The sequence below is a fragment of the Sander vitreus genome, chromosome 10, assembly GCF_031162955.1.
Source record: "Sander vitreus isolate 19-12246 chromosome 10, sanVit1, whole genome shotgun sequence".
Lineage (NCBI taxonomy): Eukaryota > Metazoa > Chordata > Actinopteri > Perciformes > Percidae > Sander > Sander vitreus.
The window spans coordinates 4,126,818-4,198,612 of record NC_135864.1 but is presented as its reverse complement, the minus strand read 5'-3'; the positions used below and the strand labels follow the sequence as shown (position 1 = coordinate 4,198,612).

Sequence of the window (71,795 nt, the reverse complement as noted above, 5' to 3'; positions counted from 1 at the left end):
ACATCACTCAGTTTGAAAGGCAGGTGTATCACTTCTGTGGCAGCTTATACTGTGTAACATGTGGCTGGATATTTCCTAGAGTGTGCGTTTTAATGTTTTAAGTTATACACTTTGTTGTATATAACAGACTCTCCTGTCTGTTTAGATCACTGACATCAATCTGAGACAGGTTTGGTAATTAGTTTACCAGGTGAGCCTAATTAAAGGGAAACCTAAGGAGGTTGTTCCATATTATTAAGCAAGGCACAGGTTTCATGCAATATGGGGAAAAAGGATGATCTTTCTGCAGATGAAAAGTGTGCAATAGTGCAGTATCTTGCAAAAGGTATGAAAACATTGGATATTTCACGAAAAATTAAGAGAGATCTTCGTACTGTGAAAAGATTTGTGTGTGATTCAGAGCGCAGACGGGTTCGTTCGGATAAAGGCGTATTAAGGAAAGTTTCTGTAAGGCAAATTTATCATGTTAAGAGAGCAGCTGTGAAAAACCCACTGATGACTAGTAAACAGGTATTTGAAGCTGCTGGTGCCTCTGGAGTCCCAAGAACCTCTCGATGCAGGATCCTCCAGAGGCTTGCTGATGTGCGTAAAGCTGTATTTCAGCTACCCTTAACCAAGGCCCACAAGGGGAAACAATTGCAGTGGGCTCAGAAATACATGAAGACTCATTTTCAAAAAGTTTTATTCACTGATGAATGCCGTGCTACACTGGATGGTCCAGATGAATGGAGTTCTGGATGGTTAGTGGATGGCCAACAAGGCTGCGACGTCAGCAAGGAGGTGGCAGAGTCATGTTCTGGGCTGGAATCATGGGAAGCGATGGTAGGCCCCTTTAGGGTGCCTGAAGGTGTCAAAATGACCTCTGCAAAATATGTGGAATTCCTAACTGCCCATTTCCTGCCATGGTATAAAAAGAAGAACCGTGCCTTCCGGAGTAAAATAATTTTCATGCAAGACAACGCACCATCCCATGCTGTAAAAAATACCATTGAAGCGTTGGCTGCTATGGGCATAAAAGGAGAGAAACTCATGGTGTGGCCGCCATCATTACCTGATCTCAACCCTATTGAGAACCTCTGGAGCATCCTTAAAAGGAAGCTCAATGAGGGTGGGTGGCAGTTTACCTCAAAACAGCAGCTCTGGGAGGCAACTATGGCATCGTCAAAGGAAATACAGGCAGAAACTGTACATGGACTTACAAGTTCAATGGATGAGAGAGTTGTTAAAGTGATATCAAAGAAGGGCTCCTATGTTAATATGTAACTTGATCTGTAATGACGTTTTTGATTGAAATAGCTTTGGTTTGAGTAAAATTACCTCCTAATGCAGAAAAATACTGTATCCTGATTACGATATAATTGTAGAGTGTAGAGTGTGTAAAAAATCCTATTAACTGCCAATTGTATATACTATTTAGGGGAAAAAAGAACAAAAACAGTATAATAATTTGGAACACAGTGTATAATCACTAGTCTTGCACTGACAGACCTATCTCCATAGCGCTGCGGAGTAATGTCTGGCTAGTCCACACAACAATACAGGATGGGAGAAAAATGTGCTCTGGTTTATTGGCATTTCTTTAAACCAATCAAAACCGTCTTGGGTGGCGCTGAGCAATGGTGCTGCTGCTATTTTGCAGTTGTTTAATGAATCATAATGTCAGGGATAATGGATGCTCACCGAGCAAAGGCTGGAGAAGCAAAGAGTCCCTTGCTGGCCCCCCTCAGTCTGAACCAGCCACTGAGGCGAACAGAGACTCATTGTGTACAGCACAAACTCCACAGATAACAGGATTGTCAGTACAGTCACTGGATTCCTCATGTTACCCTCCCACACACACAAACACTGTCTCTCTTCAGTGCAACTCATGGATAATGGCCGGTCAGTCTTTTGCTGGAAGAAGCTGCAGTCGGTAGAGTTTTCTTTTAGTTTAAATGCCTAAATTGATTGAAATAACACTGGAAAAGTATCAGCATCCACAGGCAAAGAGTTTTTGAGCAAGGCACACAATCCACAAACAGCTGTTGTAAGTCTCACAAACATGCATGACCGTGTCTAATGCTGCGTTCCAGGCAACCCGTAACCCGTGTTTTCACAACCTTCTACCCGTGAAAGTGCCCTGGAACGGCAGTCAAACCCGTAACTTACTCCCCGTGAACTCGTACCAGATCGTTGTACTCCCAGTTACAGTGTTTGACGTCACACACACATAAACAACAATGGCGACCCCTGTTGATGCTGTACAGACGCCGGTGATTAACGGTGAGAAATAGAAATAAATAGACATAAATAGGCAACGTAAAGTAATCCTGCACATTGTAATCAAAACAATACACATACAATTGTGTACTACTACAGGTTATGTTTATTAAATGAAGCCCTAAATATGTCGGCGACTAGAAATCACTAGTATCAGCTAGCGCTAGCCAACGTCAACGTTAGGTAGCCGCTAGCTAACGTTAACGTTAGGTAGCCTAACCTGAACCCTGCCAACGGCACGATGTTTAGCTAGCCAGCTTTGACGGTGTGCCAAATGGCATTATTTTTATCATCAGACGCACAAATCTGCTGTACATAAACGTAACTAAACCGACTTTCACTCTATCATAGTTTATCTGGATGATGACATGCGTGACTTTGCCTGGAACGCTACCAAGTGGTGAGTCGTGACTTGAAGTCGTAACTTACGGGCTAAGAACTGTCTGGACCCCAGCATATCTCTGTGGGGAACAAGGTGAAGCTGAAAAGAAAAACATTTGGTTTATTCGTCTTCTCCTTGACTACTGACACACACATGCAACTGGAAACTATGTGCATACAGTATATACTTCCCCTGACAAATATTGGCTTCTCTTTCTCGTTCCACCGTTGATACAATTAATGAAATATACCGAAGTAAATACAGCCTGTTTGCTTCTATTGTGAAGCTGTTGTTGACTAGCGGGCTCCCATGTTTAATCTCAGTGATTAACACACTTTTGTTGTGTATACATGTTGAACGCTTCACGTAATGGCCTTTGGAATGTGGCGACAGCAGGCTTGAACTTTCCACTGACTTAAAGCGCAGAAAGCCAAGACAAGGCAAGGCAGCTTCATTTCTATATAGCCCATTTTAACAGCAAGGCAATTTAAAGTGCTTTACAAAACATATTAGAGCAGTTGAAAAGAACATCTGTTAGAGAAAATATAAGAACAGCTAATATAGAATAAGACAGGTATGATAACGAATAAAGCAGTGCAAATTATACCTGAGCTTGTATCAAATCGTACTCGGGCACGGTACAAATCAATCGTACCTAACATCAACACACCCGTAATTCCAGTGAAGGAAAATCATAATGCTACAGCATAATGGTATTTTTGTGTGGCAACATTTTGGAGAAAGACCCTTTCCTGAATCAAAATGACAAACAACAACAACAACAACAACAACAACAACAAAACCAGGTCCATAAAGAAACGGTTTTCCCAGTTTTCTGTGGAAGAACCTGACTGGCCTGCACAGTGCTCTGACCTCAACGCCATCCAACACCTTTGGATCAACTGGAACCTGGTCATCCATCATCAGTCTCGTTGGACCTTACCAATGCTGTCTGAATGGGAGCAAATCCCTGCAGCATATTTAGCATATTAATTAGCATATTAACATGCTAAAAAATCTCTCTCTCTCACACACACACACACACAAGCACACACACACAAGCAAGCACACACACACAAATCCCTGCAGCATATTAACGTATTAGCATGCTAAAAATCTCTCTCTCACAAACAAACACGCACACACACACACACACACACACACACACAAGCACACAAGCACACTCACACAAATCCCTGCAGCATATTAGCGTATTAACATGCTAAAAATCTCTCACAAACAAACACGCACACACACACACACACACACACACACACACACACACACACACACTGTGTCCTCAGCTGACCATTAGTAATATATGTGTCTGTGTGTGTGTGTGTGTGTGTGTGTGTGTGTGTGTGTGTGTGTGTGTGTCCCATGGGTAGGGGTGAGGGTGAGGGTGGGGTGTAGTCAGGGCTGTCAGATCCTGTCCAGGGTGCCAATGCAAACACACCCATCACCAGGAGGTTACAGCCAGTCAGGGAAATGTGCAGTTTTGACTGACGAGTGCAAATAGTCAGAGGACCCTGCGGCTTCCCGTCTCTCTGGGACTCTCGGCCGTATGTTTCCTCTCTGTTTGGTGGGACTTTATCCTCCTGTTCTGGGTGGAACTTCACGTCTTATATGCCCATAATTCACAGCGCAGGAGATGTATCACGTAAATGCATACTGTCAATGGAATTACATCCTCCTGTTCTGTAACAGTATGGAGGAAAAGGAATCATATTTAGATTTGGGTTTACTTTATTTGCACATAAACTGGTGAAAGTAGTGGAAGCAATATCATGGACATAATCAGACTGTTCGATACTAACCATGAACTCCTACACTACTTATGCTTCAGATCTGATACTGCACATATATATATATATATATGCAACCTTCTTAGACTGATCCCTACCGTTAACCTGATTTTATTTTGTATGATCGATACTGTTAACCTGATTTTGGCATTGTATATATTGTATATATTTTATCTTGGCCCCACATTTTCACTTTCCCCAAATGCTGCACAGCAATTTCCCTCGGGATAAAGAAAGTTTTAACTTATCTTAATTTTACATGGTCTTTGTTTCATAAAAAAGACAATTTAAAGGGATCATAAGATTCAAATGTGATAGCCATGCTAACAGCCCTTTGTTATGCTACATACCAGAAAAAAACTGTCAGATTAATAAAAAACTGAAATAATCTTTTGCAACTCGTATTTTTACCTTCTGAAATAAATACTTGTCATCAAGCTGTGATGCTTATTTGACACCAGAAAACAATTTTGTTGGATGAGAAATGGAAACACTGACACATCAGAGCTGAGGTCTCCAAACTCCATGTCCTGATATGAACGATGAATGTAAAGGCTCTGCCACACCAACCCGATGACCGACCTTCGGCAGAAAATGCAGTCGGACTGACTGCCTCCCCGAGTTGGTCAAAAAAGTGCCTCGGAACACACCGAAGCTACGCCGACTTGAGCGTACATTCTGCGTGTGCGTGAGCCTTAATACGTCTCCATAACAGCAGGCGGCGCTAATCTGTATTGTCGCCCAAAAAATTTAAACCGGCAGCTGATTGGACGAACACATCACGTGGGTCTGGCTGCTCCTGGATTTTACAACCGAACATAATGGCGGCTCGTTCAAAATACGATCTCATATTTTACGAAGATAGTTCACCGAAACGTGTTTCTGAAAACATTTTGTGTGAAGTGAGAAATAGGCCATGCAGTTGCTGACTCTGTCTTCATTTCAGATCGACAAAGGTCAGTTTAAAAGATTTTCGTCAGATTTTGAGAGGCGTTAGTCCTGCTCATCCCGCTCGTCATTTCCGGGTTAGCGCTCCACCAATCAGATTGGCCATTGAGTCCAACTGCCCGCCTTCCGATTCAACATGTCAAATCGGCCCAAATGAAGGCTGACAGCTCCTCCGACTGACGACGGCACGGAACACAAAAACTCGAGTCACTGACCTCGCCAGACTGTCCGACGGCCGATAATCGGGTTGGTGTGTCAGGGCCTTAAAACGTCCCGTCATAACTGCTGCAACAAAACTAACAAACAGTGGAGGAGATGTCAAATAAACAACAGGCCCACACAAGCCCTTGATAAGGCAAATCAGGCTAACGCCGCCTTCACAGTATGCACAGTAGATACAGCTGCGAAACGACCGGAGGTCATTCAGTTCCTACTGAGATTCGCAGACCGCATGTGAATGGGTCCGAACCGATGCGAATGAGTGCGGTGCGGAAAAAATCGGGTCCGTTGGTCATCCGGATGCGTTAAAAAAGTTGAACTCGTACGACAGGCAACGGATGGTTCCTATCCGATAATCCGAGCAGAAGTTAGTGTTGCTATGGTACTGATAAACAAATCTGAATTCTTAACTTTTATTAAAACAAATAATGATTTCCTAACCATATGTTGTCATGGGGTTAGTTGATATATATTATATTATATACGATGTGTTGTCATGTATTTTTTTTTATTTTCATGATTTCCTAACGTTATTAGGGCAGTTAATACAATTAAAATGTATTATTCCGCTATATCACATTTAACTGACCTGACATATCAACATCGTGGGCAACTTTTCCCCACGCAGCAGCAGCCTTTCTGTTTATATCTCTATAGCCCTCAGATGAGAGGTCATAGAGAATTAGACATTCAGACACTGACGGAATGAGTCGTTCTAGTCTCTCCGTCATTTTTTTTCTACTCGCTTCCAACGCTTTTAACGGTGTAGTAAGACATCCACTGGGGGCGCATTGCGTATTACGGAGCTGATTTCAAGTGCCAGTGTGAAGGCAGCATAAATCAGTAGTACTAGGTGTACCGCGGCTTTGCAGGGACTTGAGGGCACTGCTACTCTTCCCTCCGTAACACCTGGCATGGGTGCCGCTGGGACATGTTCAGGGAAAACAACACAAAGACATGTGGTATTTATTGTTGCCCCGTGTTCAGCTGCCGTGTTTTGGCGAGTACGAAGAAGATTCCAGTTTTGATTTGCATTCCAAATTTGAAAGAGTGTCTCAATCTGATCCACTTCAGTATAAAAGCCCACAAGAACAAATCAGATTGGAATGTGATATGGATTATCTACAATTCCCGCTATCAATACGATCTTGTCCTCATTCGTTACCTGCGAAGAGATGTAGGCCTATATAATGTAAAACAGCACAGGAAAGAGACATCATCAAGCGTGAAAAATTTATAAAAGTAGACAAAAACAGACCCTCAGAATCCCATGAATAAACATGCACTTACATGCACATGAACATAAACACGTATGCATCTGGTTTTATCTGAATAAAGAGTTGTGTTGGCAGACTCTGTTGCAGCAGCCAAGATGACATTGTAACAAGTCTGTAAGAGCCAAAGATACCCCAAGGAAAGATTAATTACACTAATAAGCAGAGCTTTTAATGTCAGGTTTCGCTTCGGGCTGATACTGCACAGTCATGATTGATGAATGCTTAGAGAGTCAGCGACTCTTGAGCCTGCTAAAAGGTCTACATGTGATTCCCTTTTGTTGGAAGTCCATTTCTGTTCTCGGCACCCTAGACTCAAAGATTGTGACATTTAACATCCTGTTGGCATTTAGCAGCAGTCCAGCAAGCTAGCAGGAGTCTCCTATAGTGCCTGCGTGCTTCTGCTGAAGGAGATTAAAAGCTCACATAGTTATTTAGTGTTTTTGCTGAACAAGCAGAGAAGCATGTGTGTACCTGCGAAGAACACAAGTGAAGGCAGGAGTTTCTAAGGGTTGTGCAGAAGTGTTTTAAAATCAAACTTTTTATGATCCAAACAGAAGCCGCAAAAGCGCCAGTGTTCTTTTTTCTTTTTATTCATCCCCAATTTTTACACTCGGTTGTTGGAACACACTACACACAAGCCTGAGCAGTTGGGGGTTCGGTGCGTTGGCAGTGCCCAGGAGGTGAACTGGCATCTCTCCATCTACCTGTCCATACTTCGTACTTTGATCCGTACGGGGAATTGAATCAGCTACCTTCCGATTGCCAACCCAACTCCCTACGGACTGTAGCCTGGAAATCCAGACCCAAATCTGAAAGATTAAGGGTCTGGGATTGAGTAATGAAAATGGCCCAACTCGAGGGGCTGCACCAAGCATGCATTTGAAAATCTCACTGCACGCAATTGGATAACACTACGACCAATCACAACAATACACGGGGTGACGTATCCAGAGCGTATCCATACGCTTAGCTACCAGCGGAGCTAACTGGTAGATTAAACTGTCGTCATCTGTTTAGCCCACCTCTGGCCCGCCTACATCAGATACACCGATGTGATTGGTGCAGCTCAGCTACAAGGGCATAGTTAATGAACATCATTACTGAATGCCAGAGTGACTCGCTGAGCATATTCAAATTGTGGTCTCACGAAAACTCTGGATTTCCAGGGTATACGGACTGAGCTACTGCCAAAAATCCCTCAAACTAATCTCAACTGTCTCAGGTCATAATCAGATGATGTTTGCAGTTTCAATTTTAGAATTTCTTACAATTTCCAAACTTAAAACTGATCAAAAATTAAAAAAAGTAGAAAGCCCATGGGACCTTAAGGGAACAGTTTGACATACAGAAATACACTTTGTAGTCGAGAGTTAGATAAGAAGATTGATACCACTCTCATGTCTGTGCTGTGCGCCAAACATTAAGCGAGGCCAGCAAACGGTTAGCCTAGCTTAGCATAAAGACTGAACACAGCTAGCCTTGCTCTGTCTGAAGGTAAAATATTCGCCCATCAGCAGCTCTAAAGCTCACTAATTAACACCTTATGGCTTGTTTGCTTGATTCGTCAAAAACCCAAAGTATAATTCTCTGTAACACCACATCTTGTCTAAACAATGTGTTTTTATGGTCACTCACTCTTTTTATTTCAGGTGTCTTTCAGTACGTCCAGGCTAAAAACTACCAACGTAAACTCTTAAAGGTCCAATGTGTAGGAATTTCTCCCATCTAGCGTTGAGATGATATATCGCAATCAACTCTCTCGCACCACGCAGTTCAAAGTACGTATTACAGCTACGGTAGCCTTCACGCCTTTTTCTGATGACGCCGTTCTCTTGCTCTTTTCAATATCCTTTTTCTTTTTCTGGGCGAAGAAGAAATTGGGATTTTGAATACGTGTGTTCCTCCATGTTTCCTTCTTCAAACTTGCCGGGCCCGGGAAGCTACGATACCCATTAGCAGCATTAGCAGCACCTGTGAGTTTATCATGTGACAGTGAAAACGCGAAAGGCAAAGCAGTATATCCTGTTTGTCCCTTACTGGCTAACGTATTTCAAGATGGCGCGTGAATATGGAGCGTCTACCCCAGTTCATGTGAATGCAAATGTAAAATGTCAAGCCAAAAGGAATACTTGGAATTGATGGTGGTGGTAAATATTCATGAAAAAGGACAAGTTTGTGAACAGGCAACACCGATTTTGATAATGAACAACTAAAAACGTTACACACTGGACCTTTAATTGAGGTAACAGAATGGCCTTTAGGACAAACGTTGTATTTATTGTGTCACTGATGGCAAAGCTCTCAGAATAAGCAAAGCTGTCCATTTCATTTATCATTCCTCCAAAGATGTGTTTTTTGTTATTTAGCATGAAAAAGTACCAAACTACTTGAACTTTTGATAACCCTGAACGTAATAAAAAGCTAAAAAATATCTGAATAATGCAATAATTTGCACATATTGCTTATTATAAACTCAGGGTCTCTCAAGTCTCAAAGTTTAATGTCTCAATTTTCCTTTATTTCTGCAAGAAATGCCATTTACCTCACCTAAACCTTAAAGTAAGTCATCATTTCTGAAAGAGCAGACTGAAAAGCATTTAGTGGTTCACGTTGTTTAGTAGTTTTAATGTAATTTAATATTAAATGAAGGGGTTCTGTTTCCTACTAAATAAAGCAAATACGGTTGCTTCTGCCAGCTTCCTCAGTTCTTCTAAAAGTACTTTCTGTTCTGCAGGAAGTGAATGTGTTCAGTGTAATGAGACGCAGCAGAACTGAAGATCTGCCCTCCATCCATCCACACTTCGGAGTAAAAATAAGTTTTATGTTGTATGTGCTGAGAGCTGAAAGCACTTTAACGTTTTAGTGCTTTGCCTGTAGTCCCAGGCCTCTGCTGTGTTCAGGCAGGTGTGTGTGTGTGTGTGTGCATGTGTTTGTGAGAGAGAGATTTGTAACATGTTAATGCGCTAATATGCTGCAGGGATTTCTGTGTGTGTGTGCTTGTGTGTGTGTTTGTGTGTGCGTGTGTGTGTTTGTGCGTGAGTGAGTGTTTATGGGTGTGTGTCTGATGTCAGTACACTGTGTCCGAGCTGCAGTTTACACGTCACCAGACTGTCTGCAGCTGCTGACGTCTACTGCTTTGATTTTCCAACATGTCTGACAGTATCTTATATACTGTATTTTCCATCGGCTTCTTCCAGCTCTTCATTGAACCTACAGTATATGATGTTCAAACTGAGTGAAATATTCAAACCCTGCTGGGAATGTTGCCACAAACACCCAGTTGGTGTAATTTATGGGCAGGATGGGGGAGGGGGGGGGGTGGAATGTAACAAAGTGCATTTACTTAAGTACTGTACTTAAGTACAAATTTGAGGTACTTGTACTTTACTTAAAGCGTAACTCTCGCCAAAATGCAACCTAGGGTCTTTTTGTGAATGTACCCGAGTCAAACTTTCGTTTAAAAGCATATTTAGGACGGAATCGCCAATTTTAAGATTTACCGTATTTTTGTTTTTCGGTCAAATGGCCTTTTGAAAGGGAGTGCTAGGGACACTTTTATGCTAGCCTCAAAATAGCTATTTTTAAAACACTAAGAAAGCTTGACGCAACATTAAACTTTGCTCCAAGTATCACCAGGGTCTCTACACATGAACGAAAGCATTGAGAACATCGTTTGTGTACCCAGAGTTTACTAAAAAGAAAGGTTTTGAACAACTCACCGTAGGTCTTGTTGTTTCCGGCTGCTACCACCTCGGCAGTCAAAACGAGTCGATATCCGAATGCGAATGAACGGACTCCATAGGAGGAAATGTCATTCTTATATGAGGCTCCTTTTTCAACTACGAGGTCAATATTGTTTTTCAATAACGACAAAACAAGAAATAATCTGTGCATTTATATGGAACTAAGCTTTAGGAGCTTTCCATCTTTACTCTCCTCCCTGTTATGTTGCATTCGGAAATCGATTGTTTTTGACTGATAAAATGGCTGCAGCTGGAAACAACAAGAGCTACGGTGAGTTGTTCAAAACCTTTCTTTTTAGTAAACTCTGGGTACTGTAGAGGTGTGTAGAGCCCCTGGTGATACTTCGAGCAAAGTCTCATGTTGTGTCGAGCCTTCTTAGTGTTTTAAAAATAGATATTTAGAGGCTAGCATAAAAGTGTCCCTAGCACTCCCATTCAAAAGGCCATTTGACCGAAAAACGAAAATTCGGTAAATCTTAAAAGTGGCGATTCCGTCCTATATATGCTTTTAAACGAAAACAGTTTGACTCGGGTACATTCACAAAAAGACCCTAGGTTGCATCTTGGCGAGAGTTACGCTTTAAGTCTTTTCTTTTCATGCCACTTTCTACTTCTACTCCGCTACATTTCAGAGAAATATTCTACTTTTTACTCCACTACATTCATCTGACAGCTTTAATTACTTAACACATTAAGATGTTTGCACACAAAACACATGTAGTTTATAAAATACGACATTTTATTATAAATTAAACCACCCAACAATATAACAGCCTACAAGTCCAGCTGAAATGATTAGACCATTAAACACACAACTGTTTAGATAGTGTCCAGTTTCTAAAATGGGAGGATGTTTCTGCATTGAGTGCTTTTACTTTTAATACTTTGAGTCCATTTTCCTGATGATACTTTCATACTTTTATTTAAGTAACATTTTCAATGCAGGACTTTTACCTGTAACAGAGTATTGTTGCAGTGAGGTATTAGTACCTTTACTTAAGTAAAGGATATGGATACTTCTTCCACCACTGGTTACAACCCACCCAATAATCAAAACTGGGATTTTATTTTTATTTTTTATTTTTTCCTTTCTAAAGTTTTTGTCGCATTTTCAATGTTTTTGTGGCTCTTTTAGATTTTATTTTTCGAAGTTTTTGGCACCTTTTCCGGCATTTGTCGCTTTTTCCGAAGTTTTTGTTCGACAATTTTTTCAATATTTTTAGATAAGTTCCACCAAAACAAGTTCCTTCCCAAGACTATTTTGCAGAGGCATGTCATTGTGTCCTGGGCTTAGCGCCTCCCAAATCGATTGTGATTGGTTTAAAGGAATGCCAATAAACCAGAGCACGTTTTTCTCCCATCCTGGAGTGCTGTGTGGACTAGCCAGACCTTCCTCCGCAGCGCTGTGAAGTAGGGTCTGGCAATGCGTGACTACTATCTATTAATCCATTTGTGCCATCATCTGATTGCATGTGAACAACACAATCAAACCACATGTTGTGTCATCACCTGTGCAGATTTTGTCCAGACACTTATTTTTGCTATCTTCACATTCCCCCTCCTGGATAATTATGTTTGTGCTCACTGTGGCCGATTTCGGACGCCTACTGTGGGCGACAGCTTGTCCTTTACACATCCCTACAAACCTGGACTGAAATCCCAGTGGTCAGGCAGTGAGCTCATCTGCTGTCCTGTGTGTCGGTGTAATTACAGCCTGTAACCCTCCATCAGGGTTGTGTCTCTGTGTGGCGGCTCAGCCAGACTGTCTTTTGAGGAACGACTAAATCACAGACTTCCCTTGAACGCACCAACACTTTGCTCTGTCACGTTTTAGGCATTCAGCTGCACGATGAATCCAGACTGAAGAACAAAGTGTATGGCAGGATAGTTAGATTCAATTCCTGGATCAGTAGTATTACAACCAAACAATACATCTTCTCTATTCTCGTAATCTTTACTGAAAGATCGGTAGTTTCAACCTTCGGTCACATGGACTAATTATGGTCGTCTTTCCTCAAACCCGTACTGTGTTTGGTGAACGTTTTGGTTACACTTTACTTGAAGGTATCTACATAAGAGTGACATGACACTGTCATGAACATGTCATAAACATTATAAACAAGTCATAAACGTTTATGACATAACGCTTCTTTTAGTAAGTGTCATTCGGTTTTTGTCATGACAAGTTATGGGTTAGGGTTAGGGTTAGGGTTAGGGTTCATGTGTCATCATGACTGTGTCATGACAGTGTCATGTGTTCATGACAGTGTCATGTCACTCTTACGTAGATACCTTCAAGTAAAGTGTTACCAAAGTTTTTTTGAAATGTTATTGCATCATCTTGGTGTCTAATTTAATTTCTATTTTAATTGCTATTTTGTCTGGTTTGTCTGGACATGGGAGGCTCTGCACAACAAACATGTCATTTACACCTTTAAAGTATGTTCATATAAGCAAAAAAATAACCTTAAAAAAAAAAAGACTCATTTTCTTCTGGTTGCTTTGTGCTTCTGCTGTTATGTGTCAAGGAGGAGGAGGCCCAGTTTGACAGAAGTCAAAACACCTATAAAAGTGAACAGGCTCCCTCCCTGCCCCTCGGTGTACAGTAGTAATCATTTTTAAGAGCCAGTGTGGCTTCATAGAGGAAATAGCGCTTAAACAAAAGTAGCTTTGATGCTTGTTATGGGTTTGAATAATCGGAGTCCTCTGCTGCCTTCATCTTCTCCCTCCATACCGCCACCTCTCTCTCTCATTTACACTGTAACACACACACACACACACACACATTGCGAGGGCTACGCTTTACTGCTCTTTTTACATACAGGTGAGCTTGGAGAGCAGGGAGGGAGAAAAGAAATGAAACCCGTATAAGTTAAATTAAGAGAAGAACGCCATGGAAATTTTGGGGGGAAAATGCACCATATTTAAATGATCCTTCCAAATAGTCATCTTTTTGTTTGTTAACAACAACTTTGACTAATTGATATCAAATTGCAAATGTCCCGCTGAACTGAATAAATGAATGAAGTCACTGAATATTTCACAATCAGACATAACTTTGCCACATTATTTGTCTTTCAGCAAGTATCTATAAACTATATCAAATATTTAAATAACATTGGGTAGAAATGTAGCCCGTGGACAAAGCAAGTAATAACTGGGCATGTAGAACAGCTCTGTATGTGGCCATATACACAGTTTTTCACCACTCCTCTTCACAAATCCCATCCAGTATCGATAGTCTATTCCTTTTCCATAAACTTAAACTTTTTCTTTAAGTTTATTGTCCAGAAAGAAACATTGTGTTTTGCAGTCAGGAGAAGCAATGAGCACATGCAGACTTGAACATAGGACACACAAACCTGTGATATTTCTGGTAGATGTTGAGAGAAGCCAAAAGCAGGACAGGTGAGGTAAGATAAGCAGGTCTAAAGAATTGGTCGATAAAAGAGTTGGTCTATAAGCCAAAAAAAGGGAGCAGGAAAACAAAAGCCAGGTGGCTAATTAGGGAGAAACAACACAGGACTTTCATCCAAGAGAGCGGGATTTGTGTCCTGTTTGTGTCCCCGTTCTTGTCCCACGTGTCACTGAAATGTACATTTTGTAACCCCACCCGCAAGCTTTTCCAACCCCTAACTGTCCCGTTCTTGTGCCGCATGTCAGGTAAACATACGTCCTGACTGAGAGCGTCAAATAGTGACGCCAAAAGTCCAAACCAAGCACATCTAAATATGACGCTAAAGGAGACTTTTTAACCTGACCAAACGTTGCTTTTTGAGGCGATGGGAGTAAGAGTTTGTTGGGGGTGCAGACAGATACTGACCAGGAGGAGGAGGAATAGTGGAGCTGGGGACAACTGCTGGACAGTATGAGTACAGTATGACAGGATCTGGATGACCCCCCCCAGGTTGTCATGGTCGTCTACTAGTTGTTCAAATAATGCTGTGAAGCGTGGCAGTCAGAGAGTCAGTGGTGTCAGTGTGTATGCATGAATGAAAGAATAAAGAGTTGAGTGTTGTGTGGTAATGGTCGCAGGCAAGTCCATATGTGACTAAACCATTAGAAAGACTCTACAAGTCGATTGTGATTGGTTTAAAGAAATGCCAATAAAGGAAGGTCTGGCAATGCGTGACTACTATCTGGTAATCCATTTGTGCCATCATCTGATTGCATCTGAACAACACAATCAAACATTTTGTATCATCACCGGTGCAGATCTTATTTTTGCTATCTTCACATTCCCCCTCCTGGATAATTATGTTTGTGCTCACTGTGGCCGATTTCGGACGCCTACTGTGGGCGACAGCTTGTCCTTTACACATCCCTACAAACCTGGACTGAAATCCCAGTGGTCAGGCAGTGAGCTCATCTGCTGTCCTGTGTGCATCGCTCATTCAAAATATTGGGCAAAAGGCCAACTAGATCACATCATTGTTCCGTCCTGAGAGATCTGAACAGGTTGAGATTCTACAGCTGCATTGCAGTTTGGGTACAGATGGATGTGCCTTGTATGTTTATGTGCTTTATGTATTTTAATGTGGCAATGTTAAGGCTATTGTGCGTAGTTTCTGTCGCCCCAATGAGGAATTCTAAGTAATGACAACGACACTGTTGTTGCATCCACATGACGCAAGCCTTCTGTAATCACGCACGCACCCCCACTCCTCCCCCACGCAGTTGCTAGTAGCCAAGGAGGACACGGAGGATTAAAAAAACATGATGGACTCTTCAGAAGAGGTCATTATCTTCACTCGAGTTTCTGCGCGCGAAAGTCGCCGGACGACAACAATTTCTAAACACAGCCATACTGAGAAATACAGAGTGTTGTGTGGAGCTGATAGTCTTAATTAGCTTTGTATCAACTCAGGACATTCACTAATATAAAAAAGTTACGCACTAAAGCTTCAGTGATTGTTTAAAAGTCCTCATAGGGACAGGTATTGGAAAGTAGCAATAGCTATGAATGCTGTGATGCTGTACATTGGCGATTTGTTGCACAAATGTCTATGTGGTAGCATCTGTCCCTATTCAAATAAACATGAAATGAAATGAAAACAAAGAACTACGGGGAGCGTGGAGCGTAGGGAACAGCGTTTCCCAACCTCTCTCGGCGAAAGTGGACCACGTGGGGTGCACTCTTATACTGAAAAAACACCGGGCCCAGGTGTCTCCTGACAACACCTACTGGCATCTCCAGCAGCCAAAAGAGACAGGGACGTCGCAAGTGTATGATGTGTGTGAGAGAAGTGTGTGTGACTGCATTGGTTTCATAGTATTTCATAATGTTGCTCCTTTGGCCTGCGGTATCTGTGAGCACATAAGTAATATTACATTGTGATATTACGGTCTTTGAGATCTCAACGTGGTTAAACCTGCAGCGCTGCAGATGGATCATTTAGCAGCAATTGAGAAAACATAATTGCAGCTCTTCACTTCATCATCTCTGTGAGACATGTTAACTCAAACACAGAGAGACAACTGCCACGTATACAGAGAGAGAGAGAGAGAGAGAGAGAGAGAGAGAGAGTGGGGGGGGGGGGGGAGGGAAAAAAATGGTGTGAGAGGGGGGAAATAAAAGAAGCAAGACAGAAAAAGGGAAAGAGAAAGAGGAAAAAAGGGAGGACGGGTGAAAGAGAAGATGAATGTGGGAGGAGTAAAGAGAGTCTCACCGTATAATGACACCCCCTCCCCTCCTTCCACTCCCCACCCCTCCTCTTCTCTCCATCATCGGCTGGACTGTGGCTTCCAGGCAGAATGGAAAACGCCACGTTGCATCGCAGCTTTTTTTTCTCTTCTTTTTTCTCCTCCACTCTGTCCCGTTTCCAGCTGTTCACCACATCAACTCTGCTCTGCACTGTGGGAACAGACAGGAGCAATCCACCAGCCAGAAAAAGAAACAGTGTCTGCGTAAAAGAGCGTGAGGAATGGATTCGGAGCTTGATTGCTTCTGTCTGTCTGTCTGTCTGTCTGTCTGTCAGAGGACGGCAGGTGTTGAATCATGAATCTGGGCTGTGATGAGGCAAATGTTCCACAGGCTGAACGTCTGCTGTGGACTCTCCAGAGGACTGAATGTTTTCACTGAGTTAAGCTTCAGAGCTTTAACATGTTAATGAGTAATGCAATGGAAATGCCAGACTTCATGCGTCAGACACAGGAAATATATATAAAACATGCAAATTGCTTTATATTTGGGAGCACACACTCTAGTCATCATAAGACAAATAACCACTAATATAATATGTACTAAATACCTGGAGCCTTTAAAGCATCCCCTGACACCTAAAAATGACATTCCCATACAACTAAACTGCATTCTCAATTACGTTTCGAGGGAAACGTATTTGGTTACACTTTAATTGAAGGTATCTACATAAGAGTGACATGACACTGTCATGAATGTGTCATAAACATTATAAACAAGTCATAAACGTTTATGACATAACGCTTCTTTTAGTAAGTGTAATTCGGTTTTGTCATGACAAGTTATGGTTAGGGTTAGAGTTAGGGTTAGGGTTCATGTCTCATGACTGTGTCATGACAGTGTCATGTGTTCATGACACTGTCATGACACTCTTATGTAGATACCTTCAAGTAAAGTGTTACCACATATTTTCTCCCGGATTACACATAAGGTATTGCTAGTAAATATGTGGACCTTCAATGTGTTAACTCTGCTGAAGGAACTGTCCTCGACCAAGACAGTGAATCCCTGACTAGCCCCATGCTGTCCTGTATCTTAGCTTGACCTTTGGCCTCTAATGCAAAGTAGAAAAGATACTGCAACAGAGGGTGTGTCATTACGTCAAGAAGGTGAACATCAAAGACAGTTTAAGTGTTCTTAACTTAGACCCATGCACTGCTCTGTCCTACGAGTATATATTAATCTAGCCTGGCTAAACAGATGTGCAGTGCTGGGATAAAGCGCGAGAGACACGCCGGGTGTCCCTCCCCTTCCTTCCTTTCCGCTATCTCTGCTATCTATTTTACAAGGGCACAGTTACGGAATCCCGGGCTCAGCGCTGCCCAGGACGGTTGAGATTGGTTTCTAGAAGTGGTTCCCAAAACTTTCTCCGGGAACCATCACCTTATCGTGGCGGAGAGGTTTGTGTGTCCCTATGAACCTGAGGGCTGTGTTGTCTGGAGCTTTGTGCTCCTGGTAGGGTCTCCCAAGGCAAAGTGGTCTCAGGTGAGGGGCCAGACAAAGAATGGTTCAAAAATCCTATGAAACATCGAGGAAGGGATGAAGTGACCCTGCCCGGAGGAAGCCCGGGGCCCCCGTCTGGAGCCAGGCCCAGATGGAGGGCTCGTCAGCGAGCGTCTGGTGGCCGGGTTTGCCACGGAGCCCGGCCGGGCACAGCCTGAAAAAGCTACGTGGCGGACATTTCTCCATCCCATGGGCCCACCACCTGTGGGAGGAACTGCTGGGGTCGGGTGCGCTGTCACATGGGTGGCAGTGAAGGTCAGGGGCCTCGACGGACCAGACCCGGGCAGCAGAGGCTGGCTCTGGGGACGTGGAATGTCACCTCTGTGGGGGAAGGGCCGAACTTGTGCGGGAGGTGGAGCGCTACCGGTTAGATCTGGTGGGGCTTACCTCTACGCACAGTCTTGGTTCTGGAACCATACTCCTGGATAGGGGTTGGACTCTTTTCTTCTCCGGAGTTGCCCAGGGTGTGAGGCGCCGGGCGGGTGTGGGGATACTCACAAGCCCCCGGCTGAGCGCCGCTACGTTGGAGTTTAACCCGGTGGACGAGAGGGTCGCCTCCCTACGCCTGCGGGTTGTGGGGGGGAAAACTCTGACTGTTGTTTGTGCATATGCACCAAACAAGAGTTCAGAGTATTCGGCCTTCTTGGAGACCTTGAGTGGAGTCCTGCATGGGGCTCCAGTCGGGGACTCCATAGTTCTGCTGGGGGACTTCAACGCGCACGTGGGTAATGGGAGAGACACATGGAGAGGCGTGATTGGGAGGAACGGCCTCCCTGATCTAAAACAGAGTGGTTGTTTGTTGTTGGACTTCTGTGCTAGTCATGGATTGTCTATAACGAACACCATGTTCGAACATAGGGATGCTCATAAGTGTACTTGGTACCAGAGCACCCTAGGCCAAAGGTCAATGATCGACTTTATAATCGTTTCATCTGATCTGAGGCCGTATGTTTTGGACACTCGGGTGAAGAGAGGGGCGGAGCTGTCAGACTCTGAACAGACCTGGTAAGCCCAAACGGGTAGTGCGGGTAAATTGGGAACGTCTGGAGGAGGCCCCTGTCTGACAGACTTTCAACTCACACCTCCGGCGGAGCTTTTCGTGCATCCCTGTGGAGGCTGGGGGCATTGAACCCGAGTGGACAATGTTCAAAGTTTCCATTGCTGAAGCTGCGGTGAGGAGCTGTGGTCTTAGGGTCTTAGGTGCCTCAAGGGGCGGTAACCCACAAACACCGTGGTGGACACCGGTGGTCAGGGAAGCTGTCCGACTGAAGAAGGAGTCTTTCCGGGATATGTTATCCCAGACGACTCCAGAGGCAGTTGCAAGGTACCGAAGGGCCCGAAGGGCTGCAGCCTCTGCCGTGAAAGAGGCAAAGCAGAGTGTGTGGGAGAAGTTCGGAGAAGACATGGAGAAGGACTTTCGGTCGGCACCAAGGTACTTCTGGAAAACCGTTCGCCACCTCAGGAGGGGGGAAGCGGGGAACCATCCAAGCTGTGTACAGTAAGGATGGGACGCTGTTGACCTCAACTGAGGAGGTAATAGGGCGGTGGAAGGAGCACTTTGAGGAACTCCTAAATCCGACTAATACGCCCTCTATGGTAGAGGCAGAGCTGGAGGATGAGGGGGATTGGCATCAATTTCCCTGGTGGAGGTTGCTGAGGTAGTTAAACAACTCCACAGTGGCAAAGCCCCAGGAATTGATGAGATCCGTCCCAGAAATGCTTAAAGCTCTGGGTGTGGAGGGGTTGTCTTGCTGACACGCCTCTTCAACATTGCGTGGAAGTCTGGGACGGTGCCTAAGGAGTGGCAGACCGGGGTGGTGGTTCCCTTTAAAAAAAGGGGGGACCAGAGGGTGTGTGCCAATTACAGGGGTATCACACTTCTCAGCCTCCCGGTAAAGTCTACTCCAAGGTGCTGGAAAGGAGGGTTCGGTCGATAGTCGAATCTCAGGTTGAAGAGGAACAATGCGGATTCCGTCCTGGTCGTGGGAACAACGGACCAGATCTTTACTCTGCAAGGATCCTGGAGGGAGCCTGGGAGTATGCCCAACCAGTCTACATGTGTTTTGTGGATCTGGAGAAGGCGTATGACCGGGTGCCCCGGGAGATACTGTGGGAGGTGCTGCGGAGTACGGGTGAGGGGGTCCCTTCTCAGGGCCATCCAATCTCTGTACGACCAAAGCGAGAGCTGTGTCCGGGTTCTCGGCAGTAAGTCGGACTCGCTTTCAGGTGAGAGTTGGCCTCCGCCAGGGCTGCGCTTTGTCACCAATCCTGTTTGTAGTATTTATGGACAGGATATCGAGGCGTAGTCGGGTGGGAGAGGGGTTGCAGTTCGGTGGGCTGGGGATCTCATCGCTGCTTTTTGCAGATGATGTGGTCCTGATGGCATCATCGGCCTGTGACCTTCAGCACTCACTGGATCGGTTCGCAGCCGAGTGTGAAGCGGCTGGGATGAGGATCAGCACTCTAAATCGGAGGCCATGGTTCTCAGCAGGAAACCGATGGAGTGCCTTCTCCAGGTAGGGAATGAGTCCTTACCCCCAAGTGAAGGAGTTCAAGTACCTTTGGGGGTCTTGTTCGCGAGTGAGGGGACAATGGAGCGGAGATTGGTCGGAGAATCGGCACAGCAGGTGCGGTATTACATTCAATTTATCGCACCGCTAGACGTAAAAGAGAGCTGAGCCAGAAGGCAAAGCTCTCAATCTACCGGTCAGTTTTTTGTTCCTACCTCACCTATGGTCATGAAGGCTGGGTCATGACCGAAAGAACAAGATCCAGGGTACAAGCGGCCGAAATGGGTTTCTCAGGAGGGTAGCTGGCATCTCCCTTAGAGATAGGGTGAAAAGCTCAGTTATCCGTGAGGAGCTCGGAGTAGAGCCGCTGCTCCTTTGTGTCGAAAGGAGCCAGTTGAGGTGGTTCGGGCATCTGGTAAGGATGCCCCCTGGGTGCCTCCCTAGGGAGGTGTTCCAGGCACGTCCAGCTGGGAGGAGGCCTCGGGGGAGACCCAGGACTAGGTGGAGGGATTATATCTCTAACCTGGCCTGGGAACGCCTCGGGATCCCCCAGTTGGAGCTGGTTAATGTGGCCCGGGAAAGAGAAGTTTGGGGTCCCCTGCTGGAGCTGCTACCCCCGCGACCCGACCCCGGATAAGCGGATGAAGATGGATGGATGGGTTCCCAAAACGTTTTGTCTGAGGTAGCCCCTGAAGATAGGTCTGGCAATGCCAAACTAATATTCACTCAACTTACACTCTTAAATCTTATGTTCACAGGAAACTTTTTTTTTTCCAATATAGAAAGTTGTGTATAGCACAGAAATGTAAAGGTGTGGGGAACAGGGTGGTGAATGGCTGCACAAAGTGTTGACTTTAATACTGCTGGCTGTCTTATGCCTCAAACCAGTGTTTATTTATTCAGTATTTAACCGAGACCGCAATCTTTTCCTAACATTAACCAAATTGTCTGGCTGCTTAAAGATAACCATAAATACCTTAATCATGCTTTAGTTGGCACAAGTGGATATAGTAAAAAAAAAAAAAGAAATATGTTGAATATTTTGCAGATGTGTTTATGTCATGCTACAGCCTTTAAACAGCATGCAGTAAACGGTGCACTTGTGTATAAAACATTGTTGGTGTATTGTTGGTGTTAAAAAAATCACTTTTTCTTATTTTGTGTCTCTGGAGTTTCCACACGCATACAAACTTGGACAAAAACCCATTCATGCTGTTTTGAGTGAGATACGGTTTCGGAATGTGTCCTGCCTTCAGTCTCCGGGTGAGCTGTTCAAAATCGGCGGGGCCATCTACGTCATTGGCCGAAACATTTGGTGTGTGCTAACCACTTTAGCTAATATCACATCAGCTAGCTGTTTCTCCAACTTCGGTCAGTACAAGGCAGGATTAGCCGGGAGACTTCTTCTAAACGAGGGCACACTTCCAACTTTGCGTGGAATACCTGCAGAACAGGGACATGGAAGTAGTTCTATACAATTTATTTTGTCGATTAGGGTGAACTTGTGTGTGTTGTAGCAGTGTTTTGCCATTGAGAACGAGGTGGCTAACCGGTAGCAGCGTTAGCTTCTAGCTAGTAGCCCAGTACCTAGCTACTGCGCATGTGTGACTGCCAACAAAGATGGGATAGAAGTGTGATGCCTCACTCTGTAGCTAAAACAGAGAGCTCAACACTCAAGGTGAAACGAGGAGCTGCAGCAATGTGTAGTAAAACATATATATGGTGTTTTTTGAAAATTAAACCATGTAAACCTATTCTGGTACAACCTCAAAATACAATTATGAACCTGAAAATGAGCATAATATGGGCGCTTTAAGTCAAAAACATTTTTTTAAATAGGTGTATGCTATGACAGGTCACATCTAACAGTCAGTTAAGATAATACTTGAAAAAGTTTCTTTTTTCTTGCAGATTCCAGTTCGGTTTTGGAGAGAGTCAACATTAAGCACGTTAAGCCCCCACCTACCAGGGCAGGAAGCGAGAGAGAGGGTGTAATGGGAGGTTTGAGTGAAGGGAGGGAGGGGGGGACTGGGTCCAAACTGGGACGTCCCACTGGAAATGTCTTCTGTGTGAACTGGTGGAGCTGTTAGATTGTCCTGGGCTCCGCACACAGCTGACTTCTCTTCTGTTATCCCTGCTCTGCCAAGTTAAAGGTAAGAGCTCTCACTCTGCACGCCATCTCCGGACTCTGTTTATTATTTATCATGGGACACAGGCTTTGGAGCGACTTTAGCAATGTGTGACTGCTCTGTAGAAGACTTATTATTTAACTCTTTCAGTTTGCAAGATTAGTAGGGGGGGAGAGAACAATCAAATTTAGGCTTAAGTTATCATAAACCTGCAACAAAACTACACTTTTATGTTGAGGTTGAAGTTATCTTCTTAAGTTGAACTTAAATACAGGCTGCGAGATTTGTGGTAGAGTCAAAGTTGAAACTTTCTGGCAAATTTAGGTCTTGGTTTTTGGTCATTAACCTATTCACATTTCTCTGTCAGTTGCAATAAATCAAGACAAATATACAGGTTTTTTTTTTTTTCTTATGTCAGTCGGACAAAAAAGAATCAAGCAGCACAATATTTTCATATCAAAGTCGACCACACACAGTTGACCTGCTGTGATCTCAAAATCCAATCCATATGAAAATGCACACACTGGATAACCTGCAACAGATTGTCCAGCAACTGCCTGCATTGCTGTGTGGTCATTTCTCAACTGTCCACCCAGTTTTCCACAATTTAACTTTGAAATGACTGACATCTGGTTTACCGGGCAGCTACTGTGGCCTCAAACCTCAGTGAACAATCTCCTCTGTCATTACTGCCAAAACAACTGCAAGGAAAACTGCTCCCTGCAGGTAAACGCGCTGTGATTATGAGGTTTCATTCTCTGTGGAGGTATTGTGTGCCACATCGGCAATAGGAAGAGAAGGAGGAGGGGGGGGGGGGGGGGTGTGTCAAATCTTTGGGGAGGAGGGAGATGCAGACAAAAGGCTGATATGGTAAATGAAATGTTACATTTTTACAGTCTTTTTTGTGTTGTCGTATGCTGTTGGGGTTGTTTGTCTACTGTCAAACAATGGATGCTTTGTGAAAAGATTCATTCACCGGCGGACTTTAGTTCAGATGGAGAAACTGCTGCAGTCTCTTTGTTTTTGAAGATTTTCCCAGTTTTGTAAATGCATTCTGAAGAGTTCATCCCTGTGAAAATAAAGTGACCGAACAACAAGAAAGAAATGAATCAAGAAAGAAAGAAAGAAGGGAGAGAAAAGAGGAGGAGGAGGAGGAATGGGGGTGGATGGGATTCCAACAGAGCCTTTTTTCCGACAAATATCTCTCCTTCCCTCCCTCCCTGCCTGCCTGTCTCCCTCCCTTCGTCCCTGTGTGACTCCCCCTCCCTAATTACTCTCATGTAAAGGAATGCGGGTTGCCATGGCAATCGATTACCAGCTGTTTAAAGCGCTCTGTCGGTTCAGATGCCTTCAAGTGTCGGCGGACGTCTCTTAAGCTCACACACAGGGAGAGGGACTTGCAGAAAGAGGCTGAAATTCTTGCCCACTTTGAGCTAACGTTTGGTTTTGGGGCTTTTCTTTCATGGTTTGTACTAGAGATGTTCCGATACCAGTATCGGAAAAGTCTCTGATACTGCCTATAATGCTGGTATCTGTATCGGAAAGTACTGGAGTCTATGCAGCGATCCGATACCACGTAATTAAGCCCCGAAGAAAATCTACTTTAAAGTAGTTTATTTGTTCATGTTTCACATTCATTGTAATATACAGTTGTTAAAACATAATAAAATATATGACAGACTTGTATCGGATCAGTACTCGGTATTGGCCGATACGCAAGTTCAGGTATCAGAAAGCAAAAAAATGGTATCGAACCATCTCTACTTTGTACTTGGGCCTTTAGTTTAAAGAGAAATCTAAATCCTGAAGTATACAATGTGTCAACAGTTTTGTGTCTGGCCCTTTTCCTGTTTCAACATGACAATGTCCCTGTGGCATGCACAACGCCAGCTCCGTAAAGAAATGGTTTTCCCTGTTTGGTTGTGAAAGAACTTGACTGATCTGCACAGAGCCTTGACCGCAACACCTGTCCAACTTTTTTGGGATGAACTGGAATGAGTCAGACCTGATCCCCGGATCGGTGTTGGACCTCTAATGCTCTGGTGGCTGAATGGGAAAAAAATCACCGCAGCCAGGTACAAACCTATGGTAGAAAGCCTGAAACCAGAAATGTACAAGAGCTTGGGTGTTCCGTTTTTGGAAACTAGCTGTGTCTTTGTTTTAGTGTTTTGTATCGACTTGCCTCCTGTCGCTACGTCTCGGCCAGGTCGTCTTTGTAAATGAGAATTGGTTCTTACCTGATTTACAGTATCTGGTTGTATAAATACAAATCAATGTTCAATTAAAATAGCGATATAAAGACTGCTAAAGTCCTTCTCTACTCAAAAAAAATTGGATTTTGTTCCTTCACTTGGATATGTAACCTTCACTGTGCAGAATTACGTATGTGCAAAGTTTGACACTAGTCACACAAGTCTGTTTTCACATTCATCTGCTGAAGGAGGAAAATGTCTCTGTGCTCACCTTAAATGTGAGTTTTAACACGTGTACGTACAAGATGATTTTTAAGACATCACAGCTAGCTTGGAAGCTAATCACGGTCCGATATAAAGCTGACACAAGCGTGATGTGGAAACCTGAAGCCTCCTGAGAAAGTGTCCAGCAGTTCAGCTAGAATTGGTATTTTCCCCATGTTGTTACACATATAAAGCAAATAATCTGCTGCTGACCCATTCAAATCCAAGACACCTTGTTTATGTACAGTGACATCCAGTGAAAATATTCTAGATGTTTCAGCACATTTGAAAACTAGAATTTGAAGTAAATTTGTAATGCGTCTGACTTTCTTCTTGCAAGTTGTCCAATCAGATGCTCTGAAAGCTCCATTCCTCTCCTCACCCCTCACACCGAACTACACGTTTAAAAGACTGTTTCAGAAAGACAAATGCTCTTGGCTTCCTTTGATTCTAAATGAGGCTCTTGTTTTCCGCGTTCGTCACACCTGTCGAGGAAGACCGAAGGACAAAGTGTCTGCATTAGTATGAGTGAGGTAGAGACGGAGTGTCTCTGGCTGCTCAATTGTTGAGGTGGCAGGTCTGGACCAATGTGGGAGGAGGAGGAGGAAGGGGAGGGGGGTTGTGGGTAGTGGCGTTGGAGCTGAGGAGGCTGGGAAATACCGGGCCAGTTTGGCAAATGTCTAGAAAAGCTCTAATCCCCTGACAGGAAGTAAGGATTGTGCAGCTGTCTAAACGCGACGTGGAGAAGAAGGATCTGGAGTTTATTGTCAGCAAGAAGGACAGGAAGATATAAAGAAAGGGACAAAGAAAGAACCAGATCATGGAGTGAAAGACTAGGAGTGGAAACATGACATAAATTTAAAAAATAAATGAAAGAATTAAAAAGCCAGGAGAATAATAGAAATTGTGAGATGCCAGAGAAAACGACTCAGTCCTGTTGAGATGGAAAAAAATCTCAGTGGCTTCAGGTTTTTGTCTGAGGGACATTACAACCCATGCACACAGTTCTTCTATTTATTTCAAACCAACATAAAGACATCACTTCTTGTGTGGAACTGCAAAGTGAAGCTAATGGAAAATCCTTCTTGAGCTGATTAAATCACTGTTGATAGTGATGTAAGTGCAGCAAAAGTTAAATTTATGTCACAGAGTTTTGCTTTATTGTTCATTTATTTTTCTTTGAAGCCACATAATGTGCCTAATCTAGTCTTTTCCAGTGTACATACAACAAAAAGACTGAGACAGGTTTCAGTCATTCCAACCACAGATTTGCACCAATGAGACTTTGAGTGATAGCATCTCAAAGCAAAGATTTTAGACTTTATCTTTTCAGAGAGGCAGAGGAGGTACGAAGACAGCAGCATCAAGGTGTACAAAAGCTGTGTTACAGTGTTAACAGTGATAGCAACAACGTAAAAAGCCAGAAAGAGACAAGAGAGCAAAGTGCAATCAAAGCCAAATTAAAGTTTTAAGATTCAAATTTAAATTCAAAGGGACCCAAACTGTAAAAAAAATACAGTTTGTGGAAGATGTATTTGGCTTTTATTTTGGAAGAGATAATACAATAATCCTGGCCTTGAACCACAGCAGAAAACTCAGAGAGAAGACAACAACAAATATCATCACATCTGACGGAAACCGGCTCAGAGCAGAGTTTATCGCCTCAAGTGAAATTCAGTGGAAAGCAAGAAACAAGAAGGTCTGTCTGGATGAAGGGACGGGGGAGGGGAGGGAGTCCAACAGGTCAGGTTACATATATCCTGACTTCTCTTCTCCTTTTCCCATGAACGCTCGTCCACTCTCCTCTTCTTGATTGTGCTCTTTGTGGTCGCTCTGAAACTGCTCTTTGTCCAGGCAACGTAAAGAGCCCCCCCCCCCCAACCCACATACTTTGTCAGGTGTCTCATTGCCAGTTTAGGAGTTAGCTCGATCAGACAGGGCTTGATATTTCAGCTATAAAATAGCTGCTGCAGGCTGCTAAGATCAACCTTTTAATTGACCAAGATTGTGGACTTTACCTCTGAAAAGTACTTAAGGAAAAGACGAGAATATGTCACTGGTGCTACAACTTTATAACAGTTTATAATTTCTGACTGTGTGTTTTTTGACTGACTACAAAGAGCTTAAAAATAGATTAGAAAGGCTTTACTGCCAGACGCAGAGCACCTGCTTGACCTTTTACATTCCTGTTTGGTCCCAAAAAAAAATCTGTCCACCGTGAAGACCAAATGGTGGAAGCCATAGTAGAAGAGTCTTCTTCCTCGTCTAGGATTTTTCAACTGACACACGTTGTTTTGTATAAACACTGAACCACGGTCAAGTTTGAAAGAATAAACAAGTTCAATAGAAGCTGAGAAGTGACGACAGAAAGCAACAAATTCTCAACGTCTTCGAATTGTTATCGTACGAAAACTTATGCACAACAATTCGTACGATATCCTACGAAATTACGGCAACCGCCTGCTCTGATTTATTGGCATTTCTTTAAACCAATCAAATTCTCCATGGGCAACGCTAAGCGCTGCACGGAGCCCCGGTGCCTCTGGAAAATAGCCTCGGGTAGGAACTTGTTTTGGTGGAACGTGTACGTTCAAAAGTTGTTTTAGTCGTGCAACAGAAAACTAAACCATAGTCCTCATAAATCCACCGGAGTTTAGAAATACAACACAAAGGTTGGTAGGTTAGGTAACGGAAATCTGGTCCAAAAAAAAGAACATACGGCGGAATTTCCGGCTGCAACGTGGCAATCCCGGGAGTGGAAGATTGTGGATATAGACTAGGTTAGGTTAAGTGCAACGTGAGGGTTGAAGTTGAGTTTAGCCGACAACAGGTTTCATGCAGCACCAACATTTAAGTTTAGACACCAAAACTACTAGTTAAGATTAGAAAAAAAGATTGTGGTTTGGGTTAAAACACCAGTCTCCTTAAGTAGTACTACCGGGACACAAACACCCGTTTCCTGGGTGAAAGTCTTGTAGTTTGCCATTAACTGTTTTGAGAACATGAACTCCGGTCCCACGCTTGATAGCCCTATGTTTTAGGACCAAACCATCCACCTGGGACATTCTCCATATGCTGATCTTCTTATACAGCAGCAGTCAATGCGTGGAATACCTACAAATAAAAAAGTGCATTACTTTTCGTAGCTTTATATGCATGAACATCATGCAGAAAGACACAAAGAAGCTGCAACCCTGCTGGCACAGGATGACGATGGACTTGTGAGTTTGACTCCGTCCCAGTGCATTACTTAAGATGATAACGGATACAGTAATAACTTTGGATGGTATTTCATTAACTACAGAGCGCAATACAGACAGAGGAAATCACTGTTTCTCCTCCGAGCCTCTACTGAATATTTGCCTCTTCACAGTCCCTTTGCATGCCAGTGCTGTTTGTCTGCACTGTTTGCTGGCAGACGGACTGCTACAGGTTGTTTTTCCAGGCCTCTGAACCCGCCTGTTATGTCACAGAGGGGAAGAAGAAAGAATTCCTCTAAATCTGCTCCCTTTTTAAGAGCATCTGAAGCAGAGGGAGATATTAGTGGGAAAGTGAGAGAGATGAATTAGAAGCAGGGCAGGTTGTTTTCCTCTATAGGGAGTTTACACTTGCTTACCTAACTAACCTCCCAAATTAAATACATTTGAGGAGAAAAAGGGCCCCTTTATGAGCCTGAAGTTTACCGTTTAGCCTCTGCCTGTTTGATTATGAGAGCAGCTTTCCAAATAAAATAATTTGTTTTGCTGTTACGTCAGTCCGTCTGGCCCAATGACTCTCTGACCAAACAGGAATATGTTAAAGTGGACATACGACAGGAACACCGCGTCCCTCCAAATCAAATAATGACCCCCGCACTTTTTTTTGCAGATGACACCCTTTATTTAAATATCCCCCTCTTTGCAATCCCATTAAGTTCTCGCTCCCAGTCAGACACGTTACTTATGTGTGTGTCAGAAGTTATTTTTTTACAAAACTCCCCGTCAGCATAACACCTTGTTTTTTATTTTTTATTTTAAGATGACCTTTTTCAAAAGCACAGAGACGTTTCTTTGTGTGCAGGTTATTTGGAGGCGTCACTGTGTACGTCCTCTGCCAGGGTTTCTGTATTTTTCCGAGTCCGAGCCATTTGAGGGCGTGTTGCAGACATCTGTGGACCTTCACGAACAGTGGTCACCATTGTAAAAGTCCTGCTTTGACTCTGCATTTAGCACCGAACGATTTTGTACTTTCCTCCGACAGGTGGAACAAAACAATGCAATAATAATCGTGTTGCTTTTTAGTTTTCTTCTGCAGATGTACTCATCTCTCTTGCTTAAACGGCTCAGAAGTAGCAGTTAAGGAGCATCTCTTGTTCTCCTACCGTCACCTTTCTGCCGGTCCGGGACTCAAACCTTCTTCCTTTTTAGTCACAATCGTGTTATCCTCTAACTTCTAATGTAGCGACACCCACATCTATACATCAAAACAGCTGTGCAGATCCGTGATGTGATTTATTGTCTAGATCGTTAACATAACTCCAAAATCCAAGTAAGTGTAACAACGGAACCTGTACGCTCAAAAAATAATAAAATTGGCAATTTTTTTTCTGTTCTGATTATGACACAAAATGGTCAATTTGTGATTTTGACATAAAGACACATTCTATAATTTTAACAAGTTATTCAAACACTTGCTTGGTAACCACAAGATTAAATTAAACAATCCAAACTTAACTGTGTGAAACAAATATAAAACCGATCTTGTTATAGCCACGAGAAGTTTTTTCTCCAAACAGTGATACAGTTTAAAAGTCTGGATTAAAAGAAAAACTTGTCGTATTAATGTCAGACACATGCATGATTTGTGTAAATTGGGAGACATCTTCAAATGCTACCATGCAAGTCAGCATCACCCTGTAAGAAAAAAGGGCCAATGTGGTTGCAGTTTTGAAGTGTTTGATTGGAGGACGTGGCTATCCTTTCACGCTCTGAAAAACGTGTACAAACTTGCTGTCGAGAAAGAATACTGCATCTGGCATACACATCAGTCATTTCTGAACGTGCATTTTGACAGTTTTGAGCGTGACAACAGAAGAAAAATGCACCTATGGGCAAACGATCAACAATACTTAGTTTTTTTCAAATGACCAAACATTCTTGGGTCGCTTAAGGATTTGTCAAACCTGTCAACACCCATCACATCTAGTTGACTGTATGCAAACTTTAACCTTTTCACTGCATCTGTCCAAACTTGTTGCCCTATTCAGACGCTTCGTGTCAGGAAGCGCTCCTATTTTTTAGGACGCCAACCAGCCAAGCGAAGTGTTTCTCCAACCCCAAAATGTCACGTTCAGTTTCCCTCAAGGCGATGTTTTTAGAGCTGTGGCATTCATCCCCACTTCCCCCTGAGTCTGAGTTGATAATTGCTGCACATGTTAAAAAGAACAAAGGGAACAACTTTCCAAAGTTTAATGTTCTATGAGAAGATTGGATGGCTTAGTTTTATTGATTTATTGTTGGATTAAACCTGCTGCACTCTTATCCGAGGGGCAGGAATTCCACCTATTCTCAGCCCTGTTATGTAAATCGTATTATCCCCCGCTGATCTCCTGCAGCGTTCAGTATATTGTACAAACTGTGTCGGCTCACCTCAGTGTTATTTCACTGCATGAGGAATTTCCTAGGACTTAACAGAAACAACAGATCTGGTCTTCTGTTGTGAGGCAAACTCCAGTTCTTTTTGATATCAAGCCAAAGATAATGCAAACATCATAGAGGAAACAGGGTGAATTAAAAGACAGTATGAACTTTGATCTTTCAAAGTCGGCCTCCCGAGACACTTTAACATACCCCTACATACAGCCATACAGTACGTCCTTTAATCTTAGGAGGACAGAGATCGTTTCTGGATGTCTGGGTGAAACAGCTGACTTAATGGAGGTGTAGAGGGAGATAACGTATAGAAAAAGAGGAAGGAAGACCAAGCAATGTCATGCTCCATTACCGAATAGAAGAAGCCCTTATTTAGTCCTTCAGACGAGACATGATGAGGGAAGAGAAGGAGAGATGGAGAAAGGGTTCCGTGTCCCCGACAGTGGATGCTCAGACAATCAGATGGAGAGGAGAGCAAGAGAAGATAGACAGATAGGGGGCTCGTCTCACAGGAAATTTGTAAAATTCTTATGTATTAATATTAAAAAGTCATGTTTTCCATGGGATTAGATGGAAAAAGGGCTGTGAGAGTGTGTAAACTTGAGAAAGATTTACACAGAAGGAAGTTTTTTTGTGTAAAAGAAAGCACAAATCTCATCTCAACCCCCCCAAAACATGTTTTGACTAAATATATATCTGACATAAAAAAACAGACTCTGTGTCGCCAATTATGAAAAATGTGTGCTCTTTCTGAGAACATGTACAGTAATGAGGTGGAGTCACTGTTATTGAAGTGACAATATGTTGCTAACATATAGATGCTTTTTTTCTTACTATTGCTGTGATTTTGTAGCACAGGAAAAATCTGATATTTCAAACTTGTGGGTGTAGGCTTTCATCCAAATCACAGATGACCCAAGTGGGAATTGAACCTTCCTCCACCCATTCAACTATCCAAATTCACACATCAGGGTTAGATTCTTACATATCCATCATGGGTTTACAAATGTAAATATGTGTTTAGCAAAGCTGTATGGAAAGTCATTTTTTTCCAAATAGGAGCCTGGTGGAAATATGAGGAGTTAAAGTATGTTGCATTAGGCTGTGAAAGTGCGTATAAAGAGAGGAGCCTGTTTCCATCCAACGGCAGGAAGAGAAGTTAACCCAGCCTGTTCCAGTCATGTTTCTGAAGTCTAATTTAGTGCAATCAGCTTCTGTGCTCGCTTGGATTTATGCTCTAGAATGAGAGAAAATACCCACAAACAGCCAGAGGCAATTTCAACACGACCTGCCAGTAAACAAAGTGGACACTGAGGGTTTTCTTTGGGAAACTGGAGAGCTTCCATTAGTCTGTTAGAGAGAGTTGTGTTACATGTTGTGTCCAGATGCTTTGGTTGTTTTTAGACTGCAGGGCTTCATGAGCCTAGGGTTGGTTATTGTTCATACTTTATTCAGATTCAGATTCTTTCTTCTTGTTGATCCTGGTTCTTAACAAACCACTAATTCAAATTTTATTTAAAGCTATAGTGCGTATAGTTTCTATCTCCCCCATGAGGAATTCAAAGTAATGACAACAAAACTGTTGGTGCGTCCACATGATACAGCCTTACGTGATGCAGTACATTAATATCAAAGAGTTACGCACTAAGGCTTTAAGTGAATAAAGAAACTTAAGTATAGAGAAAGTGTAAAATTGTGTGTATTTTCAGTAGTTTGTGCTGTCAAGTAGTTAGGTGTTTTGTGATCCTTGTTGGTAATTCAAGAATTATTGAAATTTTTTTCGAAGTTGCCATGAACAAGTTAAATATTGTCTGTTTTATGCTTGCTTTTAAATCTTAGCATTTGCTGATTTTCGGTCATTGTGACTAGAAGGGGAGATAACAAAACTACTACATTCTTATACTGTGCAATACTATTACTACTTCAAAGAAGAGGGCAAGTCACAAAGTGCATAACAAAAGCAAGTTAATCGGAAAAACATTTAAAGACAGACTTGTTTTGATACACGTGCACTGTATTAATGCTAGAGAGCATTTTCCAGAAATTGATAAGCAGAATTGAAAAGCAAGTTTATATATGAATAAGTGATTCTTATGAATTTGGGAACCGTTTTGATTCAGAATAGGTTTTTCGATTCTCAAGTTGCGCTCTAAAAGGAGGCTTTATTTAAGAGGTGTTCCTCAGGGAACCCTCTGAGGACCCCCTGTGGGTGTAAAAATTCCAATTTTCCATTTAGATAAATTCAAGTTGTGTTTCATTTAGGGACAATATTTCTTTTTTTCAGATTGGGTAAAAGGTACCACACCTAAAGGATTTTGAATAATGATGTTTCAGAGTTGAAAAATTACAACAAAGCAAACATAAAACTAGATATAAGTTTATGAGGCTATGCTTTATAATAGCGTTTTGTTGTGTGAACGTGACTATGAAAAGATTAAAGAAAATAATAATGGGTTCACTTGTCTCTCTGTTTGTCTCCACAGACTTTGAAGATGAGGGTGTGGATCATCTTCCTCCTGTGCCTGGCTGGCCACGCCATGGCTGCTCCTGTAAGTTATACTGTGTGTGTGTGTGTGTGTGTGTGTGTGTGTGTGTGTGGTTTGCTTTTGTCTTTATGAGCATGTTCCTCTCTTCGTGTGTTTTCCTGAGTGTGTCTCCTCCTTTCTCCTTTCCTGTGTGATTATCAATTCACGTGTGAGAGTGAGTTTCCATGTATGCCTATGTTTTCCTATCCAAGTGCAGTATTGTGCAGATCTACTTGTGTGTGTGTGTGTGTGTGTGTGTGTGTGTGTGTGTGTGTGTGTGTGTGTGCATTGATATTCTGTTCATGTGAATGATAATTGTGTTTGTTTGTGCAATTGTGTGTGAGATCATTGTCTGCTTCTGACTTCCTTCTCTCAAGTGTTTTTTTCTATGAGCATCCACAAGTGTGTGTTCATGTGCACAAGTTATAATGTTTAATGTGTGTGTGTGTGTGTGTGTGTGTGTGTGTGTGTGTGTGTGTCCCAGACTGAGGAGGAGCCCGTCGTGGAAGAGCTAGTTACTGAGGAGCCAGTTGTTGAGGTCAGTCCAGATGTTCATCCTGTTTGAGAGTACACCAGTCGTGTTTTCTTTTCTCCTTAAAAGCCGATTCATGCAAACTAAAGTTAAATAATTAATATCTGAATCAACCATAGTCAAAGTATTGCAAGAGTGTAGATCTCTGATGCAGGTTATGGTGGACTGACACATAGGAAAAACATATTTTTACAAAAAGATAGGTACTGGAGCTAATTACAGATTCACCAGATGTTTCTTTTTATTCTTTTGCCACTCGTCCAACATTTTGTGGCGGGCCTCCGGGAGCAGAATCGGAACTATTTCAGTGTTCTGATACAATAGATTCACCTTAGTGATTTTCTTAGATGTGTGCAGACAGTTTTCCTGTGCAACAACATTTTAGATGAGCTCACTTTCAATCTAACCTCCAAATGAAATAGATAATCTGGATAAAGCGTTTACTCTGGGGTGTACAATGTTATCATAGTTGATAGAAATAATGGCCAACTTGTAATAAACCGGAATAAAACTTGAGACACTCAGTCGTTTATGCTGTCGTTACACTGATTGTTTTGGGAAAAATACATCTGAGTTTGATTTGGCATCCGTGATGTGTTCCTGAGCCACGCAGCTGCCCAGAGAGAAGATCTCATCTGTGATGGAGCTTTGGAAGTTTCCATACTTCAGCCGCAGAATCATTGAAAACTAAAGTAGTGGAAATTAAGCTGTGCAAGAAAATAAATTGATTTAAAAAATTGATAAAAATCGATGTATTCTGATTCTGCTAACAGAGGCCAATAGAAATTAGTTACATTTCAAGTAGTCTATATCCACGACGTTCCACTTCTGGGATGCTCCGGTGCTGCCGGAAATTCTGCCGGATGCATGTATTTTCGCCGAATTCCGCTTCCTTACACTTTCTTTTTTCTTGAAATTTTAAACTCTGGTTGATTTCTGAGGACTGTGGTTAACTGCTCCTCAGATCTCTGCAGGGTAAATCCAGACAGCTAGCTAGACTATCTGTCCAATCTCAGTTTTCTCTCGCACAACTATTTTGCAACGGCTCAATGTGGCGCTTAGCACTGGCCATGACGATTGTGATTGGTTTAAAGAAATGCCAATAAACCAGAGCACATTTTTTTCCCATCCCATAATGCTGTGTGGACTAGCCAGACCCTCCTCCGCTCTGCAGCGTGTGGATGGTCTGGCAAAGCGAGACTACATTTTAAGGGACATTATGCCGCCATGTTTGAAGGCATACCTTTTTGACTTGTGGATCCTTAAAATGAAGCGTTGGCTACTTTTAAACCCTCATAAGAGTTACTTTATTCTTCTCAGATTGTTTTAGTTGAATAGTGTTGCCCGAAGAGGTGAAAGTCTTCAGTATTTCTATCTCAAGTTTTTCTTCAGACTCATATTAAGGACCAAATTTCCAGATAAAATAAATCTGAAAGGTTCTAAAATTTAGCAAAGATGCACAGATGTTCTGTTTTGCAGCTGACTTGGAAGTTCCTGATCTATGTTTGTTCCACCAGGATGTAATGTGTTAAATCCTAGATCTGGATATTTACCAAAATCTAATCAATCTGTTCACCAAATCCCAAATTGTTACCTCAGAGGCTTTTGACAAATCTTTCCAACAAACAGAGAGGGATTAAAAGATGAAATCCTTCCTGCCCACTCCACGATTTTGCCTCTTTAGGCAAGACAAAAAAATGGTTTGAAAAAGAGACTCACAGTTAACTTCTCTAAACAGGGCACAATGTCCGTCAATAGCCTGTTGCAAACGATACTAAACTACCAAAATATAGCTGTACAAAAGCGTCCAGAGTGAGCCTTCATGTGAACGTTTCCTATTCCAGAGGTCCAGCGGGACCAGAGATCCCACAGCTGTTAATTTTAGCCGGTCAGGAAGCCATTACGTTCTTCATGGCTTCACCACATGTGGACCCAGCTGCTTGTTATTGTTGAATATTATGGTCTCGCTGCTCCCAGACTCTGTTTGGCCATCAGGGAGGAACCTTCTTTAGTGGTGACGTTTAAACTTTTCCTGAGGAAAACCAGGGATATTTAAGCGGTTTGCTTTAAGTGGACGTCGAGCAGAAATAGACCTGCAGACTGATGCAGGAAGAAATCACTGCGAGACCAAATTCAAAGGGAGACAAGTTTAAAAAGAAAAGAAAAAAAAAAGAACGTTGACTGGCTTTTACAGTCGTTTTCTTTCTTCACTCTGGTCATTTTGTACCCCAGACAACATTAAATTCCTCTGCTTGTGACTCGTAAAGCGTAAGCTGCTTACAGTCTGACCTCTGACCCCTCCAGGATGTTGCCCAGGAGACCGAGGTGGGCGCCAACCCCGTGCAGATTGAGATTGGAGACTTTGATGAGGCCATTGAGGTTGTTGAAGAAGAAGAAGTTGTCACTGAGAGTAAGTTCACAAACGCACGCACATAAACTTGTTTTTCAAATCAAATCAAAATCCAAAGAACTTCATTTGTCCCATGAGGGAACTTCATTTGTGGTCAGGCACATTCAGACACAACATACAACAATACATAGTCAAAAATCATACCTGAGAATAAATAAACACTTAAAAATACTAAAAAACTAAAAACGCTGAGGGTAGGCGTGGAGGGCTGGGTAGGGAGAATAGGTCGAAGTCTGGAGTGATGGGGGACAAACTATCTATTATAATATTGCGTTTACTTACATCATTTCTCAGGGGACTTAACCTAAATTAACCACAACCATCCCATCCCTAGCCCTAGACTTAATCAAAAAAGAAAAAGATCAAAGATCAAAAAAGAAAGTCTTAACGTGCTCATATTATGCTTTTTGGCTTTTTTCCTTTCCTTTATTGTTATATATATTTTTGTGCACATTATAGGTTTACAAAGTGAAAAAGCCCAAAGTCCCCCCCAAAGGGACTTACCATCTCCAACACTGTCAAAACACTGTTCACAAACTGCAGTCCAGCCTTTACTTCTGTGACAAATATGCGTCACTTTGTAACACACATTATAATGCTTGCCTAGCTGCTAGCGTGGCACTCCCTCATACTCTGCTTCTGACTGGCTAGTAGTCCTTACCTAGGTACTGTCAGGGCGCTCCCTCATACTCTGCTTCTGACTGGCTAGTAGTCCTTACCTAGGTACTGTCAGGGCACTCCCTCATACTCTGCTTCTGACTGGCTAGTAGTCCTTACCTAGCTACTGTCAGGGCGCTCCCTCATACTCTGCTTCTGACTGGCTAGTAGTCCTTACCTAGCTACTGTCAGGGCACGCCCTCATACTCTGCTTCTGACTGGCTAGTAGTCCTTACCTAGGTACTGTCAGGGCACGCCCTCATACTCTGCTTCTGACTGGCTAGTAGTCCTTACCTAGCTACTGCACATGTGCGACTCCCAACAAAGATGGAACAGAAGTGAGATGTCTCACTCTGTAGCTAAAACCGAGAGCTCAACACACAGGGTGAAAAGAGGAGCTGCAGCAATGTGCAGTACAACAAATATATGGTGTTTTTTGAAAATTACACCACGTAAACCTATTCTGATATAACCTCGAAATACAATTATGAACCTGAACATGAGCATAATATGAGCACTTTAAATTATGGTTTACCTTGTGGGGACCAGAACTTTGTCCCTATTTTGGTGGTAAGTCCCCCAGATGTGACTGTGTGAACATATTTATAAAAAACAAAGTCATACATTTAGTTCCATTGTTTTAAACTTTGTGTTTTGATGTTTTATGCTTCATTTTAGGTGTTACATTGGTATTTTAAGCTAGTGTACTGCGCTTTATACATTTTATCTTTTGTTCTCTATGTAAAACATTCTTGAGATGCTTTTATGTTTCGGTGAACAAAAGTTTTAAAGACAGCTTTTCACTCTGGTGGACAATATTACAGTAATACTATAAGTACACACCAATGCATTTTCTGCAACTCTTCCCAATAGTTTTAATTTGACAGTCCTTCTTTATGCAAAATAACACACACACACACACACACACACACACACACACACACACACACACACATACATGCGGTGTTTAAAAAAAGAAATAGGCAGCTATAATCAAAATTTACAAGTGAAATGTAAAAGTAGCAAGTATTAAGTCTGCTCAAGCATTCACATGTAAATTCAGTTGTGTTTAATGAAAAAATAATGAAATGTTTGATTAAAAGTGTCTAAAAGTTTGTATTTGTTCAATTTTTTTAAGCGAGTAACAAACGTCTATAAAAATGGTAAGAAAGGTGTAAACAGCAAAAAATCTAATTTTATTTCCAATATATTGCGAAGTACTGTAGAAGTGAAAGTTGTCGAAAAGATGCAAACTTAAATAGAAATCCCTGACAAATGTGTGTGCAGTACACACACAGCATTAACATAAATCAGAAGTCAAACGTCCATAAATCCTGCAGACTGAGACATTTCAGTGACTCCAGCAGGTATACGTGTGTTTGTTGCTTTACACATCGACCTCCTCTGAAACACATTGTGACAACGTTTGATTTAGCATGCGTTTCCCTCCTCATGTCCTCCAGCTACACTTATCTGGGTCGCAACGTTTAGTGAAGCCTCAGACTGGGAAATCAAACATCCATAATAACAGACTGCCTCATTCTGTGAGGAGACGGCTGTAATTACGTGTTCCAGTCTGCTTTAAGAAGCAGCTCAGCCCAGAAACCGAGCCACATGCAGCAACAGGACAAAGTGTACAGATATTTAGTTCTGCTGAGCAGTGTTAACCCTAACCCTAACCCTAAACCAGAGTTGAAAGATTAACTCCTTTACATCTGCTAAAAGTAGCAAATACCACCATTAAAAGTAAAACTAAAGGTCCTGCATTTAAGATTAAAGCATCGGTTCACCCAAATTACAAAAACAAAAAATCTACCCGATAGTTTTCGTTGAATGTGTTGACATTTTCACGTTACTGTCTCTTCAGATATCTCCCTCCACGCCAACACAATGGGGGTGACAGATACTAACAGCGTTAAAAATTACATTAAACATATTCAGCAGCAACAAGTCCTGTTGAAATAGTCATTAAAAAATGATATGTGGTAAATGCTCATCACTGAGTCTTTAACCGGTTAGGGCACAAATTCTGTATCTTCATGCATGTAGCTCTGTCTCTATACCTGCTGCCTCCAACTCTAAAGAACAATTATTATAATTATAGTATGCATTATATTTCGGTACCATAAAGCCTTTTCAAGAGGTATAGATTTGAGGTTTGTGGTCCCAACAACGTGTGGTTTTATAGCTGAAATGTATCTTAAAATAAAGAAAAGCATAATACAGAAGTTTGGATTTAGCAGTCAGAAACATCTGTGCACATTTTAGTACAATATAAAGCACACTCTCTTTACTAAAAGTGTCCCTTTAAGTACAGAAACTAAACTACAACTCTGCTCTGATCCGCTCCAGTCTAACAGTTTAATTTTTCCATTACTTCTGTCTTTCGTGACTCAGCCTCCGCTTGAGGAGATTTTTTTGTGATTTTCTTTTCATCCTGAGTCTTTGATGAAGGTTATTTGTTTATTCACTTGGTTATTTCGTCATTATATGTATTAATCCTCTCACATATGAATGGTTTTATTTGAGTTTGCTTTTGGAAAAGGACTCAAACTATTTGTGTATGGATTGGATCATGGTGTCGGTTTGAATCGGTGTGTCACTCAAATTGTCACGGTTGCAGAGAAGAACCCAGACGCAGTAAAATTATTCATTAACAAAAGGCTTACAGAGTCCAAAAACAGACAGGAAACAAACAAAACTCCAAATATCAAGTAGAAAATCTAAAACGACAGGGAAAAAGCAGGAACACGCACTACGGAGAAGGTTGGTACTTTTGACACTGGAGATATGACAAACTGGCACTTAACAAAGGGAGCACACGGACTAAATGCACAAAGCAATGAGGGTTTGCAACGAGAAACATGAGGGCTGATGAACAGGTGAAACACAGGGTTGGGGCCGAAAATCACAAAGGCGGAAAAACACATACTTGTATTGAATTGATTGCTTTTATTGTCATTGCATTTAAGTACAATGAAATTGTAGAGCCACTCTAGTAAGGTGCATCATCATTGTAACACATACTGTAACTCTGTATACTCTTTTCACAGATGCCTGCCTGAACCACCACTGCAAGAAGGGCAAAGTGTGTGAGGTCGATGAAAGCAACACCCCCATGTGTGTGTGCCAGGACCCCTCCACCTGCCCCGCTGCTGAGGGAGAGTTCGAGCATGTGAGTTTGCTAACAATCAGCCCAAACATAGGGTCAGTTTCAGCAAATATGACAGAAAGTTAGTTTTATAAGTCTTACCTACTGCACCTTTGATTTAGCCCTGAAGAAAATATACTTTAATATAGTTTATATATGTTCTTTTTCCGTTATGACTCACTGTCATACTGGATTGAAAATCTGTAAAAGAAAGTTGGATGGCATACATTGTTTGTGTTTATGTTTCACAAAAAGTTTAACCTGAGCCAGGCCAACAACAACGATAGCAATCATTTCACATCCATACATGTCTAGTGGTATACAGCTGTTAAAACATAATCAAATACAGTATATGTACTGTATTTTTTAACAAACTGGTATCGGACCGGTACTCTGTATTAGCCCAGGCATGTTCAGGTATCGGAATTGGTATCGGGAAGCAAAAAATGGTATCGGCCCATCTCTAGTTGAAACTGTGAATTCGTATTTATTCGTGCAGGTGAAATATCATCGCATAGAAGCTCAGCGATGTGAGAACTCATCTGTTTTTCCGTCTCAGGTTTGCGGCACCGACAACAAGACCTTCGACACCTCTTGCCAGTTCTTTGCCACCAAGTGCGCCCTGGAGGGAACCAAGAAGGGCCACAAGCTGCACATCGACTACATCGGACCCTGCAAATGTGAGCTCCCACACTCTTCTGCTTGTTACATTCCAAACTCTTAGTGTAGAAGAGTTTCTCAAAGAGTTTAATCTAATGTCCTCCAAACCATACAACGATATATAGGTCATTTATTCCTACCCTCTTATAAGACTCACAGAAGTGTTTTATAAATCACCGCCTCTAGCAGTGGCAGGAAATAAAACCCACATGAGTGTTTTCCGTCCTCATATCTAAACCAGAGAACGTAACAGTCGCATTTTTAACGGTGACATTGTGAAACGTTCGTAGTTTGGTTAGGTTAAGGCAGTGTTTCTAAAATTGGGGTACGTGTACCCCTAGGGGTACTTTGGAGTAGTGCGGAGGGTACATTGGATCTTTTATTTAAAAAATATCGGTGATGCATAATTCCTAAAATATTATATACTATACAAATGAATGCATTTAGTGATACATTCTAAATATTAGAAATTAATTGAAAGCACATTAGTGTTTTATACTAACAATATCACTGTTTAGTAAATCAGACATTGATGGCGGAGCGCTGTATTGTGCCTCTTTAGCTAGGCATTGATTTTCTACCAAAAATATTTCAATGGGGGTACATTATTGAAAAAAGTTTGAGGACCACTGGGTTAAGGCACCAAAACTACTTAGTTTAGAAAAACATTGTGGTTTGTCAAGTCAGACGTTACGTTACTTAAAGCTATAGTGCGTATAGTTTCTGTCTCCCCCATGAGAAATTCTAAGAAACGACAACAAAACTGTCGGTGCGTCTACATGATACAAGCCTTCCGTGATCGTGCACGCACTCCCTCCCCTCCTCCAAACAGTTGCTAGTAGCCAAGGAGGACACGGAGGATTAAAAAAACATGATGGACTCTTCAGAAGAGGTAATTATCTTCACTCGAGCTTCTGCGCGTGGAAGTCGCCGGACGCCACAATCTTCTGAACATGCTGAGTCATTGAGTAAATGACTCTTTGGAGAGTGTGCTGCCTGGACACACCCGTCTCACAGTGGCCAGATGTTAACGTTGGCTGTGGGGAAAATGCCTCATTAATCAAATGAGGCAGAAAAATATGCGTCTCATAATTTGAAAGGCTACTGCTTTTAATTTGAAGTTTCTATTTTTAACAGTCGGGATATAAACAAGGAGTAGTCAAAAATGAAACAGCTTTGAGTCAACAAAATTGCAAACACCTCAGAAAAAAAAAAAAAAAATACAAAATACTTAATACATAAAAAGACAGACCGCCACCCTAAGTCAATGGACACACGTGATTTGTGGTATTTCTTAAATGTATAAATCTTAGCAATGCAACTTCAGTGTTTATCCAACAATATGCAAATAAAGTGCATCATCTCATCAGAAAAGGTTTTTTTGATTATTGGGGGGTTGTAACCCCCCCCTGTAAATTATACCTATGTGTTTATCTGTTTGTTCACTGTTGAGGGATCAGATGTATCTTAAGTTCCCATTTATCTTTATGCTAAGTAACTAAAGCTAACTTGACTCTTTGCGTTACTGAGACTCAGCAGTGGGAGGATCTGTCCGGACATGCAGGCCACATTTCTTCCACTTGACGCACACACACACACACACACACACACACACACACACACACACACACACACACACACACACACACACACTCCCTCTCACACACACACACACACACACTCAGTGGGAGGAGTTGAGACAGGGCTGAAAGGTTCAAGTGGAGATCAAGGTGGTGTTCAGTACACCAGAATAAAACAGGATGCCGGTTGTTAATTTGTGATATTTTAAGGATGACGATATTTACTTGAATAATGCTGCGACAATGATGATATGCTGACATGTTTAAAGACCAATTAAAACAACAATACTTAGTAAACAGTTTTGTTTTATTATATCCCAATGGACAAGAGGTCAGTTTTATCTTTTTAATTTCTAAATAAACGTCAAATATCAGCAGGTTTCAGTTTAATATACCTTTATTGATTCTAACAAAAATATAAACATAAAGTGCTACAGTAAAGATCAATGGTCAAGTCTCAATAAATGGCTCACTGTAAAACTGTTCACCGTAAATTTGCAGTAATATATTGGCAGCAGCTTCACCAGTAGACTACTGTTTATTATGGTTTATTTTAAGGTATTTTACTGTAAATAGACATACAGTTCCTTACAGTATTATTTGAATTTACAGTAATATACTGGCTGCAGTGTAGTAGTGCTGTAATATTATCATTTTCTCTCAGAATGCATTGCCATTTACAGTGTGATCCTGTATAACATTAAAACAGTAAGATACTGTGAGATTTTAGCTGTAAATTTACATCAAAGGTTCACAGTAACAAAAACACAGGCTTTAATTCAAACCTTAGTCAATTCGCATGGGCTATTTTTAAAGCACACCTCAATTAAATTATGAATTACACATCAACATTAATTGTGAACTCAGTTCTGTATCATAAATGTATGTAAACCGCATCCAGCAAAAGGGACTGAAAATCCTCCAAGACCCCACACACCCTGCTAACCCCTTTACTGGGGACTCTCCCCTCAGGGAAAATGACTGAAATCCAGGGGCGATTCTAGGATCAGACCCCCCCCCGAAAGAATCAGTAATTTCACTGGATAACAATGAATATATGCATTTATTATTATTATAACAGAGGATAAATGCAAAATATTGAACACGTGAAAAAACTACGAAAATGTCCCTTTATGGACAACCAGAATCAAATGAAATGATAATGAGGTGTAAACAATAAATATATATAAAAATAAAACTTTCCTTGACTGGGTTACAGGATATTAAACCTGTTTCTTTAAACCTGTAATAGTTTGTCCTCTGTCACTAACAGACAAGTTCGCAAACTCTAACTTGAAGCACTTGAATTGATGAAATTAATTTGTTTTTTATTATAATTTTTAGGGGGGCTGAGATGAAATTTTTAGCCCCCCTAAAAATGGTCTAAAATCCCCACTGCTAAACTCTATTAAATCCAAAACATCCCGCTTTCTTAACAGCACCTATTGCAGAACCATTCAGCTACTCAACGGATCCTCAACACTACAACAGCACCTTATACACTTAGACACTTTATAACTCCTGACTGCGGTTTGTGTCTATATGTGTCTTAATGTGTTTTTTATGGATATTGACTGTCCTGCTATGAATGCTTTCTGGGATTTTTGTACTGAGCACAGTGCACCAAATGCCTAGCAACTTAGTTGCATGGCAATAAAGTATTGAATCTTGAATCTTGAACCCAAACAAAATGATACAGTCAATCAAAATTGCTCCTGCTCTGGGCGCCTGGGTAGCTCAGCTGGTAGAGCGCACCGCGCCCATTCAAATAGGTTCAAACCTTGACGCAGCGGCCGCAGGTTGGACTCCAAACTTCGGCCCTTTGCTGCATGTCATTTCCCCTCTCTCTCCCCTTTCATGTATTCAGCTGTCCTATAAAAATAAAGGCCCAAAATGCTCCAAAAAAATAATCTTAAAAAATAAATAAGAAACTGCTCCTGCTCCACCTTCATTATATAACTTTTATGTCAGAGAGATGTTACAGTGTAAATCCTCTTGTGGGCTTAAAGTTGAGTTTATGGCCCGATATGTGAGTTATCACCATGAATAGTTTTTCTTGATGCTGACAGTTTTGTCCCCGCAGACATTGAGCCCTGCCTGGACAGCGAGCTGAACGAGTTCCCCCTGCGTATGAGGGACTGGCTGAAGAACGTCCTGGTGACTCTGTACGAGCGCGACGAGGACAACAACCTGCTGACCGAGAAGCAGAAGCTCAGGGTGAGTCGACGGATTCGCTGCTCTGCCTGCATGTTTCGGTGGTCCCGCTGTAGAATGTGGAGGAACTGATTTAGGATACTCTCATTGCTTCCCACAAAAGTCAATACAAAGCCAAGTCAAATCAAAGATAGCGCCGATTGTCTTCCTTTCTCAAGATATACATGTAATAATGCAAAGGACTACTTTTTTTCTATATAAATTAGAGATGTTCCGATACCGACACCAGTAACAGAAATACGATAATGCCTAAAATGCTGGTATCTGTATCAGAAAGTACTGGAGTTTATGCACCGATCAGATACCACGTAATTAAGCCCAGAAGAAAATCTATTTTAAAGTAGTTTATTTATGTTATTTTTACCGTTATGACTGACTGTCAAACTAGATAATAAAATAAAGTTCTGTAGCGTTCATTGTTTGCGTTTGTTCATGTTTCACAAAATGTTTAACCTGAGCCAGGCCGACAACAACGATAGAAATCATATCTCATCCATACAGGGATAGTAGTATTCAGCTGTTAAAACATAATAAAACATATGACACATTGGTATCGGATCAGTACTCGGTATCGGCCGAAGTTCAGGTATCGGAATCGGTATCGGGAAGAGAAAAATGGTATCAAACCATCTCTTGTATAAATCCTTCTGGAAGTGGAGCAACATTCTAAAATTATGATGTTATCTTTAAATAAGGGTTGGAAAAGGCAGAATATACCCTAATGATACAAAGAAAATATCATATGAACTACACAACACAGAAAATGTGGCATTGTCAAGTGTTTTAGGTCCTCATGACACGGCCATTTAAATGTACCGTACCTACTTTGTGTATGTATTTTTTTAGCTGTAGGAAGATACTTTGAAACATAATCAGGGTGGACTTGTCATAAGTTTAGGATGATACAGTCATATATATTACGTGTGTGTGTGTGTGTGTGTGTGTGTGTGCACGTTTATTGGGTAACCATACAGATGTTTTTTTTTATGTTTGTGTTTTTAATGTTATCTGTTGATTGTTGGAATAGACGAAGAACATTTTCTGTATGAACAGAAAAAGTCGTATCTTATCTTATCTTATGTGCTGCTGTTATGCTGTTAAATTTGAATGTTAACAAGCACAAACTTTAAAAGTAAGCATTTAACGTGCTCTTTCAGACCTCAGTCTTTAATAATGAAAGTTGTGAAAGCGGACCAACAGTCTACAGGTTTTCACAAGCTGCCTTATGTAGGTATGAGGATCAGAGACGCTTTACGCACAGAGGAATTTAAATAAAAGTCCTTTACAAGAGAAATAATAGCCTACATTAATGTCACAAATATTTAGAGATATTACTATTACTTTATTTGATTTGTTTAAAACACACAGTTTTATGCCTGAAATGGTAAAGATCAATGCCAAATCCAAACAGTTTAAGAGCGTAACTCATTCAGACTGAGGAAACGTTTATGTGACTGAAATACACAAATACCACAGAAGTTGTGGAACCACTATAGCTTTTACACTCCACATATCTCGCTACACTCTCGCTACACAATCAGTTGATCAGAGTTGATTTAGCTTTTTTGGAGCATTAAGAATAGTTGAAAAAACTACTTTCAAAAACAAAAGAGAACCAGCTTTCAGGCAGCTTTTGACAACGATTTGACAACAGCAGTAGTTTTACGTGTGTGCTGTCCTGCAAAACTAACCTTCTGGATTTAACTAATCAATGATTATTAAACTTGCAGCACAAAATGTAAACTCAATTTTGTACTAAAAGACTCCAAATAGCGGACAATCGACATCTAAAGCATGCAACTTTAGGGGTCTAAAAAAAGTTATGTTTTGCTGATGTGGATGGTGTCCGTCCAATGTTTCAGGTGAAGAAGATCTACGAGAATGAGAAGAGGCTGCAGGCCGGCGAGCACTCTCTGGACCTGCTGGCTCACGACTTCGAGAAGAACTACAACATGTACATCTTCCCCGTCCACTGGCAGTTCGGCCAGCTCGACCAGCACCCCGTCGACGGGTACGTAGAGGCGTACAAGAACGAGTTGAAAAAATAAAATCACTTTAGTATAGCAAGACTAGTCTCGCATTGCCAGACCTTCCTCCACAGCGCTGCGGAGGAAGGTCTGGCTAGTCTAACACAGCACTCACAGGATGGGAGAAAAACGTGCTCTGGTTTATTAGCTTTTCTTTTAACCAATCACAATCTTCTTGGGCGACAATAAGTGCCGGTCGCAATTACGATGCCTCTGCAAAATAGTCTCAGGAAGGAACTTGTTTTGGTGGAATGTGTACGTTCAAAATTGTTTTAGTCATGCGAGAGAAAACTCAGATTGGACAGATAGTCTAGCTAGCTGTCTGGATTTACCCTGCAGAGATCTGAGGAGCAGTTAACCATAGTCCTCCCTCATATATCCACCAGAGTTTAAAATGCCAACACAAAGAAAGAGGAAGGTGACGGACATCTGGAGGAACTTCCGGCGGCACCGGAGCAATCCCCTAAATGAATTGTCGTCGATATAGACCCATTCGGCTTCCACAACCTTCTTTCATAGATTAAAAGAAAACAAGCTTTTGGACAGAATTCAGGTTATATTCTGACGAGTCAGCACATGTAAGATCACGCAAACTAAAATACCCGTGCTGCTCGGGCAGTGGTTGAGCTCGTGGCAGACGGAGCTGTTTGGTTTCCTCTGTTCTCACACTGCAGCAGCTGGGCTGATGGATCCAACTGTCGCCAGCTGCTGTTCACTTTATAACCACTTTTTCTGAAAAACGATGATGTGGCTGATGGACTCTAAATGCACCACCAAGAATCCACGTTTTCTTTTCTTCATTTCTAAATAAGAATTTAATCTATGGCAACATGCAGGAGATGCAATGTGGACAAAGGCAAGATGTTTTAAAGGTCCCATATCATACTCATTTTCAGGTTCATACTTGTATTTTGGGTTTCTACTAGAACATGTTTTCATGCGTTAATATTTAAAACAAACAAATTTATCTCAAACAGTCTGTCTGAATATACCTGTGTTCCCCCTCTGTCTGAAATGGTCAGTTTTAGCGTCTGTCACTTTAAGCCCCCCTCCTGATAAAGCCCAGTCTGCTCTGATTGGTCAGCATTTCCGAGTCTTTCGATCTGGGATCTCAGAGTCTCTGCACCGACATTGCAGTCGGTAAATGACTGTAGCGGCTCTTTCTACCTATATATATATATATATATATATATATATAGTATATCAGTGACATCACAACCGTAAGGAAGTCCTGACGGCTCGTTTAAGGACCCAGTTTCTAAATACAGGCTGTGTGCATTTCTTTTTGGATTGCGCGTTTTGAAGCTTTCAGTTTTTATATATTACCTCGACCTGCTTTATAATTAAAAAAAGAAATGGAAATCTCACTTCTTACAAAATGGGACCTTTAAGTCGACAATGGTTGGACAATGACATCTAACATTAGTTTTTATGTAAAAGCAGACAGGATATAGAAGAGGGTGATTTTCTGCATTTTATTTTGACGTGATCACCAGCTTCTTCTGTGATAATGTTTGTTTGATAACAATTTGTCTTCATATTTTCTTATATGTCAACAAACTCTCAAACCAGGTTTGTCATGATCATGGGAGAATTATTTTGTGCTCAAATACAGAAACGCGGATCCACCATAGTTGTTATTGTGAAAGTGTTTTCCATCATGATCATCATTTCCTTGTTTGTCTTGTCTGTATGCCACCAGGTACCTGACCCACACAGAGCTCTCCCCCCTGCGCGCCCCTCTCATTCCCATGGAGCATTGCACCACCCGCTTCTTCGAGCAGTGCGACGGCGACAACGACAAATACATCGCCCTGGACGAGTGGGCCAAGTGCTTCAGCATCAAGGAGCGTGAGTATCGACTGCACCGTGCTTAAATACTCAAATACACCAAATAATCCCTTAAATATTCATCATTTTAACAACCCATGGGTTGTCCTTCCAACGACCATGAACTTGTTGTCTTTTCGGTCTAAATTTGAAAAAGACAATTGGAAAACTTTTTTTGTCTTTTTTCCCCAATGTTTTTGTCACTTTATTCAATGTTTTTTTTATTTAATTTTTTTAGTCATGGTCAATAAACCTAATTTATGTGACAATAAACCTAATTTTTTAGTTTAAAAAAAAGCAGAAATTATGAATTATTTTGACTTATGGTTAAGACCAAAGTTTAGTCAGGATGCTGTTTTGAAATCATTTAAAAAATTTTTTTTCAAATGCTATAAAATTGAATAAAACACACAAAATTAAATGAAAGTAATCATTGATTTTACCTGCAAGATGGAACGTACACCCATCCATCCATGTTATTTTTGGACAATTTGGTTGAAAGAAACCCATATTTCTGATATAAAAAAAACTTTGAAAACGGGTCAAATTTCACACGAGGACAACACAAGGGTTAAAATATGTATTGTTAATTGAAATTTGGAATATAAATTAGAAAACCTGTCATCTATATTCTATGTTATGTGATGTATATGATGTTCAAACACTGACACTTCACACTGTGCTTCTTAATTCATGCATAACTCTTGTCGACCACTATTATGTTTAGTTATATCCTTGTTGCCACACTGGTCAGAAATATGGAAGAGGAATTAAGTTCTGAGAATAAAGTCAGAATTCTGAGAATCCTTTTTATTTATTTTCACTTGGAAAAAAAATGAAGAAAGTCTGAATTTTTTTTCTTCTCAGAATTCTGACAATTCCGAATGTGTACCGAGTCGACCGTTCTCTGGGATCTGTTTTTTAATGCTAATCGAATGTGAGCTAGCGCAAACCGCTGATTAGCTTATAAAGCTAGTCATTGGGGCACGGGTAAAGTAAAAAGAAATCGCTATTTCTATACCACTAACAAGGCTCAAAATAACACCACACTACCACGGTAACATAATGAGGGTCCCTACATGGAAACCGAAGCATTGAGAACTTTGTAAGTGTACAGACAGTTTATTAAAAAGATAGTTTAGAAAGACAGTACCGTTCAGTATACAGGCAGGCGGCATCTTGGGAAAACAGTCACGACCAGTCGAACAACGAACAACGACAAACGACGAACGAATGTGGTGCTATTTTGAGCCTTGTTAGTGGTATAAAATGGCGATTTATTTTTACTCTACAAGTGCCACGACGACTAGCCTTATAAGCTAATCAGCAGTTTATGGTAGCTTGTTTCAAGCTAGAGACACATTTGATTAGCATGAAAACATCTTACCAGACAAAGTTATTAACCCCTAGGTTCATTTTGTGGCGGAATTGTCCTTTAAACTCAGAACTCCAATACGTTTTTCACATGTGGCCATCATCCTCTTCCGTGAGAATCTGAATATGTGCTGATGGATGTTTTTGTGTCTGTGTGTTTGCAGAGGATGTGGACAACGACCTCATCATCTAAGCTCCTCTGAGCAGCTCCCAGTCGCTCCTGAACGGGTCCAGGTGCTGATCCCTAAGTTAAAAAAAGAAAAGAAATCACAGTAACGGTGCTAATTGCAAATTCTTTTTTTTTGTTTTGTTAATACTGACCTTTTCCTACCTATACCACTAAAAAAAGATCACAAAAGAGAAATGTGCACAGTCTGTACTAACCATCACGCATTCACGCGACTTTGAATTCTCTTGTTTGTCGAAACAAAACACCCAGTAAAAGAAAACTAAAGACCTCTGATGTAAATGTACGTTGTTGACAATATTATATATATGTTTATGATTTGTTCAAGGTTTTTAAATCGGAGATGAATTTGAATTCAATTACCGTGAGGAGACAAAACTGTAAAGTGGAAAATAAAGTTTCTAAATAAATGCTCCCTCTGCTTGCTTTCTACAAAACAACGGTTTAGTTTTTGCACTCTTTTGGTGTTGGGACTCATTTTGTGTATTTTACTTTTTGATCTTTTGACTACTGCTTTAAGAGTTCATTTTTATTTAGCATCCATTCCAGACGAGGACACGCGTGTACTGATATTTGAAACAATAAAGAGGATATGTTGTTTAGACCTTTTTAATGAGGGGGAAAATCTCGCAGGCTGAGAGTTTTTCTCATAATTAACATGTTTCTACTGACACTGAGAGCACGAGCAAACTCTTTTACCATGAATAAAAGACTCTGAAAAAGTCTCTGCATGCTTTCATATCTTTCTTCCTCTGCTCATGCATTTTTGTCGAGATGATCTGACAAGGATCAGCACGGCTCCACGAGTCACACGGAAGGCCGGTTTGTTTACGAGGCTTGACCATGTTTTTATATTCGGAAAATGAACTTCGTCCCATTTTTATCATCTTTGGGTGTTGGAAATCTCAGTTACACTTTACTTGAAGGTATCTACATAAGAGTGACATGACACAGTTAGGGTTAGGGTTCATGTGTCATGACAGTGTCATGTCACTCTTATGTAGATTCCTTCAAGTAAAGTGTTACCGAAATCTCTTTATAAGAAGCGTACCCTCTCGTCTCATCCTCAGCGGTCACTTGTTTTGTATTACATGTCTCTGAACGCTGCCTTTGTGCAGCAGAAATGCTTTTAAAACTAATTTTGAGATCCAAAAACAAACTTCTAGAAAATCTTATGCCTTTTCTACTGTTTTCTTTCCTCGTGCTTTTCTCTCAACCATCAGACTACAGTCAATGGGATTTTGGTATTTCCATAATGTTGACAATCAAAGTGTATTCAGCTTTTACAACTAGTAGAGGTATTCCCAGTTTATGAAGGTACATTTGGGGGTTTAATTGTCAGAATTCCAACTAAATCTCAGATTGAAATTCTTGTTAACTGTTCAGTTTTGCATCAGCTTTCTGAAAGGTTTACTCAGATAATTCAACAATGTTTGGGCTCATGGTGTCTTGCAAATTCCAAATTGATCAAGCTAAAATCCCTTTAAATGATAGATAAAGATAAAGATAAAAGCAAAAAAGACAAAAGCAAAAGACAAAGCAACTAAAAACCATTGATGTCTTGAGCCAAAAATAAACTTAAATCAGTCACCGAGTTCAAAGCTCACTTAATGGACCAGTGTGTAGGCTTTACTGGCATTTACTCACCAAACAAAACTGGTTAAATGTCGTTACTTATAAGGTAGTCTGGAGCAACAGAAAAACATCTCCAGGATAAACGCTGCGTTCCAGGCAACCCTGGAGTGCCCTGGAATGGCACTGTACTCCCAGTTACAGTTTTTGATGTCACGCACACATAAACAACAATGGCGACCCCTGTTGATGCTGTACAGACGCCAGTGATTAACTGTGAGAAATAGAAATAAATAGACATAAATAGGCAACGTAAAGTAATTCCGCACATTGTAATCAAAACAATACACATACGATTGTGTACTACTACAGATTATGTTTATTAAATGAAGCCCAAAATATGTCACCAACTAGAAATCGCTAGTATCAGCTAGCGCTAGCTAACGTCAGCGTTAGATAGCCTAATGTGAACCCTGGAACGCTACCAAGTCGTGAGTCGTGACTTGGAAGCCGAACTTACCGGCTAAAAATTGTGTCTGGAACGCAGCAAAAGCATGACATCCTGTGCGTGATGTCAGGCTTTGCCTCTCACCTTCCGCTCTCTCTATGTGTTGCTTTTCTCAAAATCCCTTCGCTACGGGAAACAACAACCTTCGAGCTAGAAAGCTACACGCTGAAAATGGCAAGTTTTAAAGAAAATTTGTATCGTGCAACAAGGCAGCCCTGCTTGGTTCTTTCAGTGAATGATTGCAAAGATTTACAAAGAATATGTTTGCGGCGTTTCCTCTCTAACTGGGATCGTTTTGGGACCGATTGGTGGGATTGCTGTGGAGGAAGTACACACGGAGATACACTGGTGAGAGAAAATGAGGTTTAACCATGTATCAGCTAATGTGGCGTTTCCTTCTGCGGGTTGCAAATGTTCCTTCCCGAGACTATTTAGCAGAGCCACCGTCTGGAGCTTAGCTGCCGCCCAAGACCATTGTGATTGATTTAAAGAAATGCAAACAACCCAGAGGTTTTTTTTATTTCTCCTATCCCAGAATGCATCTGTGGTGTAGCCAGACATGACTCCACAGCGCTGTAGAGATCCATGTGCCAGATGTCAAGCTTTATCCTGGAAATGTACTTCTGTTGATCGAGACTACGGTTCACCTGGCCTATAGAATAATCCCACGGGAGGTGTGATTGGTTAACAACCCTCTCCCGTTACATATTCTTTTAGTGTTTGAACTTCTTCCTCCATGCTGCCTGCAAGCTGTCGCCGCCTGTGATCTTTCCATGTTCCTCATCAGAGATTTGTCGCCTCCCATTGAAAATAATTAGTAGGCGAGGCCGCCGGCTTTGCCTTGCTTTTGGTGTGTTTTCCCCCACAAGAAAGTGTTTAATCAGGCAGTAAGTGAAAGCATCTGTGTGGATGTGCTGTCATAATGTAGGGCCTTTATAACAGGCCTATAACCTAATAAAACAAGGACATCGAAACAGAAAAAGTAAAGGTTAAATGATGCTGAAACTAAATGGAGCTTATTGTGCACAAATGGACTTAGATTGTGTCAGTAACATTTGGAAATGTTACTTTGTGGCTTGAAAAACTGAAAAGGACACATCCACATGAAACACACGTTTAGACATGTATGTTTTTTTTTTATTATTAATATATAGCCATGATGACCTATGGCCTTAACAAAGATGCCATACATAAAACAATAGAAAGCAAACCACAAGAACATTTTGTTCAAAACAAAGCATGCACTGTGAATAGTAGAATTTACAACATAACTACATGGCTAACATGTCTTTGTCTTTTGCTGTTCAACGTGTTGAATGAAGTCCTCTGTGTGTGGGTTTCAGTTACCGTGTTAACACTTTGTAATGTTTAATCTTCTGGCTGTGCACGAAGTTGCTCGTGGTCCCCTGGGAGACGTGAGCGGGAGAGACGGAGCACCCTGTTTACCATCCCCGCCCGTTCATCCAGACTCCAGTGTCAAGAATGTGAAACAACAGCCGAGCCTCGTCCACAAAGCCCAAGTCCCTCCTCTCAGCCACAGCAGGGAAACGCTTCACTCTCTGTCTTCTTACCAGCAGTGGAAGAAGTATCCAGATCCTTTATTCAAAATACTCTGTTACAAGTAAAAGTCCTGCATTGAAAATGCAAAAGTATGTAAGTATCATCAGGAAACGTACTAAAAGTAGTAAAGTAAAAGTAGTCAATGCAGAAAAATCCTCCCAGTTTAGAAACTGGAAACGATCACAACAGTTGTGTGTTTAATGGTCTAATCATTTCAGCTGGACTTGTAGGCCGTTATATTGTTGGGTAGTTTAATTAATAATAAAACATCAGATTTTATAAACTACATGTGTTTTGTGTGCAAAAATCTTAATTTGTAAAGTAACTAAAGCTGTCAGATGAATGTAGTGGAGTAAAAAGTACATTTCTCTCTGATATGTAGCGGAGTAGAAGTAAAAAGTGGCATGAAAAGAAAAGACTCAAGTAAAGTACAAGTGCGTCAACATTTGTACATAAGTACAGTACTTGAGTTCATGTACTTAGTTACATTCCACCGCTGCTTTTTTCTGATACTTTAGCTGAAAGAGGGGAGAGAGGGCAAGTTCGACTTAATTATTATAGTATTAACTCAACTTAATACCGCTTTTTTAAATAGAAGGCCTTTGCTTTTGAAAGTGAAAGTGTCTTTTGTCTTCTTTCTGCTGGGAGACGTCACTGCAAACTGTTTAGAAATCAACCTCACCGGGACTCTCTGTACTCTGATACAGAAATGTTGCTCGTGCTTCTTACACCTGTTCTGGATGACGGTGCCGAGAAGTTCAACAGTGAACAATAATAATAACGATTATATATTTTATGCATGAACCCATTAAGTTTCACATATTTCTGATTAAAATAAGCAGCGGTCTTGTTGTCATGTCTCACTGCCGCAGAGGGGGACAACAGGTGGAAAGATCTCAGCTTTAAAGTCAGTCGTATTTCAGATAATTTGACATAGTCTATATCCACGACGTTCCACTTTCGGGATTGTTCCGATGCCGCCGGAAATTCCACCGGATGTCCGTCCCCTTCCTCTTTCTTTGTGTCGGCGTTCTAACCTCTGGTGGATTTCTGAGGACTATGGTTAACTGCTCCTCAGATCTCTGCAGGGTAAATCCAGACAGCTAGCTAGACTATCTGTCCAATCTGAGTTCTCTGTTGCACGACTAAAACAACATTTGAACGTACACATGTTCCACCAAAACTGTTCCTTCCCGAGTCTATTTTGCAGCAGCACCGTGGCTCTGTCCGGAGCGAAGCACCGCCCAAGATGGTTGTGATTGGTTTAAAGAAATGCCAATAAACCAGAGCACATTTTTCTCCCATCCCAGAATGCTGTGTGGACTAGAGTGTGGATCGGGCCACATTTTTCTATCCGAGTCCGGCCCGAGTCCGACAGAGCAGTATCTGAGCCTGACACAGTTAAAATCTTGTTTTTTTCTCATACTAATGACACATGTACATGTAGCCTAATATGCTCGTGTTTCATTGTCACAGCTACATAAACAAATTTCCGCACACAGGAAGACGGATATTAGGGTAATATTTTAAATGTATTTTAATCACAAAAACTAACCTTTGCATCAAGTGAAACAGGCCCATTGGCTACCTACATAATAAGCTGTTTTAAATTTAAAATGTTCAATGCCTTATGCTGATGTGACCGAGCCTGACCCGAACCCCAACATCATTTCTAAAAATCTGTCTGAACCCGGCCTGGCCCGTCGGGTACTGTCGGTCAGGTCAGGTGTCGATCCTCTAGTGTGGACTAGCCAGACCCTCCTCCGCAGCGCTGTGGAGGAAGGTCTGGCAATGCGAGACTAACTTCGACATAACAGAAAGTGGTATTGATTCTCTCTTTCCTTCTGTGTACAAATCATAAATGTGTAGATAGAGAACTTCTGTGTACATAGAAACCACAAATTCAGTGTTTTCCCTATGTTTTTGGAATACTTTGGTGCACATATTTGGCTGGTGAGGTTTAAGGGTCCTCCTTCAGGAAGGGTCAAGTTAGGTTTTCCGAAAAAAAAATTGCATTGCAAAAAATTACACATAAAATGTTGGAAAAGCTAGAGCAGATTATAAATACATAATAAAACTTGAAAAGCTTAAAGACAAAACTTGCAGTCTTCCACATTTTCCCTCTGTTTTCCAATGATATAAAGCATTTTGGTATTTACTCTTAGAGGTGATTTTAAAGTATAAAGACAGCACCAGGACGTATTATTGTCACATTGTCTACAAAAAAAAATAAAAAATGCCCACGACAATATCCAATAAGGCTGTCTCACTCAGGAAAAAGTTATTTGCACCAAACTATAACATGGAGCTCATAACACCTAAATACAACTTTTCACATTGAAAAAAACAAACAAAAAAATTCCCTGGTTGACTAAGGACTCACTCAACAATCCTCAAGTTTTTGTCACCGGGGATTTAATGTCAAATATGGCATGCTTACACAGAGCTAATGCATGATGGTGACTTTACACTGCACCAGAAAGAAAGGGTATAGGTTCCCTAGTCATATGATGTATAACACTTGATACTGACTGGAAGAATAAGCTCTGAATTGGCATTAGAGGGTTAAGGTAAGTTTAGTCTGTGTTTGGCAATATGCTAAATTAAATCATAGTGTCAGCTGGAATGATACAAGCTTTAAGGCAGGAAAAAAAGACTGGGAAGCTAGAGCGATTTGGCAAAGCAGAAAGTAGAAATGGGCTGGAATATATATATATATATATATATATATATATATATATATATATATATACATCATGCATATATATATTCCAGCCCATTTCTGGACATTTCTGGACTGCTGGACTAATCAGGGAAATGGGGAGCAGGTGGGATGGTCAGGTGATGGGAATGGTGGGAAAGGGGTTACTGCAGGGCGGGAGGGAGTGGCTGGATCTGCAATGACAGGGAGAGGCAGTACTATGTGGCATTAAACACAGCAGGTAACTGAATGTGTGTTTAGGATCTGTCTGAAGTTGTGACAAAAAGAGAGTTTTCTTAGGAGATGTGGATTTTTCCTCTTTTCACACTTTAAACCAGTGAAACTGAAGGAAAATATGCATCATTTGAGTCATGTGCTCTTATTAAATCGGTTCAAACACTGTAGCCTATAAATGTCCCCAGTCTGGTATTTTTTGGCAAGATATATGTTCATTTATTTTACAACATACCGGTATTGACTCTGAATTTCCCCTTTCCTATGAAAATGTATTTTCTTTTTGTTTTTCTTACTCTGCTACAAAAGCAAATCAATACTTAGTCATCAATTTGATCGTAAAACCTCATATTCATAAATCTGAAATTTCTAATCAACCATCCTTTTACATTTTTGGAAATGAAATCAAACATCATCATTACATCAATCCTATATTCTAAAAAAACAAGACCCCTGAATCTATGTTTTAAGAAACTGATTTATGATTTTTGTTCATGCGAGTCACAAGATTATGTGGCATAAAACAGATGCATTGTTTAGGATCTGGCTTAAGTTGTGACAAAAGACAGTTTTCTTAGGAGACATCGGTTTCTCCTCTCTGTTTAACTCTTTTAACCCAGTTAAACTGAAGGAAAATGTGCATAATTTGATGAGTCCCTTCTAATTAAATCAGTTCAAAGTATCTCTATGGACAGTTTTTGTGTGTACACTGTTGACTGTTAAAAAAAAAAACATCAAATAACGTTTTGTCGCCCCAAAGCGGAGGAAAGGCTCAAGTGTACCGCTTGCTGCGAGCTTAAAAAGAACCGGTAGATACGTATTTATATATATGTCCGGTAGACGCCAGCTGGTGAAACCATCGCACCTTCAAACATTTCTGTAAGATGATTGGCCGAATTGAGATATCCAGGTAGAGACACTGCCCCTCCGGATTGGCTGTGATTCAGAAGCCCTCGCAGTTACCGTCAAACTATTGGTGGTTGATTCTCGAAGCTTTAATTTGATTGGCTAGATGTCTCGTAAGGGGGCGGGATGACATGTTTGGTTGCGGAGCTGAAACCGGTAACCTAGCACTCCAGCACGTTGTGAAACCGCTGAGGTGATTCAAAGAAATCACTTGTTTCTAAATCGACGACTTTTTTGATAATTGACCCACTGGTGAGTTGTTGCTTTCCATAAACTGTAATTCATTTTCGTGAAAAAAGTCGAAAATGGTGTTCTGTATCGTATTCGGTAGATTAACCGGGTCGCTTTTCGCGGCTCCGTCTACATCCCGGTGAGGGCATGGTGGCTGTTTGCATTCTGTGGCATTAGCACGGCGATAATGCTTAATTAAGCAACCATTGTGGTGTGAATGTATTTCAAATAACCAGCAGGTTATGAAGTAGGTGTTACTATGTTGAAATTGTCGGGATATAGCCATCGCCATCACTGCTTGGTTTTACTTTGGGTTTCCAGGAGATACCCACCGCCCATGTGTAGCCCACCCCTCAAGCTCTTATTCAGTCCCTTTCTGGTCTTTAACCACCTTGCTATCCAGTTTTCCGCCACATGTCTGCTTTACGGGTTTATCCTCGTTGTGATCTAGCTACGCGGCTAACGTAGCTCGGCAGGACCGAGACGTGTGGCTGGGGACCGGCCGGGACACGTGTTGGGGCTGCTCCTGAAGCCGAGCTATATAAGCTCGTGTGTGTCCTAGTTTAGGGGCCGTGTGCTCGTTCGGTTTAGCTCCGTTGTTGGCCAGCCAGTGTGCCATTTAAGCCCGGGTTATATCTGGAAACCGCCCCAAAAGTCCCACCGAGGTTCGGAGCCGCCATGACTGCCGATGAGCGTGTGTAGGCCGGTCGATACTGTGAATGGCACCGCCACTGCGGGCACGGCGTGGCCTTTGTCTGCATGTCATGCTTTGCACTTTTATACAGGCTGTTGTCTAATTATAGTAACTTTATTTATATAGCACCTTTTTTTTTTTTTTTTTTTTTTTTAAAACTGAGTTTACAAAGTGCTATGGTAGACAATGGAAGGCAAAAGTAGCATATACAGAGCTAAACAGTGGACATAATTAAGGTAAACAAAAATAAGGCAAAAGACTCATAACATAGGTAATGTTAGAGAGACGACTAAATGAAATAAAAAAATTGGAAATACAACAGGGTAAAGCCAATGAGTAAAGAGTGTAAAGCAAAAATGGCTGCTGCAGTGTAGCATGTCCATATATGTACATATTCTTCAAATCTAATGTTAGCTGGTAACATTAGCTCTCATAAGAGTGATTGGCTTGATGGAGCAGTTAATGAATGCTGCTGTGGTGGTTGCTAAGTGTGTGCCAGGACAACAGATGGCTCTATGTTGTATGGACAGGTGTGGCAGACAGTCAGCATTCATTCGTTCCTCTGTTTGCAGAAAGACAATACCATTGTTTGAAATGTTTTAGCTTCCTTACCACTCATCGTGTGCACTTGGCACTACTGTTTGTTGAGGCTGGTGATATTCTATACTGTATAGACCTGTTTTCTTAAATCCATTAAACATATAATTGAGCTCAACTGAGCACAACCACTGTAGTACATTTTGTGTCAATCCTACATACACCGTTCTACTGCCAGAAATGCGCACTACAGCACTAAATCTGCAGCTGTAAATGGTCCCCATCAAATGCACAATTTACTCCTGTTTGGCTTACGTTTGCTACAAACTACAGTGACCAATTGTTGCAAGAAATGACTGAGCCTTTTTGAAAGTGCAACTTATTTATTTGTGTCGTGTTGTTTAAAGATTTGCATTCTCAGTAAGACCCCAGTGGGCTCGCGGCTGTGTGCAAAAGACTTCGCTGCTGGGTTTTTTCTTTCATTGGCTTGTTGACGGTAACAAAAACATAGAAAATAGAAGAGTAGGGGTAAGGCTGGTGATGCAGCCTTATTTTTCCTACCTTTCAGACAAGCATCGGTTTCAATTCCTGTCAACATCAGCACAGGGTCAAATTCACCAAATAAAAATGTACAGGGAACGGAGAAGAATGTGGGCCTGTTGAAGCACGCTTCAGCCTTCAAAAACAACGTATCACCGTCGTCATCATCAAAGTGAAATTGACAATAAACCACCCTTTCTGATATGTCATCAAAACATTTGAAAACAGATTGGTTTTAAAATAGTACACATAGGCCTAACTGACGAATCAGTGAAGGCAACAAAGTGTCCTTAAGATAAGTGACTTATAAGACGTGCTCGGGTCAGAAAGTGTGTCCTAGTTTTTACTGTCGGTCGTACATCCCGTCATTCATTTCATTTATAAACTTTATTAGTTTATTAATCTGTCGATTTTTTTTTTCATTTTCTCGATTAATGGATTAGTTGTTTGGTCTATGGAATCGAAATTGTCAAATGTCCATAATGACGTCCTCGGATGTCTCGTTTTGTCCACAACTCAAATATACTCAGTGTACTGTCATAGAGGAGAGAAGACACTAGAACATATTCACATTTCTGAAGCTGGAATCAGAGGATTTAGACCTTTTCATAAAAAAGACTCAAGTGTGTGTGTGTGTGTGTGTGTGTGTGTGTGTGTGTGTGTGTGTAATTTGGGAAGAAGATAAAGGCAGCAGAGGAATCCGTGCTGTTAAGGTGGCTTTGAGTGCAATGACTGTGCACTTTCCGATTTGTATCCAGTCGCTATGAAAACAAACGTCTAATTTCTGTGTTTGTTTTCCATGCCCTGGGCGGGCTGTTTTCATGTCAGTGCACCCAGATGGGGCAGTAAATGCTCGTTGGAGTCAGTCAGTTTGTAGATCAAACGCACTTCGTGCCGCAGGCATTTCAACATGGGCCAGAAAAGCGAATAAAAAAAATGAGCCCATAACGCGATGATAGTCGGATATTGTACGCTGTTGTGACATAAGAGGTCACGTTTACCTAACCTGATTTACACTTCAAACCGTTCGTGGGATTGGATCTGGCTGCTCTCCATTCAGGACGGCTGGGTGATTCATCATCACACAAATGTAGATTCTCAGAGTTGTTACGGCTGCTGCAAAATGCAAACTGATGCATGTGTGCTATAAGGGAGGGCAAAGTGTCTTTTTAAACTATTGTGCACGGCAACAAAGACACAAAAGTCTGACTTGTATTTAGCTCGGTTACCACAATAGTTGTCATAGCATCCTGTCATCCACTGGTAGTTTTGCACTTCAAAGTACTGCTGGAACAAGTCAAAGTTACCGCACCCATTGTATGAATTTGGTAACATAATTTAGTTCTATATTTTTGGGATAGAATTGGGGATGCCCAGAACTTTTTTTCACTAATAATTGTCGGTCTTTTTCCAATGAATCTTTTGGTCTTTTAAAATGTCCGAAAATAGTTCAAAATGCCATATGAAACAGAAAATAAGCAAAATCCTTACATTTGAGTCGCTGGAAACGATGAATTCTTCCTTAAAGGATTCATCATCAATGATCAAAATTGTGAAGAGTTTTGTTGATGAATAGATTGATTAACGGAACAATTGTAGTTGTATGAATGCAGTAATCTTATTCACATTCTGGGACATCCGTTTATATAACCCTCCTTCTTGCAGAGACTTCCAGTTGACCAAAGAAATGGTGATGGAGAAGCCAAGTGCCCAGCTGGTCGGGCGAGAGTTTGTCCGACAGTATTACACACTGCTGAACCAGGCCCCCGACTACCTGCACAGGTAAGACCGTCACCTGTTCTACTGCCACGCGCCCATTGGTCAGTTTGTTGTACTTCTGCCAAGTGAAGGCAAACATTTGGTTGCAGTATTCTGAATGGATGTCTTGACATTTTACACTCTATTATTATGCATGTATGAGCGCCCCCTCAGTTTTAAATTGTCCTCCCTGTCACAAATTAACCTTTTGTCTTTGTGCTCAGGTTTTATGGGAAGAACTCCTCCTACGTGCACGGCGGCCTGGACAGCAACGGAAAACCAGTAGAGGCTGTTTATGGACAATCTGTAAGTAGGCTTCATCTAGCAGAATACGGCTCTTCAAAATGTTGTTTCCGTAGAGCGGCACTGCACTCAACTCCCACGTTTTAACACTGAGTGTGGGGGGGGGGGGGGGGGGGGAGAACTACAGAGCTGACAGGTTTCCTGGAGCTGTTTTTTTCCCCCCAAAATGACAGGTTAGGTGTTTTTCTGTCTCATGTTCTCTCTGCTTTTTAGGAAGTTTTAAGAAATTGATAATGCATTTCTTGGACAGTTGAACACTCGTTGATTATTTTCTTTATACAACATTCCTTTTTAATTTCTGTTGCAGTTTCCTTCAAACGTAGAGTTTACTCCTTCTCATTCTCTGTCTTGCGCTGGTGCAACACCTGAATATGAATGTATTTTCCACCTTAAATAAGAAATGCTCCATGGAGTAAGAATGTGAACTCCAGCTGCAGCAAGCAACAGCGAAATGCATGCATCTGTGCAGAGAGGATGTGTCCTATCATTGAAAACCTTATAAAACACAGCCTCAGCGGACAAAAGTAGTACATTTGACTTGGAAATTCGTCAGAGCAGCTTGCCACAATGTCGGGGGAAACCTAGACCCCCTCTAAAGTCTTATAAGTTGGGAGGATGTGGGATGAAAAACCACATAGGGGAGGCTGGTTGTGTAAATCTCATCACTGTAGCTTAAAATAAGAATCATTTTATAGTGCACAAATACCTGCAATGTCATTATTTTAAGGTAATATTACCCAGCGCTAATATACAGTCTGTTTTGAAAGCTGTGCAGAATACAGTGAAGTCTGGACTGCTGCTGAGTTTTTTTTAACATGTCTTTTTTGGGTTAAAAAAGCCAGAGCAGCGAGTTTTCTTAACAGTCGGGCATTATTTAGATTTCTCTGAATAAGGCAAACATTTATGCAGCACTTTTAAAAACACACATTTTACAATAAAAGCATTTAGCACAAAATATCAAACGGGTAGGATAGTAAGAAACAAGGCAACAAAATAGAATTGGGGGGGGGAGCAAAAGCATTTCAGAAAAGGAGAGGGAACAAACTTTGTCTACTGATTTGAATAACCATTCCAGTGAGAATGAAAGCTTTGGGTCTTCTGTCCTGGGGCCTGTTTCACGAAAGCAGAATATATAAATCCAGGATAACTGATAAAGCGAGGCTTGACCTAGTCTAATCTGAGCATCCTGGCTTGGGGCTTTTCACGAAGGCCAAGCCAGGCTGAGGAGGAGCGACTAGGTCGAGCCAGGCTGAAGTCATTCAGATAGATGCGCGTCCACGGCTTTCCTCAAAAGACCGCGAGGTCGATCACAGATTTACTGATGCCAAAATGGAGAATACGCATTGTACGTACTTTATACAGAGTGAGCAGCAGCTTCTTGTGGAAGTTTGATGACGTGAAACACTTTTTATTTGTATAAGAAGAAAAGCGCGGCCGCTGTAATGAAACGGCGAGAGACAGCGCAGCAGACGATCACGGACCGACCGCGTAAGCAGCCTAAATATACACATTAACTGACCACTGCTCTGAATTGAAGCCGTCATAATCATGCCATTCAAGGATTAGGCTACTAATCATTTGCACAAATTAACACTTGTACTCTTTGCCTTTAAAAGTAAGCAGAAGATGATGTTACTCAGGAAATTTACCATGGAGATCAATTTTCTACAACGCTAGAATACGATGCGTAAATATCTCTTTCACTCTGTTCCTCCCTCTCTCTCTCATGGGCTAAAATGTAAATGTCCTAAGTCATATTAACTTCCACTGCTCGCTTTTAATGCAAAGTGTACAACTGTTCGTTTTTGCAAATGACAAGTGACTCATTGAATGGTTTCAGTTAAGAGCAGTAGTTCATAAATGTATATTTTTAGACTATCATTCAGTCTGTCCGCTAGCCTATTATCTGCCACGCTTTTTCTCGCGTTTCTTTTATTTTTTTTATAGTGGACGAGTTTCCTTCTCTACGCATTATGTCTTGTTCCCTTGTATATATGGACATAGACCTGAATGGAACAGAGTATATTCATCAGTTATTTCCCAGCAAAATATAAGGTCAAAAACCATTGCGGTGTCCTCTCCCTGTTGTTACATGAATGTATAGTAGCCTACATCACTAGATAGTTACTGGTCCAGTAAACTAAGACTATAATTTGGGAGGATTGTACAATTTAGGATATGTTCTTTTAAATTGTACAGTCATTATAGTCCCAGTTTACTGGACAACACATAATGTGTGCTAAGAATGCCAAATACAATGCACAACCGGAACAAACATGATCCTTATTGTCAAAGAATTAAAACAAAATTAATCAACTAAAATAATTCAAGGTGCATTGGTCAACTATAGAAATATACATCATTGTATGTATCGCCCTTAGTAACAGACTTCATTTAAAACACATTTGAAATGTTATTATATATATTCATCTCAACAACTGTCATAATATGTTCATCAAACTTCTAACAACAATATGAACAGCAGTCTTCATACAGCAATATAACAGTAACAATGACTGTCACATGAATCATTATAAAAAACAATGGTCACAACTTTAAATAATAACAGTACTTAAATGAACAGCAATATGCACCTGTTGTATTTTAATCCAGGCTGATAACAATAAGGTAAAACCACTGCTGGGTGATCAGAATCTCCATGGTGATTTGTGCCTCTGCTTTCGTGAAACCGAGTCCAGGCTAAATCCATCCAGGATAACGGGGAAATCCCGGCCTAATCCCTTATCTTGGTTTAGTGAAACAGGCCCCTGGTTGAGAATGTTTGTATTCTTTCTGCAGGAGATTCATAAGAGGGTGATGGCTCTGAGTTTCCGCGACTGTCACACCAAGATCAGGCACGTGGACGCCCACGCCACCCTGAACGAGGGCGTGGTGGTGCAGGTGATGGGCGAGCTGTCCAACAACATGCAGCCCATGAGGAAGTTCATGCAGACCTTTGTGCTGGCGCCTGAGGTTTGTCGTTTACTTCTGTCAAACCGTAGAATCAGATTTTGCATGCATTTGTGAAGCTTAATCGGTAACGTTTGCTGTGTTCTACAGCGTATGACGGATTTGTTCCTTTTTTCTCCAGGGTACCGTTGCAAACAAATTCTACGTTCACAACGACGTGTTTCGTTACCAAGACGAGGTGTTCGGCGACTCTGATTCTGAGCCCCCAGAAGGTGAGATAACATCCAACCTTTTATTATTATTGTGATTTAAAGTGTTACTGCTTTAGCTGGTTTCAGTTTTTCTTCTAGCTACCTTCTCATCTTCTCTCTATAGATATGACCCTTCTTATTTGGCTAAAGATAAATGAAGTTGCAGAGACGAGTTTCTCATTCATTCTTTAGATTGCACGTGTGTCAGCGCTGTAGCATCATCATTTAGGTACTTTGATCATTTTTCTTTGAGCTGCCGTGTCTTTCTTTATGACGGTTGAAGCTGCTGAACGAGTTGAAGAACCTCAAAATGTGTTGTCTGGGAATATTGGGTTAAATGTACACAAAGCGAAGCAAAGTCTGTAGCTACACCGGGACAAATATCCCATTGTTTTTTTGGAATAGGTTTTTATGTTTGATGGCTGAGATGTGATGTCTAATGGAAAGCTATGCTCCCGATGTTTAAAAAACTAATGCTGAAGGGTCGGCATTTATTATCTGCAGAAAGTAGAGCAGATCTTTCGTTTGAATGCAGATCTTATTGCACCATCCGGTCTCCCTGAAAATTCCTTGATTCAAAAAATCAGCACCAGAAAAATCCACAACAGGGACTATTTTTATTCCGTTAAGAGCAGCAGTGTGTTGTCCTGAACACCTTTTTTTGTTTGTGTGTTTTCAGAGTCTGAGGATGAGGTGGAGGAGATCGAGGAGAGGGTTCCCTCCCCTGACATCGCTCAGGAGGAGTCTGCTCCCTTCTACGACCCGACACCCTGGTACGACTCATGGGCTTACCTACCGATGCTTTAAAGTGCTCATATTATGCTTTTTGGCTTTTTCCCTTTTTCTTTCTTGTGTTATATATCTTTTTTTTTTTATGCACGTTATAGGTTTACAAAGTGAAAAAGCCCAAAGTCCCCCCCCAAAGGGACTCACCATCTCCAACAGAAAACACTGTTCACAAACTGCTCCAAACAGCTCTGTTGTAGTCCAGCCTTTACTTCAGAGACAAACGTGGTCACTTTGTAACACACGTTATAATGCTCGCCTAGCTGCTAGCGTGGCACGCCCTCATACTCTGCTTCTGACTGGCTAGTAGTCCTTAACTAGCTACTGTCAGGGCACGCCCTCATACTCTGCTTCTGACTGGCTAGTAGTCCTTACCTAGCTACAGTCAGGGCACGCCCTCATACTCTGCTTCTGACTGGCTAGTAGTCCTTACCTAGCTACTGAGCATGTGCGACTCCCAACAAAGATGGAACAGAAGTGAGATGTCTCACTCTGTAGCTAAAACAGAGAGCTCAACACACAGGGTGAAAAGAGGAGCTGCAACAATGTGGTGTTTTTTTTATTACACCACGTAAACCTATTCTGATATAACCTCTAAATACAATTATGAACCTGAACTTTAACTGCCTTACATGGTTTTATTTATTTCCATTGTCGAACTGGCAAAAAAAATGCACTCTGATACATGTAAATGCTTCAAGCTCTTCAAAATGTAGACTTTGTCAAGTTCAAAGCGCATTCACAACACATGTCCAGTGTTCAACAGCACAAGCAGCCGCTTTGTGCGTAACCGTCTCGTACTCGTCCCCTGTAGTTCAGAGCCGACGGTTCCTGGCGACGAGGAGGAAGCGGCGGCCGAGAGTCCAGAGCCAGAGCCAGAGGTGGAGAAGGAGGCCGAGCCCACGTGCGTGGAGCTGAAGCAGGAGACGATGCTGGAGACACAAACAGACGCAAACACATCCGAAGATCAGACGGACAAAGGCCCCGCCGCTGCCCCGCCCACCGCAGAACCTGCCGCCGTGCCCGCCGAACCCACCCCCGCCGCTCCAGAAGAAAACAGGGTAGGCCTGAGCGTGATGCCTTTAGTGAGACATGTAGCAAAGAGAAGGTATTAATATAGTAGTATAATTAGGAAATGCTGCGACATATTGAGACTCTTAGAGAGTTGAATGGTTGAAAGAAAATACCAGAAAGTTGCACTTTAAAATGTAACTGTCACTCTTTTTTTAGTGCTGCCTTTTTATAATCAATACAAAGTTCAATTTGTTCAATACGCAGAACTGAGCACACTGTTTATTTATCGCAAGTAATATCGTTATCACGATATTCAACACAGTATCGAACATCGCATACTTTCCTCATATCGTGCAGCCCTAGTAAGAATGGAGATGGAATATATGTTATCTTTTATTGTCCATCAGGCCCTAATTGTTTTCCTGTGTTTTACGTCTTCCCACAGCCGTTCTCCTGGGCGTCCGTCACCAGTAAGAACCTCCCCCCCAGCGGGGCTGTCCCAGTCTCAGGAATCTCCCCACACGTCGTCAAACTTCCTCCCACAGCACCGGTAGGTTTGCTCACACCTGGTCGGTGTAGATAAGATAAATTAAAAAGGATAAATCTAGTGTTTAACTGCAACCTCATTTCAAAACGCCTAAGAACAAGTTTGGATTTCTATTCTTAAGTTTAGAAGAAAACAACTTTTCAAAGCAACCGTGTTATTTTGTGGCAGCGAGTGTCTCATTTTGGAACATGCATCTCTCTGGTATCCCATGAAAAGATGAAAGCAGGTGGATGTGCTGAGGGTGAACCGAGGAGCCCCAGTAATATGTCCTCAGTCTACACTCTTGTGTTGAATTTCCCAAAAAGTACAGTTTGTCTTTAGAAACTTAGTTTCCCCGAGTAGAAAGGAAGGCAGCAGGACAGGATGCAAACATCCCCTGCTGGCTGTTACTCACTCACTAGTCAAGTTATTTGTCTGAAGTTCAGTCCTAAATACCAACAGCAGAAAACCTCTTTCTTTCTTTCTTTCTTTCAAAAGTGTGTTGTTGACTCTTTCAGCCCAGAGCGGAGGTGAAGTCGGAGTCCCAGACACCAACACAGAGACCACAGAGAGATCAGAGACCGAGGGAACAGAGGCCTGGAGGTCCTCCGCCGGTACACAGAGGGCCCAGACCAGGTACACACACACACACACACACACAGTACATACAGTGGTTAAATGACACGCGTTCTGGCAGTTTATCAAGCAGTAGGTGGCCAGTACAAACCAAACGGAATCAAATGTGATGTGTGCTGCTGAATATGCCACTGGGAGCAAATGTGGCTGCAGGTCCACAAAGTAAAGTGCAATGCAGTATGTGTGGCCTGAACTCAATTATAACGTTGTTGACCAGTTGCAGGGAACACAAAATGTCCGCCCGGAGCACACTGGAGGCAATCCAAGGCCAAATGCTGCGCTGCTTTTTGTTTGGTGCTTGCTACCAGCTTTACTCTGAAGTGTTAAGAAATTTATACTCGCCTATACTCATATACACCTGCAGTTTTTTTTTAAACTGACTAAAAATTGGAAGCCCCTTCACCTACTGGCTCACACATCCAGCTTTTAGACATGTCGTGAAAGTCATTTTTCTTTTTTTAAACATAACACACTCATTAGTAGATTACGTCCTCACAGAATATGTCCCTCTGTTGAATTGTTTCAGTTCGGGAGGGTGAGCAGGGCGAGACGGAGGGGCGCAGGGTGGTCAGGTACCCCGACGCCCAGCAGCTCTTTGTAGGAAACGTCCCTCACGACGTGGACAAGACGGAACTCAAAGAGTTCTTTGAACGTAAGTTGGTTTTGATGTTGGTGGTCAAGAAGCAAGAGCTTCTAAAATGTCTTATTGTCCTTCTGTTTATAAAAGTGTTCTCAATTTAAAAAGTAGCCCTAGGTATATTACGCAGTGCACAGTAGAATGCTGACTACTTGTGTAGTAAATAAAATGTGTCTTTTTCCCCCCAGAGTATGGTACAGTCCTGGAGCTGAGGATCAACAGTGGAGGGAAGCTACCAAACTTTGGTTTTGTGGTGTTTGACGACTCTGAACCCGTACAGAAGATTCTCAACAACAGGGTGAGACTAGTCTGGCTGTCACCAGACCAAGCTCAATCTTTTAACATTGACCATTAGTCTGGGGAGTCTGCTCTGTATTTTCTACTGCACAAGGGGCGTGATCAACGGGCGTAGTTCAAATGACTCTGTACGCAATTGGATAGTCCTTCAACCAATCAGACCAATGATCCGGGTGACGTAGCAGCGACAGCGGCATCAACGGGTCGCTGTCATGGAGTGCTGGGCCTCGGTGGCCGTCATGTTGAATGTAAACAAGAAGCTGCTTGCCGTCGCTTCTCTATCATCATCATCATCATCGTGTTAAACCAGCCAATAGCGATTTGTAATGGAAGCAGGATAGAAAAACGTACAGGTTTCCAGCCTGAGCTGCAGGAAGAAATCAAATCACCGGCAGATCAGGCTGGGTTTACCCCTTCTGGGGTGAGACTACTCTTCAGGCGAATTACGTTTAGTTTTTTTCATGTTTATCGTTCTCGGATGCTGCACCATTTATTTGCTTGGAAACCAGTTTATACATTTGAAATACCGCGAGCTACTTGCTGTTCAGTCTTGGTAATAATTGTTCCCATTGTGTTCCTCTGTTGGTATTTAATGGGATTTACATATTGAGTTTTACATACGCAGTTAAAACCTGACCCTGAAGGCCTTGAGCTTTGAGTTTTTAATGTTAGCGTTGGGACTGTTTTGAGGTTTAATAGAAAAAAGGGAAACTTTTTCTTACATTGGTTTGTAACACCCTGTTTGTCTTCCCGTCTCCCCGTCTCCCCAGCCCATTAAGTTCCGCGGCGACGTCCGCCTGAATGTGGAGGAGAAGAAGACCCGGTCGGCCCGCGAGGGCGACAGGCGGGACGTGAGGCTCCGCGGGCCCGGTGGGCCCGGCGGCCCCCGAGAGCGAATAGGAGGCGGCGGCGGAGGACCCCGAGGCCCCCCCACCCGCGGAGGCATGGCACAGAAACCCAGCTTTGGCTCCGGGCGGGGCGCAGGCCCCAGCGAGGGGCGCTACCCTGCCCAGCGCCAGTGAGGCGCCCCCCCGCCGGGCTCCAAACCTGAGTTAGATTATGATTTGGATTCAACTGAGTGGTTATTGATCTACTACTGCAGCAGGAACCAATTGGACAAACCTTTTAAACAAAAGAAACTCCCTTCTTTACATTGCAACTAGGAGCAAAAATTAGTAGGAATTAGTCAAATAACTCAGTTTGGGTTGCGAGACACACACACACACACACACACACACACACACACACACACACACACACACACTGATTTCTGACTTGCTTCCTCCTCATTATTTCTCCTAAATGTGAGCGAGTACGTATTTCGATTGGATTTCTGTTGGTAATTGACGCAGGTTTGGTCGCGAGCTTTCACCGTCAAATCCCGCCAGCTCCTGCTGAATTCAACGGTCTCGACGTCTGTCTCTCATAAAGATGGCTGCCTCCTTCTTCCCTCCCTAACCTGATTTTATTTTTATTTTTTTTATTTTTTTCTTCTTTCTCACCTGTTGCTTTTGTGTGTAATCTTCCCTTTTTTCTTTTACCCACCTCTTCCTCCTATCCTCCTCTTTGTCTCCTCCACCACCAACACATGTATTATCTGGACTTTTGTCAATTTTTTTTGTTTTGTTTTTCATGCTGAACTTGAATTTATTTAGAAACAAATCAAAACACGCAAACACATAAAAAAAAAAAAGGGTAAATACTACTTGAATTGGGGATTAAAAAACCCAGAGGTTAGGTTTTTTTTTCGCGTTCTCTCTCCCTGTTTCTTAAAGGAACGTGTACTTTACTGCTTGGGCAATCCTGTGTATTGCTGCCACCGTTGTATCTAGCGATGGATCTGTCTTATCTTTTTATTCTATCAGGTCAAGAGCTGAACTGTAGTGGTTTTATTTGAGTAATGTTGGCTTGTAATATGTGGATTCACGGACGCATCTGAATGGAGCATGTATCAAATCATGTATCAAATCCTGTTAGGCTTCTACTACCGATGCACTTCATTGTCATGTTTAAAATGAGCTCACCTGCCGATGAGAGAACTAAATTAAAAGTGATTTACTGTTTTAAACCTTTGTTCTGTTCTTGTTTAACCTCTGCATGATGCTTGTCTGGAGACTTTGACAAATGTAATGTACACTGCTTTAGATCAGATCCCATGATTATATAACTGAAGTTGTGAGTTGGAAGGATAACACTTTCATAATACAGCACAAGACATTATGGCAACAAAGTACGTTGTCATAAATGACCATATAACCGAGTCAACACAAACAAAAGCTGCACATTAGTGAAGTAACTGGTATTTATTGCAGTTCATTTGCATGACACTGTACATGTATTTGTATTTTTCATGTGCAACCTCTTGATACTATCTTAACTCTTAATTCCAAACTAAATCCTCCTGTATGTACTAATTTGCAGGTTTGTCATAGCAGGAACATATCTGAGGATGGAAGCTGCCAAAATAAAATGCATAAATAAATTAATACATTTCAAATAAAATAGAGTAAATTTAATAGGGGAATAAATACAAAAGGTAAATAAAGAAGCAAATTCAATTTGTCACATTTGATCAATTAATGCTTACATTTATTTTTGATAATCTACAAAGTAACTGAAGTTATCTAATAAATGTAGTTACGTAAAAAATACAATATTTGCCTCTGAGATGTAGTGGAGTGAATGTATAAAAGGTGCAGAAAATGGAAATACTTAAGGCAGGGTCGGTAATGTTGAAAAGCTAGCAAGATTTGAAAGTATACTCTCCTCGGGCTCCGTATAAACCCTAATAATATAAGAACAGTTGATTTCTGGCACAGTGGGCTGGCTTTGTGCGTATTATGAAGAATCTTGCCTGTGCCAAACAATATATGAAAATAGTTTCCAACCCGGTCTTTAAGTCCAGTACTTGAGTACTTGAGCCACCCACCCTGAGCTTCATTTTGGCAGAAACCTGAGTGACATCACAGAGACTACGTCCAAATTTTATACCGTCTATGAGCAAAACAGATGTGACAAATCATCTACACACGGTGTTCATTGTTCCTTTAAACACATCTCATATTCAGCTGCCAAAGCGGTGTGTTTCCCCCCCCTTTTCCTTTCCTCTTCGCTCAGAGAAAAACAGCCCCAATGTGTTTCTGCTTCATTTTAGAGTTTCACTCCATGACTTTGACCTGCTCATTTCTTTTTTGTCACCTTTTATTCAGTACAAACCTGCCTCCAGCTGACGTCAATTATACGCAGAGATTTCTTCTCACAGCGGATCAAAACCTTCGACTTTAGACACTGCTTAGTAGTTAGTATTCAGCAGCCAAGTGCTGACCAGCTGCAGGGTCACTGCTCTGTAACCAATGCTGCCCTTTGACCTCTCCGCTGACGCAGCCAAGAGAAATAACCGATTCCTCGGAGGAGGATCGATACAGTACCAGAAAGGAGATGAACGGCTTCAATAAATCACCGAGGCCAGTTTTAATGTGATGCCG

At 41.7% G+C, this 71,795-nt stretch overlaps 2 protein-coding genes across 2 annotated transcripts; both read left to right on the top strand.

Moving 5' to 3' along the window:
• The first annotated feature begins 22,391 nt into the window (after positions 1 to 22,391).
• Positions 22,392 to 50,434, top strand: sparc (secreted protein, acidic, cysteine-rich (osteonectin)). Its single transcript, XM_078260017.1, has 10 exons — positions 22,392 to 22,500; positions 33,046 to 33,111; positions 33,572 to 33,625; positions 35,924 to 36,029; positions 39,740 to 39,861; positions 40,397 to 40,517; positions 44,161 to 44,294; positions 46,154 to 46,302; positions 48,021 to 48,169; positions 49,687 to 50,434. The coding sequence occupies exons 2-10, from the start codon at positions 33,055 to 33,057 to the stop codon at positions 49,713 to 49,715; spliced, it is 921 nt and encodes a 306-aa protein (XP_078116143.1). The 5' UTR covers positions 22,392 to 22,500; positions 33,046 to 33,054; the 3' UTR covers positions 49,716 to 50,434.
• Positions 50,435 to 57,317: 6,883 nt separating this feature from the next.
• g3bp1 (GTPase activating protein (SH3 domain) binding protein 1) lies at positions 57,318 to 70,378 on the top strand. The gene is made up of 12 exons (XM_078260016.1): positions 57,318 to 57,442; positions 60,858 to 60,974; positions 61,175 to 61,256; positions 64,053 to 64,226; positions 64,345 to 64,435; positions 65,094 to 65,187; positions 66,015 to 66,261; positions 66,660 to 66,764; positions 67,259 to 67,376; positions 67,903 to 68,028; positions 68,202 to 68,311; positions 69,081 to 70,378. Exons 2-12 carry the CDS (start codon positions 60,880 to 60,882, stop codon positions 69,330 to 69,332), a joined length of 1,494 nt encoding a protein of 497 aa, XP_078116142.1. The 5' UTR covers positions 57,318 to 57,442; positions 60,858 to 60,879; the 3' UTR covers positions 69,333 to 70,378.
• Positions 70,379 to 71,795: the final 1,417 nt, after the last annotated feature.

Coding starts and splice junctions, on each gene's coding strand:
- g3bp1 (XM_078260016.1), top strand. CDS start 60,880: ATGGTGATGGAGAAGCCAAGTGCCCAGCTGGTCGGGCGAGAGTTTGTC. Junction 65,188..66,014: donor TTCTACGACCCGACACCCTG/GTACGACTCATG, acceptor CGTCCCCTGTAG/TTCAGAGCCGACGGTTCCTG. Junction 66,765..67,258: donor AACTTCCTCCCACAGCACCG/GTAGGTTTGCTC, acceptor TGACTCTTTCAG/CCCAGAGCGGAGGTGAAGTC.
- sparc (XM_078260017.1), top strand. CDS start 33,055: ATGAGGGTGTGGATCATCTTCCTCCTGTGCCTGGCTGGCCACGCCATG. Junction 33,626..35,923: donor CTGAGGAGCCAGTTGTTGAG/GTCAGTCCAGAT, acceptor TGACCCCTCCAG/GATGTTGCCCAGGAGACCGA. Junction 39,862..40,396: donor CTGAGGGAGAGTTCGAGCAT/GTGAGTTTGCTA, acceptor TTTCCGTCTCAG/GTTTGCGGCACCGACAACAA.